Source organism: Euphorbia lathyris, chromosome 8 (assembly GCF_963576675.1).
Source record: "Euphorbia lathyris chromosome 8, ddEupLath1.1, whole genome shotgun sequence".
Classification (NCBI taxonomy): Eukaryota; Viridiplantae; Streptophyta; class Magnoliopsida; order Malpighiales; family Euphorbiaceae; genus Euphorbia; species Euphorbia lathyris.
Genome location: NC_088917.1, coordinates 52,614,676 through 52,686,764, shown reverse-complemented (window position 1 = coordinate 52,686,764; position 72,089 = coordinate 52,614,676). Strand labels below are relative to the sequence as shown.

The 72,089-nt window shown below is 37.7% G+C and overlaps 4 protein-coding genes and 1 long non-coding RNA gene across 8 annotated transcripts in view; 1 reads left to right on the top strand and 4 right to left on the bottom strand.

Annotated features, from left to right (window-relative positions):
• Positions 1–19,010: 19,010 nt before the first annotated feature.
• On the bottom strand, positions 19,011–20,037 carry LOC136203943 (uncharacterized). The gene is made up of 7 exons (XM_065995156.1): positions 20,026–20,037; positions 19,891–19,963; positions 19,746–19,812; positions 19,526–19,670; positions 19,339–19,419; positions 19,159–19,248; positions 19,011–19,058 (listed from the first exon to the last, which is right to left on the bottom strand). Exons 1-7 carry the CDS (start codon positions 20,035–20,037, stop codon positions 19,011–19,013), a joined length of 516 nt encoding a protein of 171 aa, XP_065851228.1.
• A 1,588-nt stretch (positions 20,038–21,625) lies between these two features.
• Positions 21,626–30,427, bottom strand: LOC136203763 (protein CROWDED NUCLEI 1-like). 2 transcript variants are annotated; one of them, XR_010674977.1, is made up of 4 exons: positions 30,377–30,427; positions 22,146–22,416; positions 21,991–22,074; positions 21,626–21,831 (listed from the first exon to the last, which is right to left on the bottom strand). XR_010674977.1 is itself a non-coding variant. In XM_065994987.1 (4 exons), exons 1-4 carry the CDS (start codon positions 22,761–22,763, stop codon positions 21,805–21,807), a joined length of 615 nt encoding a protein of 204 aa, XP_065851059.1. In that variant the 5' UTR covers positions 22,764–22,877; the 3' UTR covers positions 21,626–21,804. The 2 variants fall into 2 exon arrangements, 1 of the variants encoding a protein (XP_065851059.1); XM_065994987.1 differs by lacking the exon at positions 30,377–30,427 and adding an exon at positions 22,531–22,877.
• Positions 30,428–42,035: 11,608 nt separating this feature from the next.
• LOC136203599 (probable WRKY transcription factor 32) lies at positions 42,036–49,841 on the top strand. The gene is made up of 5 exons (XM_065994795.1): positions 42,036–42,432; positions 42,514–42,563; positions 46,753–47,456; positions 47,588–47,746; positions 49,192–49,841. Exons 1-5 carry the CDS (start codon positions 42,177–42,179, stop codon positions 49,553–49,555), a joined length of 1,533 nt encoding a protein of 510 aa, XP_065850867.1. The 5' UTR covers positions 42,036–42,176; the 3' UTR covers positions 49,556–49,841.
• Positions 49,842–58,599: 8,758 nt separating this feature from the next.
• LOC136202367 (uncharacterized) lies at positions 58,600–58,944 on the bottom strand. Its single transcript, XR_010674419.1, has 3 exons — positions 58,931–58,944; positions 58,737–58,844; positions 58,600–58,658 (listed from the first exon to the last, which is right to left on the bottom strand). It is a non-coding gene; the product is annotated as an uncharacterized lncRNA (long non-coding RNA).
• A 12,966-nt stretch (positions 58,945–71,910) lies between these two features.
• The window catches only part of LOC136201978 (uncharacterized), a 3,513-nt gene continuing 3,334 nt past the window's right edge, over positions 71,911–72,089 (bottom strand). For all 3 annotated transcript variants that reach the window (XM_065992378.1, XM_065992379.1, XM_065992380.1), the window contains one exon: positions 71,911–72,089. This exon is cut by the window's right edge and continues 34 nt beyond it. In XM_065992378.1, the coding sequence (XP_065848450.1) occupies positions 72,046–72,089 (44 nt within the window). In that variant the 3' untranslated portion in view covers positions 71,911–72,045.

Below are 72,089 nucleotides of genomic sequence, written 5' to 3'. Positions count from 1 at the left end.
CAGGTTTCCTGAAAGGGATTTTTCTTCTTTTACATTCTGTCTAGCCTCTGATACATGCTATGAATTCTAGGTTTATTGTAACTTCGTGACAATGTTTCCATCTTTGATATAAATTATAGTTCTTGTTTATTCAATTGTTTTGATGTTTTAATCTTTGTCTTACGCTTTGTCTGATTGGTTTAACTCATTCGATAATCCCAAAATTAGGTTGGCACATATTGCGAGCTGAATCTGACCTAGTCAGTGCCTATAGGATTGACGACCCTATAGAAGATTAAGCCCAAATTACTGAGCCTTAGAGCTAGTTTCCGCCTTACAAGGGAATCACGAACTAGGGACTTTAGGAGGATAGGTCGGGTTAATCGCCTTGGACATAAGTGACTTAGTTTCAATTCAATTGTTTAAACATCCTATTTTCATTATCATCGTATCCCTTCATGCTCATTCGGTTAATTGCATTGGTAAAAGATCAATTAGGGGTAGAGTAACTTAGTTAGGCATAGAATAACTTAGCTAGAATTAGATAACTTAGCTAGGATTAGTATAATTCAACCTAGGAGTAGATTAATATAAACAAACAAACTCAAAACCCCCTAAGCCTAGATAACATCCGAGATCGAGTAGCTCGGTACTTGCAAAAATAAATCCTATGGACGATAACCTGGACTTAAACCAGAAATTTATTACTTGATAACGACGGGGTACACTTATCCCTTAGTGAGGTTTCCCAGAAACCGCATCAAGTTTTTGGCGCCGTTGCCGGGGATTTATTTCTTCTGCAATATCGAACCAAAGGTCGATTTGTTAGTTTAGGCATTCCTTGTGAATATCCTTTGTTTATATCGTTTATACTTGTTTATATATAATTCTTTGTAACTTCTATACTTGTTCATATCTTTTGTATTTGTTCCATATACTTTTACTTATCAACTTTTGTGCTAGAACTTCACTTTTTCTTAGCATTCTCTGATGAATGAATTGGCAAGAAAGAGTCGAGTGACAAGCTCAAAAGTTTACTATCCCATCAAGACAATACATTCATGCTCTAGAGAATGAGGCTCCCAATCCCTCCATGGCCGACTTAAATGAGAAAATGGATATCTTGATGACGAAACTGAGCCTCAACACCAATGAAAGTGTAAGTTTTGTGGGTAATCACCAAAGGTATAATTCTAACCCCAATTCTTACAGCTTTTATGGTAGTGATTGGAGGAGACCTCAACACTCAAATCTGTCCTACGGGAACCCTAACATGTTGAGGCCTCCAAATAGGTTTGTTAATGAGCACAGGGAAAACGAATTGGGAATGTTCCCTTACGAACAAGCAAGCCAAGTTCCTCCACAACCCTCTAGCTCACGAGACGAGGTGCTGTCCCTTTTGAAAGGAATATCAGCCCGACTTACAATCAACGAGGAGGTTTGCAAGGACTTGAGCAACCAATTGGCTCAAATAAACCATGAGATGCAAGAGCAATCCCGAGATGCTCTCCCAGGCATAAAGGAAAACATAGAAATCCCACAAAGGGAATCAGCTCAAGCCATCTCCTTGAGGAATGACAAAAAGGTAGAACCAAGTCCACTATCACATGCATCACTCGAGGTAAGTGAGGAACCGGAAGCGGTAAGCAACCCCGGTTCAAAATCTGAAATTCTAAATCATGTGATAGAGATAAAAGATCAAATCAAAACTTGTGTATCTCAACTACCTTTTCCTCAAAAATTAGAAAAGTTTAGGTTTGCTTCATCCTCAGAAGTTTTCATTCTCTTCGACCTACCAAGAGAATCCAAAAGGGAGCAAACCAAACTTTTTCATAATATGTTTAAATTCGACCTCCTGCTTTCATTAAACTTATTAGAGGCTCTTAATCTGTTTTGTAGGTACGGGTTATTTCTCAAGGAGTTCGAGTTCCTAACGCGAGTAGAAGCTTACACCTAGGAAGGAACTCCATGTCGAGCTAACCGACTATAAAGTAGCGCTTCTTGGGAGGCAACCCAAGTTTGGATTAAACTTTTTCTAGGTTTGTTTTTCTTTTTAATTCAATTATAGATTTCTGTTTTTAACTTTGGTTAGTAAGTTGTCTTCTCCACCCTAACTTTTTGCACATGCGCTTGATGGTTTTAGATGCAATGTTGGAACTTATTGCATATTTTTAGTGTGAGGAGGAGGGGTAGACAAACTTACAAAAATTGTATAAATTTTTAATTTTTGTTGCGTCGTGTCTAGTTTAGTTTAGCGTTTTTGGGTTTTGTTTATGTTTTTGCATGTTTAGGACCTAAAACCGTGAACCTCCTTCGAATCTAAACTTCGTTATTTGTCCTTGAGGGCTGAGAACCGAATCTAAGATTGCATGACAACTAGTTTAGGTGTAGGACACAATCCTTGTATCTGTAAGAGCATGAGCTAAAGTTTGCATTTAGACCCTACTTTTGAAGAAATGCTAAAATCATTACTTAGGTAGATAACTTAAGAATTGAAGGCATGTGATATTAAACTTGAGTTTGGGGAAAACTAGTAAACACAAAATTGAAACCCAAAGAATTGTGAGCTGAATTTGAGCCTAAGAGCGAACATCAAAAAGCTCTTTTTCTTGACATTTTTGTGTGAATGCTTTGACTTGTGGAAGATTACAGATTTTGCACCTAATACTGTGTTGAACCTACATGCAATGATTTAAGATGATAAACGATGAATCAGTCTCATTAGAATTAATCCTTTTCTTTACCTTATTTTTTCTTTTTCATCAACTCTAGGAAGCCCCTTTGAGCCGACATTTTTGTAGTTTGTAGATTTTTCTTTCATTCTAACCCGTTTTTGCAAACCACAACTTGGTTCGCTATTTAACCTTTGTTTTTGCAAAGCTCGAAATTGAGCCTTTGCTTTCCTCTAGCGCTTTACCTTTGTTTATGGCATTTCAGTAGCAAGCCACAAGGCTAAGAAGTGAATGAGCATCACTACCCCAAAAAGAAAAAGAGAAAAACAGAAACAGAAAAAGAAAAGAAAAGAGACGAACAAAAGGGGAAAAACTTCATTCCCCAGTTCCTAAAAATCAAAAACGTCTCAAGAAAACATCCCAAAAGAAAAATAAATAAGGGATGAATAAAAAGCTCAGTCACTTCGTATTTGCTAAAGCCATTTTAACTTTGTTTTTGTAGCGCTAGAACTTTTAACCCTTGTTGTACCTTTAACCCTCTAACCACATTACAACCCCAATTAGAGGCTGTTTTTGATATCATCGGAGTCATATAGCATAGTAGAGGAACTCAGATGAACGTGCAAAATCAACGTAATCCTAAGCAAGAACATAAGCCGAGAGTAAACACTTTAGCCACCAAAATTGTGTGAATGAGTGAACTACCTATGGTGATGTGTTTTACTTAGCGATCCCCTTAAACTCGTTTAATTGAACATGTGTCCATTTGCTTAAAACTATGACCCATGATAATTGAAATGCGGCTTTTGGATATCGTGTCTCTACTTTGTATTTCCGAATGCATGTAATTACAGATGCTCGAAGTTGTGTCAAGCACCTAGTCAAACCGGGAGGTTTTCTAGCTTGCTTATGATGGCGGGTTTAGTTTTTAGTTTACTTGGGGACAAGTAAAGTTTTAAGTGCGAGGAGGTTTGATAGGGGTCAAAAACCCCTATCTTTGGGTACGGTTTTAGGACGGGTTTTAGAGTTATTTGGTTAATAAGTGAGCAATTCTCGCATTTAAATGCTTTTGTGTGAGTTAGTTAGGAATTGGAAACGTTCTATTTACTTTTCGTCGTTTAGGCTCGTTTTATGATCAATTTAGGCAAATACGGCCGAAATAGCATGCATAATAGAATTCCGTTATCTTTTGAAGCTAATTGGTCCGTCAAAAGTCGCACCAAACGAAGCGTTTGCTCAAAATAAGCGATTGACGGATCAATTTGGCTTTTGGACTAATGTTTTCCGGAGTTTTTATGCGTGTGTAGGTGTAAGTTCGGACAAAGAAGGGCATGGAACTCATCAAGCTTGAATCGAGCACGCTTCGGGCGAAAACGCTCGGCGAACAGGCCCCCACGGGCCATTTCTGCTCGGCGAGCAGGCCACCAGGCGCCTGCTCGGCGAGCAGGGGGCTGCTCGCCGCGAGCAGCCCTGCGAGAATTGGTCAAAAAGACCAATTCCGCCCCCACGAAGCCACGTTCGGCCCCACGTCTTCCTACACCAACAAGGACACGAAAATAGGTCAAAACGAGGCCCGAGACGCGTCTATAAATAGGATTTTTCCATTGTAATTTAGTTATCTTTTTCCTTTGTAATTTACTTAGCTTTTCACCTTGAGAAATCCTCTCCACCTCCTCCATATCCTTCAAACCTCCATTGAAGACACCTCCGAAGCTCCATTCACCGAGGATTACTCAAGCTTCATCCTTAAGTCCTAGAAAGACGCCTGCATTGGTAGACAGGTTCCCTGAAAGGGATTTTTCTTCTTTTACATTCTGTCTAGCCTCTGATACATGCTATGAATTCTAGGTTTATTGTAACTTCGTGACAATGTTTCCATCTTTGATATATATTATAGTTCTTGTTTATTCAATTGTTTTGATGTTTTAATCTTTGTCTTACGCTTTGTCTGATTGGTTTAACTCATTCGATAATCCCAAAATTAGGTTGGCACATATTGCGAGCTGAATCTGACCTAGTCAGTGCCTATAGGATTGACGACCCTATAGAAGATTAAGCCCAAATTACTGAGCCTTAGAGCTAGTTTCCGCCTTACAAGGGAATCACGAACTAGGGACTTTAGGAGGATAGGTCGGGTTAATCGCCTTGGACACAAGTGACTTAGTTTCAATTCAATTGTTTAAACATCCTATTTTCATTATCATCGTATCCTTTCATGCTCATTCGGTTAATTGCATTGGTAAAAGATCAATTAGGGGTAGAGTAACTTAGTTAGGCGTAGAATAACTTAGCTAGAATTAGATAACTTAGCTAGGATTAGTATAATTCAACCTAGGAGTAGATTAATATAAACAAACAAACTTAAAACCCCCTAAGCCTAGATAACATCCGAGATCGAGCAGCTCGGTACTTGCAGAAATAAATCCTGTGGACGATAACCTGGACTTAAACCAGAAATTTATTACTTGATAACGACGGGGTACACTTATCCCTTAGCGAGGTTTCCCAGAAACCACATCAGGCGTATCATGGGATTTCTGCACTAAATAATGTTGCTCCATACTTGTGCATTGTGAAATTACAAACTTGCCCTTGCTTGATGTCTATAAATAAGAAGCTCTTGAACTTCATTTAACACCAACTACATACTAGAGAGCTACACTATACTCTTTTCTTTCTTTGTAATTTAGATTCAGATTTTGTAAGTTAAACTCTCCCCCCTCGAGAGCTTGTTCGTTGTTCCAGCGTTCCATTGACGCTCCGTTCCACCATTCGTCACCAAGCTCGAGAGTTCCACCTCCACGACCTAGGAGACGGCTTTGAGTCCGGTTAGCTAGTTCCAAGGGCGGATTCTCCCTTTTTACTTGCTAATTAGCTTGTACTCTTCCTATGTACTAGGCTTGGTTGTATTTCATCTAATCACTTTCCATATTTATAATTTATGATTTATAATCTCTATTTCCCTTTATGTGTTAATGTTTATTGCTTATTTTGATATTGATAATTGATTATTGTGTAGGAGAACGCGATTACCGCCGCCATTCGGGCCATCTTTAGGGAGTTATATAGGTGTTGCCTTACCGGAAGTGACAAATTGGAAACCGTAGGAATTGACAAGCCACGGAACTTATGGGCCCTAGTTTCTAATTCCCCCGCATTAGACACGCCTTGACTAGGAACCACGTAGTCTAAGTACTTCACGGGTCGGTTCTACTACACTTAGTCGTCTTTGCAAGAGTAAACTATTATCCGTATACATTTAGAATCATTATTTATCATGGTTATAATTTATCATATTCATCCCACTTCATAGAGTTTTAGCTACATAAATCTGTGTCGCCAATATCGAGGAATAGTGTGTAGTTGAGTCTTACTTAACCCCAAAGTAATTACCGCTTAAATAACATACGAAACCGAGTCGTCTAATACTTGTAATTATAAATCCCGTGGATTCGATACCCGGTCTTAACCGGATTATTACTTGATACGACGGGGTACACTTGCCCCTAAGTAGTGACGTCTAGTGAATTTAGAGCAATTAGAAAGACCACATCCATAGTCCCATAGCACACTCATATCACACTACATCCGTAAACACAGCTAGACGAACCACGCATCATGTTTCTCGCTCGAATTTCGTTCTTGCTTCTAGTGCTTGTATCCTTAGTTATTTGTTTACGCCTATCTTTGTGATGTCGCTTCGGGATGTGGTGGACTCTGCCAAGGTGCTTGAGGTGCAAAAGGCCATCTCGGCGATGCCCCATCCCTATGTGTATTGTCCCCCAATGGATGATCATGAGCTGGACAGGAAAGTGCGGTATGCCTCCCCGGTGTGGATGAATCGGGGTTTCTCGCGGAGAAGCCAAAACGGGGAGAGTGAGAGTTCCGCGCCCTATACTGGATCTGCGACGGATTCATGTGATGTTGTTATCAGTGCCTTTTCTTCGACTGAGAAGAAAACTTGGTCGCAGGATGGGATTGGGTTCTTGAATCCCGACGAGTCAGTGGTACCCGTGACAAATCCGCATCCTGCCTGGGTAAGGAGACTTCTTACCGACGAATTAGACAGAGTTATGAACCTCCCCCCTGTGCTGGAAAATCGCCGTTCTGGGCGCCATGCTTCACCGAGTCGTCCCCATGGGGCAACGTTTGCCGATCCGCTGAAACCTCGTAGTGTGGTTTTCCTTGAATTTTCTAGGCAAGGGTTTCTGGGGCCTATTCCAGCTGATCCGGCGCATCGAGTGACGCACGTCGAGAAAGCATGCTTGTACCATAGGCAGAATGGGCATAACACCGACGAATGTACTGATTGGCTAGCCGTGCACCAGGCCCTCATGGATGCGGAGGCTATCCCGAACCCCGACAGTGCCCGTGCTTCGCTTGAGTGATTGTGGTGTGCTTTATCTGTATTTGTAATGGATGTAACTGTGGATCCCTTTTTGTAATGAACTTTGGTATGTTTGTCGTTATAATATTTATGTGCTTATGCAGCATTGTTATTGGCCATTTTTCTCTAAATTGCGTGCGAAAGATTCCTTCTTTAGGGAGCGTTTTAGATGCTCTAGGAGTAACGTTTAGTGTTGCTTAGCGGAGAATGAATCGGGATGTGCACTTGTAAATAAGCGGTGACCATATGGATGCATTTGGCCAAACAAGTGTTTGCGAGGTCATTCGAGATGCTCGAATATCCTTTCGAGATTTATCCTAACGGAGAAAGCATCGTGTTGTTCGCTCGTGAATAATTGGTAACAATATGGGATTGTTTAGGCGATTATGAAGGCATTCGAGGTGCTCGATAAGCCTTTGGATAACATTTTGATGTTTTTGCAGCGGAGAACGCATCGTGGTATCCGCTTGTAAATAATCGGTAACAATATGGGATTGTTAGCACGTTTTAAGAGGCGTTTCATGATGAACGAGAAGCCTGGGGAATAACGTATGGAGTTATTCATTGTGAGGACCGTATCGGGTAGCTTGCTTCTTGTTTAATCAGTAACAACATGGGGTTGTTTGTGCGATTTAATGGGCGTTTCGAGATGATCGAGAGGCCAGGTGAATAACGTATGGAGTTATTCATTGCGAGGACCGTATCGGGTAGCTTGCTTCTTGTTTAATCGGTAACAACATGGGGTTGTTTGTGCGATTTAATGGGCGTTTCGAGATGATCGAGAGGCCAGGTGAATAACGTATGGAGTTATTCATTGCGAGGACCGTATCGGGTAGCTCGCTTTTTGTTTAATCGGTAACAACATGGGGTTGTTTGTGCGATTTAATGGGCGTTTCGAGATGATCGAGAGGCCAGGTGAATAACGTATGGAGTTATTCATTGCGAGGACCGTATCGGGTAGCTTGCTTCTTGTTTAATCGGTAACAATATGGGGTTGTTTGAAAACAAAAAACAAATTCTTTATTCATGAATCACATTACAGGAGGCTATTGATAATACTTCTTCAATGTCTGGATGTTCCAGCTATTGTCATAGACCAAGCCGTCTAAAGAGGCGATTTTGTAGGCTCCGTTGTGGAGGACAGTGTCGATCTTGTACGGCCCCTCCCCTGATTGGCCGAGCTTGCCGTGAGCTAGCGGGGACTGGGCAGCGGCGGCGTCTCTGAGCACAAGATCTCCGACTTGAAAAGTGCGGGGATGAACCCGCCTATCGTGGTAACGCGCTATACTCTGCTTATGGGCCGTGATGTGTAATAAAGCATTAAGACGTTCTTCCTCTAGCCGTTCACTTGCTTCTGCAAGTTCCGTGTTGTTGTCGATCTCTTCGAAGGTGGTCTGTCGAGGAGAATGAAGGATGACCTCAGATGGTGCCATTGCTTCTGCCCCATAGGTGAGGAAAAAAGGAGTGCGCCTTGTACCCGAATGAGGGGTTGTGCGATATGACCACAATATTGCCGCGATGTTGTCAGGCCATGCTCGGCCTTCGTCGGATAGGCGCGTTTTAATTCCTCGCAGAATTATTTGGTTGCTTACCTCAGTGAGGCCGTTGCTCTGAGGGTGTGCCACCGAGGTGTATCGCCATTTGATACCCCACTCTGCACAAAATTCGCGGAATTGGCTGCAGTCGAACTGCCTCCCGTTATCGGTGATGAAGGAGTGAGGGACCCCGAATCGGTATATGATTGTTCGTTTGAGGAAACCGATTACGTTGTCAGCGGTTATCTTGGCGATTGCCTCAGCCTCGATCCATTTGGTAAAGTGATCGACTGCTACCACTACAAAGCGCTTCTGTGCTAAAGCCATCGGAAACGGGCCGAGCAGGTCAATGCCCCATACTGCAAATGGCCAAGGTGTGATAATGCCTTTGAATGGAGCCGCCGGGGCATGATGAGTATTGGCGTGTAGTTGACACGCCTGACAACTGCGAACTAGACGCATCGCATCGGAATTCATGGTCTGCCAATAAAGCCCCTAGAGCCGGGCTTTCTTCGCAATCGTCAAGGCGCCCTGATGCGAGCTACAGACGCCCTGATGTATCTCCTTTAGACAGTAATCCCCTTTCTCTTCGGATATACAGCACAACCAAGGGTGTGTGGCGGACTTCCGATAGAGTAAGCCATCGTGCATCGCGTATCGCCAGGAACGTCGAACCACGAGGGATGCCTGCGTTCGATCTTCGGGCAGTGTTCCATCTTGAAGATACCTGATTATCGGACTTCTCCACCCGTTAGCCGCTGCGTCTGCTGTGTCAATCTGTAGCGAGCACTCTACGTGAATGGCCGAGGCCACAACAGTTTCGATGAGGGTATGCGGATCACTGGACTGTTCGCCTACTGCGAGAGCGGTAATAACATCCACCTCTTCGTTCTCCTCCCGTGGGACAAGCATAAGGTCAAAGGTTACTCCTTTGTCTTCGAGATCCTTTAACAAGGATTTTTCGAGGGCCAAGTATTGACACATCGTTGGGTCCTTCGCCTTGTAAGTGCCGCTGATGTGGCTAACGACGAGTTTAGAGTCTGAATATACCGTCAGATATCCGTTCACCATTGTTTTGGATAACCGAAGAGCTGCGACCAGCGCCTCGTACTCTGCTTGATTGTTCGTGGTCGGGAAGTCAAGACGGATGGCGTATCTTATCCGGAGATTATTAGGTCCCTGAATCGCAATGCCTGCTCCTGCCTGTCCTGGGCCACAGGATCCGTCCACACTCATTGTCCATATGTCACCGTTGCGAACATTTATCGGCGTGGGGCTGCTGGTTGATGACCCGGTAAACTCCACTATGAAGTCCGACAACACTTGGGCTTTGATCGCAGTGCGAGGTTCAAAACGTATGTCAAACTGGGATAGCCGGACCGACCAGTTGGTGATCCGCCCAGAGACTTATGATTTTTGGACTGCCTTTTTGAGAGGGTAATTGGTCCTGACCACGATCGTATGTGCTTGGAAATATGGTCGGAGGCGTTCAGATGCCTGCGTGATGGCGAACAGAGCCTTTTCAACCTCGGAGTATCAGATCTCAGCACCCTTCAGGACCTTGCTCAAGAAGTAAATTGGGTAGAGCTCCGGCTCCTCTTCTTGAGCCAAAACGATAGCTACCGTTTCATCAGTGATGGTGAAGTATAAGAGAATGTCCCGTCCCTGCTTTAGTACTGATAGTAGGGGAGGGGTAGCGAGGAAAGTTTTGATGGCGCTGAATACCGCCTGGAAATCCGTAGACCACCTGAAAGGATGCTCCTTCTTGATTGCCTTATAAAAGGGCAAACACCGTTGTGCCGAGCAGGAAATGAACCGTTCCAAGGCGATTATCCTTCCGTTGAGCCTCTGAACTCCCTGTAAGTTGCACGGTGCTTCCATTGCTAAGATTCCCTCGATTTTTGCGGGGTTTGGTTCGATACCTTTCTCGGACACAACGCAACCAAGGAACTTGCCGCTACGAATTCCGAAGAAACATTTCTCCGGGTTCAGCTTGAGGTTGTAATTTCTGAAAATTTTAAACCCTTCCGCTAAGTCACGCGGATGGTCGCTTTCAATAGTGCTTAGGACAACCATGTCATCTATGTATACTTGTACAGTATTGCCGATGAGGTGAGTGAACATCTTATCTATCAGTCGTTGGTAGGTAGCCCCCGCGTTCTTCAACCCAAAAGGCATGACGTTGTAGCAATAAGTGCCTTCATGCGTAATGAAGGAAGTTTTCTCGGCATCGGCTGGGTCCATAGGGATCTGCTGAAAACCAGCGATGGCGTCAAACTGAGATAAGATTTTCCGACCAGCTGTCTGGTCGAGAAGCTGATCTATGTTAGGCAGCGGGTAAGAATCCTTCGGGCATGCTTTATTAACATTCGTAAAATCTACACACATGCGGTACTTTCCGCTGGCTTTCTTTACAAGTACGACGTTAGAAAGCCAGTCCGGATAGTGAACCTCGCGAATAAATTTTACAGCTAGAAGCTTTTCGATCTCTTCCTTGACTGCAACTTGTTTGTCCTTCGCTTGCACTCTCATCTTCTGCTTCAGGGGCTCCACAGAGGGGTCGATGCTCAGTCTGTGGTTGCTTGCTCGGGTGAGACTCCCGTGATATCCTCGGTGCACCAAGCGAACACGTCTACATGCTCCGACAGAACAGCCTTGATCTCGTCGGCTAAATGGGGCGTGAGTCTGGTCCCAATTTTCACTGTCTTGGTGTCCGCGATGGCACATTCACTGACCGGTTCAATAGGTACGGGATTGTATCCCCTCATGTCCATCAGACCGTCTTTTAGATACAGCGTTGTCCGAGGTTGAGTAGCCTCCCACTGCAGTCTGTTGCCCAAGATGTGATCCCCTTGGATGGTGATTCTGCCATGCTGGACCGGCAAGGTCAAGCATAATTTGGAGATATCAACCGTGGCCTTCAGGTTAGCTAGCAGAGGTCTTCCGATGATGGCATTGTAGGCCAAGGGGATATCGACCACCACCCATTCTGCAGTCTCCTCTACTTCCTTATCACATTCGGTAAAGACCGTTGACAGGGAGATAACTCCCTTTACTGGGACTTTGATTTTCGATAGGCCAACCAGGGGGAAAGTCCCTGCTCGGAGGGCTGTATGAGCATTTTTCATTGCGCGGAGTGCCTTCTAGGTGAGAAAGTTTACCGAGCTGCCCGTATCCACCAGCACTCGATTCATTTTAAAACCGGCGATGCTGATGGTGACCACAAGTGCCTCCGAATGGCTGGTCCGGAGAGGTGGCTGCAACGTCAGAGTCTAGTCAACTGCTTTTCTCTTTCGGGAGCTCTCCGGAGGCATACAGAGTGCCGGAGCTCCCTCCCTTATGACGTGGATCTCCCCATGGTACCTAGGTCGCTTTGGCTCATCTGCTCGGTTAGCGTCCCGCTGCTTCGGGCTCTGCTCCCTCTGCCTAACTTCTTTTGGTGGTGCACCTTGCTCAGTTATCCGCTCAGTCTCTTTCTAGAGCTGGTAGCAGTTCTCCGTGGAGTGCCCGGAGGACTTGTGATACTTGCAGTACTCTTTTTCTACACGGGCTTTGCCTTTATCGACCGGCGGGGCCGGGTGTGCAAATCGGCGAGGCTGGCTCTGAGCATAATGCACCTCCTTCCCGCGGGATCGGTCCCCTCTGCGCTTAATGTTAGTTCGCTCGACTCGAGCTGGGAAAGGCATCGGGGCCTCCTTGCGTGCCTTGCCTTCGCCACGTTCCTCTGCGGTCGGGCTGCCTCTTTCCTGCTTGTGCGTGTCGCCTCTGTCCTTGTCTCTTTCTGATTCTTCGTACCCGGCGGGCCGGTCGCAGTCGTCATATCAGACGAAGGTTTATGCCATGTTCATGCGTTCTTCGAAGGATCGCGGCATCTTTCTGAAGCACTTCTGCTTTAGGGGCTCACATGATGTCCCTTTTGCTAAGGCATCATGGGCCACTTCGAGGTTGAGACCCTTGACTTGAGAGGCCATATGGTAAAATCTGGAAAGAAAGTTGCGCAGTGGCTCAGTTGCTCGCTGTTTGAGCCCGTTGAGGTCCGAACTGATCTTCCTTACCTTTGCTGCCGCGGCGAAACGGAAGAGGAAAAGGTCCTTTAGGAGGTCGAATGAGTCAATTGATTCCGGAGCGAGTCCTCGATACCACTCTTGGGCACTTGAAGAGAGTGTGGTCGGAAAAACTTTGCACATGATGTCCTCGTCTTTCGAGTATAAGTTGATGGTACTCATGAAAGATGCCACGTGGTCGTTTGGGTCCTCGGTTCCCGAATACTGCGATAGCCGTGGAGCTTTCCAATCTCGTGGGAACCTCGTCTCGATGATCCTTTGTACTAGTGGTGTTTTACTGGAGGTGATGCTTCCTCCCATGACGCCCCCGAGGGCCCTCTTATCAAGAAAACGCTGGATCTTTAGTTCCAACATGTCTTCATTACTCGCGGCCGCTGCCTCATCGCGCCGCGTACCGCTCTCTCCGGCCGTGGCAGCTCCGGCGCCCCTTCCTCCGAGGACCCCGGGTCATGCGGGCTCTCCTGGCAGTGCCCCCTCTCTTTGTATTTCCGCTGCTTCTTTAAGATACTGCCAGATTTTGGCGTTCTCCTCCTGCAAGCTTCTCTGTTGGTCTATGATCTTCATCTGAGCCGCCGTATGAATAGCCTGGGTGGTCTGAAAACCTTGTATCGCACTGAGGAGCTGTGTGGTATTGTAAGTCTCTTCTTCTTCAGGGCTCACCTCCTCCATCAGTGGTCCCAGGTTTCTGGGGGAAATTGGAATGGTCGGAACGGAACGCTCGATGTTAGTCATGGAGCTAGTTGCTCCTACTTCCGGTGCTACCATCGGAACAGAGTCAGTTGGGGTTTGCATTTTGTTTGAAGCTCTGAGGTTACTTGTAGTCCACGCTCACCGCACCAAATAATCAGAGAATGCGGAACAGTGATCTGGGTCTTCGTTGGGAAGTTCTGGCTTCTTCAGGGGTCATCTCTGCACGGGGAACGGTCCCTGCGAAAACTCCGACGATCAAGACAGTTAGTGGTTCGAGAGTGTATTTTGATCAAATGAGAGTGAGGTAGGAAAATAGTTACCCGATCGCCTTTCTTTCCTTCATTGGTATATTTATAGTGAATTGTCTTGGGCCTGTGGGCCTTCTGTTACCCTGGCCCTTTCGCTGGTCGGGCATCATTGGGCTTCTTGGGCCTAAGTGATATTCCGAATCATCAGATAATAATAATAATAAAAAGAAGAAGAAGAAGAAGAATAATAATAATGATAGTGGTGATAAAAGAGAGTAATAACTAGATATATGCATCGGTAAATGGGGAAATTTATCCAAATCCCTAAGCTAAGTTTGTAGATAGATCACATGATGGATGATCATCTAAAATTCTCCAGAACTTTAGTGAGAGAAACACTTTTAAGAGAGAGAAAGTGAAAAAAAGAGAAGAAGAAGAAGAAGAAGAAGTGGTAGAAGAATAGAAAGGTGCTCATAATATTGAAGGTATTCTGGAGGAGGATACAAACGGTCATTGAGAAAATTAGCGGCCTAGACGTGAGTATAAACATAATAAAAAAAACAACAAAGCCTTAGTCCCGAAATGATTCGGGGTCGGCTAACATGAACCATCATATAAAACCGTGAAAATCAAGTCGTGTCAACGACACAGATTCGCTCCCTCCACTCCGTCCTATCCACTACCATATTTTCCTCAATTCCCAATAAACTCATATCACTCTCGATCACCCTCCTCCAAGTTTGCTTAGGTCTTCCCCTACCCCTCACCACTACATCCCTTTGCCACTCTTCGGTTCTCCTAACCGGCGCATCAAGCGCTCTACGTCTCACATGGCCAAACCACCTTAGTCGGTTTTCTCTCATTTTATTCTCAATAGATGTGACCCCTACTTTTGTCCTAATTATTTCATTACGCACCCGGTCCTTTCTCGTGTGACCACACATCCATCTCAACATACGCATCTCCGCCACCGACATCTTATGGATGTGGCAGTGTTTCACTGCCCAACACTCCGTACCATATAACAATGCTGGTCTAATTGCCGTCCGGTAGAATTTTCCCTTCAATCTATTAGGCATGCCGGGATCACAAAGGAAACCCGTAGCACTCTTCCACTTCGACCAACCAGCTTTAATCCTATGAGCAACATCTCCATCTACTTCTCCATCCGTTTGGTTAATAGATCCTAAATACCGGAAGCAATCCGAGGCCTGAACAACTCTCCCATCTAGGGTGATTGTCCCTGCCTCCCTACTCCTACGGCCGCTAAACTTACACTCCAAATATTCTGTCTTACTTCGACTCAACTTAAAGCCTCTAGATTCTAGAGTTTGCCTCCATAGTTCCAACTTCATCTCCACTCCTTCTTTCGTCTCATCAACCAACACAATATCATCTGCAAACAGCATGCACCATGGTATACCATCTTGAAGTGAACTTGTTAGTTCATCCATAACGATGGCAAAAAGAAATGGGCTTAGTGCGGAACCTTGATGCACTCCAATCGTAATAGGAAACTCTTCAGTCTTCCCAACACTAGTACGTACACTCGTGCATACTCCCTCATACATGTCCTTTATGATGTCAATATATTTCCGCGAAATGCCTTTCCTTATCAAGGCCCACCAAAGTACTTCCCTTGGTACCTTATCATATGCTTTCTCCAAGTCAATGAAAACCATATGCAAGTCTTTCTTCTTATTTCGATAGTGCTCCATTAATTGTCTCATTAGATGGATGGCTTCCATAGTTGATCTTCCCGGCATAAAGCCAAACTGGTTTTCCGAGATCTTCACCGTCCTCCTTAGCCTTTGTTCAATCACTCGCTCCCAAAGTTTCATAGTGTGACTCATTAATTTGATTCCCCGATAGTTGGCACAATCTTGGACATCGCCTTTGTTCTTATACAAAGGGATTAAGGTACTTTTCCTCCATTCTGATGGCATCTTATTGTTTCTCCAAATTTTGTTGAAGAACGTCATCAACCATTCGATTCCTCTTTCTCCCAAACATCTCCAAATCTCAATAGGGATGCCATCAGGTCCTACTGCTTTCTTCAACTTCATCTTACTTAATGCCATTTTGACTTCACCCTTTTGAATTCTCCGCAGGCATTCATGATTTATCATATCGTGATGGATACTTATCTCTCCAACATCTTGTTGGCGATCTCCATTAAATAAGTCATCAAAATAGGACCTCCATCGTTCCTTGATATCCTTATCTCCAACTAGGACTTTCTGGTCCACATCCTTCACACATTTAACTTTTCCGAGATCTCGCGTCTTCCTATCTCTCATCCGAGCAATTCTATATATGTCTCTTTCCCCTTCTTTCGTATCCAATCTTGTATACAGATCCCGATTCACCTTTGCTCTAGCATCTCGTATGACCTTCTTTACTTCCCTTTTAGCCTCTTTGTATTTTTCGTAGTTCTCGTCACTCCTACATTTCCCCAATAGTTTATAGGATTCTCTCTTACTCTTTACTGCTTGTCGTACTTCTTCTGTCCACCAAGATGTGTCCTTACCCGGTGGCATGCTACCTGTAGATTCCCCTAGAACTTCCTTCGCTACTTCCCTTATACTATGCTCCATCTTATTCCATATCGAATCTATATCTGAATCCATATTGCAAGTCCAAATATCTTTTTTGGTCATCTCATCCACAAATTTTTGTTGATTCTCCCCTTGCAATTTCCACCACTTAATCTTAGTCTCTACTTGAGGTGTTTGTTTTCTTATACATTTCCTACTTCGAAAATCTAGCACCACTACTCTATGTTGGGTTGTCGTACTCTCACCAGGGATCACCTTACAATCAATATAACTCTTTCTCCAAGCACTCCTTACTAAGAAGAAGTCAATTTGGCTCGCATTACCGCCACTCCGATAAGTCACTAAGTGGGATGTTCTCTTCATAAACCATGTGTTCATGATACTCAAGTCATAGGCTGATGCGAATTCCAAAATATCATTTCCTGCTTATTGAACATTATTTGTGATAGTTGGATTTAAATGAGGAGTATGTGAAGAAAAATAGGCAAGCGTTTGACAGCGGAAATATAAAATTTTTAAACCTATTTCCTTTAACCAAGATCCGTTAATCGTTATTTCATATAAAGAGGGATAGAAGGAAATACCTTTCGATGATCTATCTACTATTGCAAGCGAAGTGCCCTCAACTCTTACTCCGAGTTCACGAGCACAAAACAAACACAATTCAAACGAACTTCGAATTCAAACGTATAATAGCAATCAAAGTAGATTGCCTCTAATTAATCAACACAAGATCAAGGAATAAAAGAAAGAGATGAAAAATCAATTGATCGGAAGCAAGTGGTGAAGAATTGATCCACTACGGTAGGGGTCGATTTTTCTCTCTCCCGGGGTTGCTTGTGTTGGCCAAAATTCTCAGCTAAGGGGGGTTTATATAGCCTCTTCCATCTAAACCCTAGTCAGATAGAATTAGGTTACTGAAAAATAATTTAATTCGGAATAAAACTCTTATTGTTATTATCTATAATTATATCTAAATATAAAGATAATAATAACTTATTAATAGGATAATAATTAGAAGCAATTTAATCTCATTAAACTTCCTGACTTATTTATCCTTTAATTAATTTAATCCATAATCATAATCGAATTATAATTGTTAAAATTAAATTAATTTCTTATGTGTCACAATACATAGAAATCGTCCCCCCCTTGTTACTGGGCCTTAGTGGACTCAGTTGGACTTTCGTCAATTAATTAACATCTGTTTCTCTTTTGGGTTCCAAGTCTTATATGTGACCCATTAGGTTCTTATTGCTTCTAGCCCTATACAACTATTAAATTAATTTCTTAAAATTATATTCAATCTTTGTATAACGGAATGAGTACGCGAACTGTGATTGGCAGATCCAAAACATTCCCCCAGAGCTATAAGAAGACAGGTTGATTCTGTCGTTGACCTTTCCGTATTAGTTACAGTATAATTCGATCCTTCATCAACTACATCCTTGAACAGAATCTTATGACTATGGATAATGTCAAGTCATATATAGCGAGACGTTTGTTTTACTTGTACAGACCGAGTTAACTCCAATTAGATAGGTTAAGTGAAATCTGCATTTCAAGTCTTAAGCTATCACCTTGCAAGGATTTAGAATTAAGTCTTCCACAAGCGATCCTTGGACGTATCTCCCATTTATCAGGAGTGACAAATGCTCAATCCAATGTATAACTATCCTGCCATTACTTCATGTGATACCCAACGTCTGCCGTACACACCCCAGAGTCATCCCTGTTATGGATCGTGTTACAACAGGATCAAAGCATCACATTCCATAATCAAGAATCACTAATTAACATTCCTTTGAGTCTTAGGATTACTTATACCTATTAATACCAATGAGATGAACATGTGACAAGGATAAATCCACTACACCATAGATGGTCTGTTGCAACACCAAGCAAGTGCTGGCTGAAGTCGTTATTGTGTTGCTAAAGAAGCTTTGGCAACAGTTTTTGTCAGAAAAGAGAGTTGCTTTTTTGCACGTTGCTAAAGATGTCTTAAGCAACATTTTTTCACATTTTTAGCAACATCGATACAAATGTTGCTACACGTATCTGTGGCAACACTTTCCTATCCTGTAGCAACTTAAATGAAAGTGTTGCCTATATCTTAGAACAGGTAACACTATTATCGAATAAAATTATAAGCAACACTTTTGAACTTTCTTGCAACAAGTTTTTATGCAACATTGTTTTTTTATTGCAACTCTTTTTATATAGAATTGCAACACTTTTTAATTTAACATTTTTTTTTGTTTCAAGCAACTCTTTCGTATACAATTTGCAACATTTTTTAATTTAACACTTTTTAAGCAACTCTTTAATTTAGTACTTTTAATTTAACATTTTTTAGCAACTCTTTTATAGGTTTTTAATGTAACACTGTAATATATACAACATAATCTTTAACTCGTGCAACACTAAAAAAATTAAAAGAAATTTTTGAATTTAAATAATAGCATCAAAGCCCCTTAATTGTAATTACAAATCCATAATAGACCAATATGTTAACAATGAAATTTAAAATTCTCAAATGATCCAAAACACATAATAAAAAGTATAATAAAGGCATAATGTAACCTATCCTTCATACTTCTTAGAAAAGACAGTAGCATTCTCATTTTAAATTTGAAATGCCACCATATATATCCTCAATACCAATGTTGAGATTGAGATTAACTTCTACCAATTTGTTTATGATTAATGTCAAGCTCTTCCTCACTTTCTGGTCCACTTGTTTCATTTTCTCCTCCATTGCTTCTTCAAGTTGGATAACTTTCTCCTCCATTTCTCCTTGCAATTGGTTTTTTTTATCTTTGTTAATTCCTCTACATAGGCATCAGAAACATTTTCAGTTGACTGTTCCTTCAATTCCTACAGGCTCGGATGCTCAGCTTCTTCATCATCTAGGGGTGGGGGCTCCTAATCAAATCAAACAAATATATACACAATACTCAATAACATCGAGGACTATAAAAAATGATGATTACAGATTTGCATACTGTGAGTGTCAGGAATTTACCTGTTGAAAGCGCTGACGCTGGATAGCAGTTACAACTCTCACCATCACATAAATTGGAATAACAATCCCAGCAATTCGCAGAAATAACAACTGTCACACACCACACCACACTACAACACTTGTTAATATTTGCATTCATACAAGTGCCATTTCATTCAAATTTCAACTAATTGTCCTTACTATTAAGAGTGGGAAGGAAATAACATTGTTTCCCGAAAGGATGACCGGAAGAGTATGGCGTAAAACTAGAAGAATCATTAACTGCAAAAATGTAAGCAACAAACATCTAACACTTGTTCAAACTAAAACACATTCAAATTCTTAAGTTGCAAATCGCCTTCTTGGGATGATGAATAGAGAAATTTACAGCTATAAGAAGAGTGCAACAGCAGATCAAGTTTCGTGTTGAGGTAGGATAATCTTCATCATCAGAATGAAGGAAGTTACGGTCAGTAGACACCATTATAAGGCGAGGACCTTGCAAGTCTCTTCTAGAAGTCCCCCAACTTCCCCTGATAAAACTAGCACAGGTAAGTTCGAATGAATAGAAATACTTACATTCCACACAATAGAATAGCATCAAATACCTGAGGTTCATAGGAATCCGTCCAATTCGAAACAAGGGTAGTGGAGCTGTATAACCAGGCTTGAATTGTTGAAAATCAACCAATTTGTTATTATTAAACACCAATGCTGCAAACACAAAAATAAATCAGAAGAAAAAGGAAGCTACCTGATGGCATATTTCACACATGGTATTACCCTTCTCATTGCACCACCTTTGAATACATCTCCGGTGAGCATACTGCAAACACAAAGAATCACCTAAGCTATAAATAACATCAACTTTCAACTTTTCTCATATACCCTATTTTTCATTGCTTCAATTTCCAGTTGGATAACTACTATTGTGTTTAATTATATAGAAAACTTACATGTCCAGACTACCATTTCATTTTCAATAGTAGCACTTCTAGTTCCAAACTTCTTTTCTATCTTTTTGGCAAGCAAAATCACAAATTAATATTTGAAGAAACAAAGTTGATGGAAGTAAATAGAAGCAGCCTTGGTGTCTCTGATAGCCAGCAATTAAGCAAGGAGAGATAAGGAACAACTGCTGCCTTTCTATTAGTGTCATTATATGACAACAACTAATATAAAAAGAGTGGGTGAAATTCTAACACAGAAATGAAAGATTCTTCTCCGTTAGTGTGACATAATAAAAAAGAGAGCCAGAAAAAGTGTAATAGAAAGTACTTAAAAAGAAATAAGAACAAATGTTGATACTTAAAAAGAATTTTCTAGACAGCTTTTAATATAAAGATATAATAGAAACACAAGAAATTTGCACTTCGAAACTAAATTAAACTCACATAACGAACAACACAATCACCCTATCAAAAGGACACTGAAAACGAATAAAAAAATCTTCTACCGCTTCTAATTCTATCACTTTTTGGCAGAAACTATATTGAAATTATTATATCAACATGCCTACATAAAAAAATCAAATAAATACAAGCCAAAATCTTTATATATGTAAATATTAAACCCACCAATATGTTACCAGTTGCAATTGCAATAAGATTAGATGAACACTAATTAGATTAGTGGAAGCTTTTGAGCATAACAAGAGTTGTATATTTCACCCTTGCTTTTTGCTCGTTGAAATGGACCAAATGCATGTATGGGTCATTGAGTTAAGGCAGTTTTCTTATTGGAAGGTTTTATATATGTTATTTTTTCTTAGGGATAAGGTACCAAAATAGGTTTATGGTTTTTTGGAAAGTATCAATTTAGGCTTCACGTATAAAATAGCATCAATATAAGTTTAACTTTTAAAAAAGGTACCAATTTAAGTCTCGTTAAGTTCTGTAAATTGATACCTTTCTTAAACGTTCAACCTATATTTTTATTTTGTATGTGGAGTCTAAATTGATACTTCTCCAAAAACCATTGGCCTATATTGGTACCTTATCTCTTTTTTTTTTATTGAAATTCTTAGGAATTTGTATACAGAAGTCATGATTAATTGTTATAATTACAATCCAATCACACTATAAAATCAACAAGACTCTTGCATTCATTCACCATAAGTACAAGTCTATAAAGGAGATTCTCCAAATCCAAAATTGTATATAATTAGTAGAAAAGAAAGACCAAGCTGTAGTAGAAAAACAAGAAAATAGAAGTAGATACAATATAGCCATAGAAGCAATGGATGAGGTTTAAGTCATTGACCAGCTAAATAGTTACACAAAAGTAAAAATAGTGATGAGTGAAGGTTATGGATGAGAATGAAACAGTCTGATAAAATAGGAATAGTCATGCGATAATTAACAAGTAAAATAAGAAATAAATAATTATCAAAATTATTAATGACATTGACACTAGCAATTATTGAATATAGTCTCCATTGATGCACAACATCAAGTTAACATGATTAATTAGCTGAAATAGAGCCAGGACAGAGCAACTATAGCAGTAAGGGTAAGGGTTGGCTGAGATTAATGCTAATTTGAAATAGAGCCAGGACAGAGCAACCATTGTGAAAATACCATTACAGAAGTTGTATTGCTGAAAAAACAAAGCGGAGATCAAAGCTTACCTCGAGAGAAGAACTGAAGGGCCTGCTAACCGAAAACCTCAACAGCAATGATGGAGTGGCTGTCTCTGCAAAATTTTAGAAACGACAAACCATGGAGAGTAGCATTGAGAGAGAAGAGAGCTTTGAGAGAGACAGTTCTTACGATAGTTATGGTTCCTTACGATAATAATACACAATGAATTGCCAGTAAAATTTACTATCACAGAAGTATAGCAAGGACACACCTTTTCTCTGTCATTCAGCTTCTCTTCCCGAACACGTAACTCTTCCTCTTTTATTACTAATTTCTTTCTTGTGGCATCAAATTTCTGCAGAAACAAAAGAGAAAAGTCAAGAGATATATAAAGAATGTACAATGCAGCAAGAGGAAAAAACATGCCTTCTCTTTTAGAACTAGGTTAGCCTGTCTGCAGCTCATTTCATCTTCTTTCTTTTTCAACATGGAGTTTGCTTCATCAATTTTCCTTTGAGCCTCTTCAAGGTCTTTCTCTTTTTGCTTAAAGATCTTATCATTCTCATTGGAACTTTCCTCTCTTTGGTTAATAATTCTTTGTGCTTTTGACAGCCTCTCTTCTCCCTCTTGTAATTTCTGTTGCCATTCTCTCAAATCCTCCCTTTGTCTAGAGAATGCAGACACATGTGCTTCTCTCCTGAGAAAATTCCAGATTAAATTGTCAAAAAACTTGAACAACAATAATAGAAAGATAATTTAGGAAGCAAATAGAACAAATATAAGCATCAGTTGTAAGGATCAATGAGAATACTCGGCAATGAAAGACAAACGCTCCCTTCGAAGAGAACTCTCTCGAGATTCCACCTCATGTGACTTCCTTCCTAGTTCTGAGCTCTTTCTACTCACTTCAGCAAGATTGGCATCAGCAGCTCGTAATTTTGCCTCCACTTCTAGTGATTTCTCTTCAACACTGGTTATTAATGCATTTGCTTCAGCCAATTTTGAATCAGCAGTGAACTTAAGTTCCGCATTTTCACCACGCATCTCACGCACTACCTTCTCTAACCCATGGCCAATGCTGTTAGCACATGTCCGATCCCAAGTTTAAAGAGAGGTGTTGGCATTTTCCGCTTCACTTTTTGCCACAAAAGGGGAAAAAGCGATCGATTAAGGTTAGAGAAACCGATGAACTAAGAAGTGCTACGACTGTAATAGAGCCTGCATGGATTTTGAAATGGCCCAAGTGACGGTCCATGGATAGAGCTTGCAGGACGGTTAAACTGCCTTGGACTAGTGCTACTTCAACGGCTACTAGTATACTGCTTGACCATATTGGGAATATTTTTATAAATGCTTTGAAATCTTCTACTTGTTGTATTGTGCATAGTCTCCATGGTTTTGCAATTGATCCGTCTGGATTTTTATCTCCTTCTTTTTCCATTGCTGCTTTATTGAAGAACCTCAAAGTGTCGGTTAATTGGGGAGGTAAATGGTGTTTATATGGGGTAGCATGATTCTGATAGTACAAGTTCTGAACTTTGGTAGGCATCTTTATTTTCCGAATAGAAGCAACTACAACTTGAGCTAAGCCTGTGAAATGGCTTCCTTTTGGGTTATCATGGATGTAAAATTTGGTACCAGCAAGGAAAACAACTAGACCAATAAAAGTAGCTACAAAACATATCCTAAACCCAACACCCCAACTGACGTTATCTTGTACATACACAATGCCTGTGAAAGCTATGACAGCAAAAAAGTACAATTTGAAGAAAAACCAGTTGAAAAACGTAGCTTGATCTTTTTGTTTATCAAATTGGTTTGCTCCCATTGTTGATAATACAAATCTAGAGATCCATCCTTAAGGTTTCAAAATTGCTAGACAACTTTCTAGCAGAAGTTGCACTTGATTCTAATTTGATGCCAACAAAATTCATAGCACTAGCAGAACTACTTTCGGACCATGCTCATGCTCGGATACTCAGTGATGGATTATACAGGGTTGTGGATATCTTCCTCAAAGTTAGTATCTTTATTAATTGTATATTATCTATCCTCTCTGCCTATTAATTTAAAAGTATCCAAAATGACAGGTTCATCCAAACATAAAAGATTCAGAAATGTACAGACTTTGCAAGAGAATAGACAGCCAAAAACTATCTCAGGAAGCATGCAGCCACGTAGCCCAAAATGAAAGATTACCGGTCCAGATGGCAGTCCAGATGGCAGTCTAGGTGCTGTACTTCGAGCAAATAAGGCTGAGAAATGCGATGAACGGAGGAGGACACAACCAGTTTTTCTTGGGACAATTCCCACAACGATCTGGCAGTGGAGCAGGAAGTGGAGCAATATCTGTTGGTGTGCCCTAGTTCTTAGGCATTGGTTCATGTATATTGTATTATGCTTTTTGATTATTCTTGCATAGATACACTATTTGTGTTACATTAATAAAGACATTAATCTAGTTCATTTATATCTTGTGCTATAATATGAATAGAGAATCCATTGATTGGTAATCGTAAAACCATATCCCAAGTCCATTCTATCATGGGAATGATTAGGACCACAGACTTGTATATTCGACGACTGTATGGTAGTAATTGATACTAGCCATAGCACTTGATAAGTCAGTTGTGAATATAGGTACATGTTGTATACATGTGACTGGATCGATCCGCCCGAGAAAACTACATGGTGGTTGTGTCATTAGTTTTCTTAAGTAGGTCTCTAACTATCTTCAGACCAGATTTCATTATAATATCAATATGGGATCCGGTTCACTTTGACATATGCCTAACAGATCTGTAACAGGATGCCAAATACGGGTATGATTGGGTGAATAGGTGAACACGTTAGTATTGATAGTGAAGTGATGGAATTACCACTCACATAACAGTGAGATGATATCACAGGCCACTTGATAAGTGAGATTGATAAGTGTGTGGCCACACCCTGATAAGTAGTTTACTCATCTGATTCATTAATCTACTTAAGATCAAGAAATATCATAAACATCAGAGAGGATGACAGCCGCCATGCCTCTAGTTTATAATATCGATATCAAATGGTAAAAGACGTTAAGAGATAACTACAGGGTCTCTGCATCTTTAGACTGCTGAAACTCTGTCTTAGTTAGGGGCAGTAATGGTTTGCTAGAACCCACTTACTGTCTGTGGGCCGTGAGCCCACTGCTAGCTAAGGACAGTCCCATAGGATCGTGCACATCGAACATTTGAGTTAGAACTTATAGGACGGTACGTTGGAGAGATGAAATTAATTAATTGATTGACAGTAAAATGTCAAAGGTAATTAATTAGTGCTTAATTAATTGATTAATTGATACTTTGTATCAAGGTAATTAATTAATGGTCTTAAGTGTTGGGTATTTAATTGATTAATTAGTTTGCGGGATGTAATTAATTAATTTATAAATTAATGAAATTGCATTCAGTGAATAATTAATTAGATTAATACGTCAATTTATTAATTAGTGTTATTCATTTAATTGGGGTAATTAAATTTAATCTAATCACAACTAATTGCATAGAATAAATATTATTGGTATTTATTTATGTAATTAGATTAGGATTGGATTAGTTTTGTAATTAACCAATTAACCCTAAACCAATTAGGTTTAGAAATACACTATATATATAAATTAAAACACTCTAAAACCCTAATTAACCAAAGCATATTCGGCCAACCTATTTGTTTTGCAAAAAGCAATAACAAACAAAATCGCCAGCCACCACTTCAAAAGTGGAGGAAGAAATTTGGCTAATTACATTATCTCTCCAGTTCTTCTCCGTTCTTCGGCTAGCACCGGTTCTAGCTCAATAGCTGTTCGTGCACCTGACTACGGAGATCTTACTACCTTGTGGATTCTTCAGCCGTCTCTAGAAGAGACAGTCCGGGTATGTTTATATCCCTAAAACGGATCAAAAGGTTTTATTCAATCAATGGTTAACGGACAAAGATCAAACTAAAAGGGATTAGAAATAAAATTTAAACCGCAATTCCGCTGCGCTACAGTTGATTAACTGGCTTTAATCCCTAACAGTGGTATCAGAGCCATGGTTTAGTCCATTTTGATTGATTGAAAATTAATAAGATTTGGTTTTTATTATTTTTCCAAATCAGTTTGAGAATTCCTATTAATTCCTCGTGTAGAAATTGTTCTAGGAAGTTTTCTATTTATTATTTCGGTCTGTATTTTGTATTATTTGGTTCTGAAATTAATTTTAAAATAATTTAAAATTAAATAAAAACTACAGCAGCAATTTTAAACAAAAAAAAAAGTTTCGGACACGGAATAGCAGTCGCGGGACTGCTGTCCGCGAACAGCAGCCCCGCGGCTGCTGTTGGGCGGACAGCGGCACTAATGTTATCCATTAGACAGCAGCCACGGGGCTGCTGTATGCGGACAGCAGCCCCGTCGCTGTCCCGGGTCCTTAAAAATTCAGAATTTGTTTAATTTTGGATTTGACGGGACTGATTTTAATCTTTAAATTTTTCTCGGATAATTTTAATAAAATCAGGGCCCTAATACCGTTTAATTTATTAAACGTGCTTTGAATAAAAATTAATTGGTATTAAAATGTTTTTGATTGGCATGCATATTTAATTTTTAATCGAATTGAATATGGTTAATTTGTGAAATTGGCCCAATAGACCGTGACACCGGTTTAAATTGGGAGGGCTAAATTTTAGATATGTGACGATCCTAAAAATTAAGTGGGAGCGAAATTAGAATTTTGCATACAAATGGATGTTAACCGTTTGGGCCTTTATGGGCCTTAGTCACATATGGTAAAATTGGCGATTTCACCCTAAGTAACTCGGCTTAACTTTATTAGATGATTTTGGAATGCCATGATCATGCATTATATTTGTATGTCTTACCGTGCAGCAATGTGTTATAGAGTTCTATGGGCCCTAAATTAAAGTCGGTTTGTAATTTAATTTATTTTGGGAAATATGGCCTGCGTGCCATTCTTTCATTAATGTAATTTTAGAATAGGTTCTATTAATAAAATTGTAATTGGTCATGAAGAAGCCCAGATGGTCCAAGCCCATGGTGGGAGTCCAAGGAGACTTGAAGCAAGCCGGTGAAGATTAGATAGTATATCTAGTTTCACTAGGATGTATTATAAGGCCCATAGAGTCTCTATGTTTATTTTGATTATACAATTGCTTAGTATAACATGAAATATAAGTAGCAACGATCACCAGATCATCACCCGCGATAATTATATGTTAAAGTCGTATCACTTAATTAATCCGGATAATGAAATATTGAGTCGCTTAAAAGTGCTTTCCAGATTCACATCTCTTCCTCCCAGGTAGTGCTACAGTGTATGACGTGCCCTAACAGGTATGCTGTAGTAATTAGTGGGCCGTCGAGGTTTAGGATACTTCGGTATGGCTAACACGTGTATGGTGGTTGGACTCAACGTGGGTAGCATTAGCTCAGAGCGGGCCCTAAGCACAGATAGGCTAAGTGTCACAAAGCCCATCAAACCAAGAGTCCTTGTGGAGGATTGGATAGTTTATCCTACCAAATCGTCAATGGTCGACGGCGGAGCCCTAGCTCGGTCTATTATTGATGGATTGTGGATCTTGGTCAAGACAGCCAAATAAATATCACCAATAACAAATTAAAATGGATTATTAATTTGATCTTTGGCTTAAGCCCTTTATTCTAACTCTAATGTAATTTTTCCACGTAGATAAAAATCACCAAGTTACATAAAAGAAATAATGAATGCAACAAGCAATAACTCACTCAGACCACTCCTGGAAAAGGAAAAACTTTCAGGGATTGATTTCCTTGACTGTTCTATGAACTCACAAAAGGTTTGTAGACACGAGTGGAAGGGATCTGTACTGATTGCTACCTTACCAGCCAACAAAGGGAACACACCTAAGGGAAAGGCCAAGTCCAAGTCTAAGGCGAACGCCCAAAAGGCCAAGTCAAAGACAAGGAAGGCGGCATCTCCTAAAGGTAGGTTGGCCTTGGCAGATGATATCTGTCACGAGTGTAATGAGAAGGGACACTGGAAGAACACGTGTCCAAAGCTAAGGGAGAAACAGAAGGCTAAAGCTTCTGGTTCTGGCATTTATGTTGTTGAGATAAATCTGGCTATTTCTACATCTTGGGTTTTAGACACTGGATGTGGTACTCACATTTGTTCAAATGTGCAGGGACTGAGAAATAGGAGGTTGTTAGGATCTGGTGAAGTGGATCTTCGAGTCGGCAATGGTGCTCGTGTAGAGGCCATGGAGATCGGAGATTACACTTTAGAGATGCCTACTGGTTTAGTTTTAGAACTTAGAGATTGTTGTTTTGTACCTGCAATGCGTAGGAATATTATCTCAGTTTCTATGTTGGATATTTTCGGTTTTAATTTTAATATTGGATGTGGTAGGATTTCTATACATCGTGGCAATATTGTTTATGGAACCGCATTTCTAGAAAATGGTTTGTATATCCTTGATCTAAAACGTAGTGAATCAATCTATAACATAAATGCTAAAAGGATTAAGACTAATGAACTAAATCCTACATATATCTGGCACTGTCGTCTTGGCCACATAAATGAGAAACGCATAACTAGGCTTTACTCTAGTGGAGCGCTAGGGTCATTCGACATGCAGTCTTATGACACGTGTGAATCTTGTTTAAGAGGGAAGATGACAAAGGCGCCTTTCACCAAAACTGGTGTAAGGGCCACAGATCTATTGGAACTGATACACTCAGATGTATGCGGTCCAATGAGCACTAGTGCTAGATCTGGTTTTCTGTACTTTGTTACCTTCACAGATGACTATAGCCGGTATGGGTATGTGTATCTGATGAAACATAAATCTGAAACTCTTCTGAGATTCAAAGATTTTAAAAATAAAGTAGAAAATCAACTTGGCAAGAAAGTAAAAGCGCTCCGGTCTGATAGAGGGGGCGAATACTTGAGCCAAGAGTTTGTCTCATTCTTGAGAGAGTGTGGGATTGTATCCCAACTCACTCCTCCTGGTACACCCCAATGGAATGGAGTGTCAGAAAGGAGGAATAGGACCCTGCTCGACATGGTCCGCTCAATAATGAGTCAAGCTTCTCTCCCTATCTCCTTTTGGGGATTTGCTACTTCAACGGCTACTAGTATACTGCTTGACCATATTGGGAATATTTTTATAAATGCTTTGAAATCTTCTACTTGTTGTATTGTGCATAGTCTCTATGGTTTTGCAATTGATCCTTCTTTTTCCATTGCTGCTTTGTTGAAGAACCTCAAAGTGTCGGTTAATTGGGGAGGTAAATGGTGTTTATATGGGGTAGCATGATTCTGATAGTACAAGTTCTGAACTTTGGTAGGCATCTTTATTTTCCGAATAGAAGCAACTACAACTTGAGCTAAGCCTGTGAAATGGCTTCTTTTTGGGTTATCATGGATGTAAAATTTGGTACCAGCAAGGAAAACAACTAGACCAATAAAAGTAGCTACAAAACATATCCCAAACCCAACACCCCAACTGACGTTATCTTGTACATACACAATGCCTGTGAAAGCTATGACAGCAAAAAAGTACAATTTGAAGAAAAACCAGTTGAAAAACGTAGCTTGATCTTTTTGTTTATCAAATTGGTTTGCTCCCATTGTTGATAATACAAATCTAGAGATCCATCCTTAAGGTTCCAAAATTGCTAGACAACTTTCTAGCAGAAGTTGCACTTGATTCTAATTTGATGCCAACAAAATTCATAGCACTAGCAGAACTACTTTCGGACCATGCTCATGCTCGGATACTCAGTGATGGATTATACAGGGTTGTGGATATCTTCCTCAAAGTTAGTATCTTTATTAATTGTATATTATCTATCCTCTCTGCCTATTAATTTAAAAGTATCCAAAATGACAGGTTCATCCAAACATAAAAGATTCAGAAATGTACAGACTTTGCAAGAGAATAGACAGCCAAAAACTATCTCAGGAAGCATGCAGCCACGTAGCCCAAAATGAAAGATTACCAGTCCAGATGGCAGTCTAGGTGCTGTACTTCGAGCAAATAAGGCTGAGAAATGCGATGAACGGAGGAGGACACAACCAGTTTTTTTTGGGACAATTCCCACAACGATCTGGCAGTGGAGCAGGAAGTGGAGCAATATCTCCCAGAGATAATTATGCATCGGTGAGAACAGAGAACTCAAACTAGAAGTAGCAAGAATGAGAATGAGACTAACTGATCTAGAAAAAGATCATGTGTCAATGAAACAAGAACTTGTAAGATCTCATCCTGCAAATAAGCTATTTAAATCCCAAACAGCATTCTTGGATACGGAAAAATCCACTTGATTGTGCTGATACCAGTATCTTAGAGATCCTATCCGCACAAAAAGACAATAAAGGATTCCCAGATAAGCCAGATAATTTGGATAAGACACTAAAACCCATGGATTCTTTACAAGAAGAAAATAATGGAAACATAACCAGATTCAAAGAAAAAAATCAATATAAATAACACACGAAGTGTCAAATTCTGAATAAAAGAATCTGCCAATCATTTTTAACAAAAATTAAACAGCAGATAAACTCTCAAATTCTGAAATGGCAATCATAAGTAATTAGAGTGAAGTAATTAAAATTAAAAATCAATGGAAATCGTACCTTCAACGGATTCATGGCAGTGCAAATTGACATGAGGATCCCTCTTTCTTTACTTTATAAATGACGGATCCTCCCAAACCCTGTGACCACTTTGAAATGGAGATACGAGTTTTGAAACCAAAGAGGCTATTGAACCATAAACACTACGATAATACCAGAATTAGAAATCAAAGAACAAACGAAAACCAAAACGTATGAATGGTTTTGACATTGTGGAAGCCGCGAGCAAGTAGGTTGTGAAGAGGTCCGGATTCCTAGAAGCTCCAATGTGGCTGAGACGCTAGAGGGCAAGCCACAACTTACCGACAAGAGAATAGGCATCGGGGGGGGGGTCAACTTGGAATTTGGCGGTGATGTATAAAATTGGGAATAAGCAATGAAATTGGGAATGAGTAAGGATGGAGGGGTATGAAAAATTAGGGTAAGGATGGAGGGAACCACGAAAAATTAGGGGAAAGTAAAGCGGGAAAGTTAAATATTTCAGGGAAAACTATTTGGGGAGATTCAATGACAATAAAAAAAATCTAATTAATATTTTTTTTGATGAATAAATCTAATTGATATTAACCTAAAATAATACTATGAGAATAATAAAACCTAAATTTAGTAAATGGGTTAAGGGGCAAAAATATCTTTCACGTTTTGGTTATGAGCAATTTTACTTCTAACGTCTAAAATATGCAAATTTACTCCTAACGTTTGTAGCCATGAGCAATTTTACCCAATGTTGATAATTTCGATCAATTTCAAACACTATTATAAAACACAAGTATTTTTGTAGTGCATGTGTTTTATAATAATATCTAAAATTGACCAAACTTACGAATGTTAGAGATAAAATTGCTCTTGGCTACCAATGTTAAAATTGCACCATTTTAGACGTTAGAGGTAAAATTGCTCTTGTCTTTAAACGTTAGGGGTATTTTTGCACCTTATTTCTTTTTTTCCTCATATGTAAAACATACTACATAATAAAGTGTTTCAATTTTTTGTATATCTCTTGCAACACTTTATAAATAGTGTTCAAAAATACCATAGTAAAGTTAGTTTAACATATCATTGGCAACACTTTCTAAATAATGTTGCAATTGATCGAATTTAATCCTATAAATTGCAACACTTTAGGAGCAACACATGTGTTTTAGGTTGCAAAAGACCATCTATGGTGTAGTGATCTACCCATCCTGTTATCTCGAGTCGGGTCCTCAATCCTAATGAACCCCTTTCATTGGATCCATGTAACTGTCCAGATATCTGCATATCTGAAGCTTGTGAGATCAGCTCTCTGTCTCGACAGAAAACATTGTTACATGCAAGTCTCAACAGTGTTATGTCAATCCCTATTCAAAACATATCACTTGACTTGGGGTGGTTTTAAGTTTATTAGTTTATTATAATGTTTCGTCTCACTTCATGCTTGTATGAACACTTTATAATCACTTTAAATAAACTTAGGGATTTCCTTTTATTAGACTTATTTAGTTCTTTAAAAGAGATTGCCTTTATACAGTTATAAAACCATATCTTATTAAAACAAATGACATAAAGAACAATTCATTTACATTAGGTTTATATCCTGGAACAATTGTCTATAGGACACTAAACCCCAACAGTATGTGTATATGTTAAATGTAATGTTTAATGAACATTATTTGTGATAGTTGGATTCATCGAGAACCTAATTGTCGATATCACATAGATATCGACAACCTAATTATCCACTATATTTCATAGAAGAGCAAGAGACGTTTTTAAGTGTAGTTATTTAATGATGACTTTGAATAGAAGTTCAATAGTCTTTTTCGAATATCAATCTATCATTAAAGTTTTGTGTTGACTGTTGAGATTCTCCATGAACATTTTAGTGTTTTCTTCTATAATATACGATTTGTTTGTTCATAATTCTTCATTCTAGTAACCTCCACCGCCAGTTCTTCTTTCTGAGTTTGATAAACTCATTTCTGATTTTCATGATTCCTTCCGTGATGGTGACACAAAAAAAATTATTAGATTCATGAAAGGCATGACAAAGATCATGTCTTTTGTCTGTGAATCAATGACTGACTATCTTGAGTCAGTTGAGAATGAAAAAAGAAGATTGAAGAAAGAAGTAAAGTCTCTCAAAAGGCTGTTGGAGAAAGCTAAGAAGGACTTTGTTGATGCAATATTGGATCCTGATAATACTTATTTGTAGTTTTTTTTAATTTATGTATTTTAGTTTTTTATATTTATGTTTTTTTTGTGTTGTTTTTTATTAATATAAAAATATTATTATCAATTTGAATCTTATGGTTTAGAACCAAGATATATTATTGGAACACAAAATATAGTTTAGAACACAAAATATTTGGAACATACACGATAAATTTCATAATATCATCATTATAGTACTTTTGTAAGTAAAATCTGTAAAAATAAAAAAAAATGAAATCATCAAGATAGTGTACCATATAAGAAAATATTTATGTTTCACCTTCTTATATAAAAAAAATAAATCTGTGACAATAAATTGTATGTTCCAAAGATTAAATCGTATGTTGTGTGCATTGCCATATGTATGCATGTGAGGTTGCATCAACATTCAATGAAGCGTAAATTATCTCTCTTAACATTTGATAATCAGTTGGCGTTGAAAAATGGAGCACCTTCGATTGACCACCAATGTATATCATTGTGTCCATTGGCCCCTCTTTTTTCCATTCTCCATCCCAAGAAAGCATACACAAACAAGTATTCGGGGTGGACATATTTCTGCATTTCATAAACAATGAACTATATATTATTTGTAACTTAAAGAAAGCTATCGAAACATATCAATGGATTTGAGACTATAACTTCGATCGATATATGTCGATATCGACAAATATCGACATTGAAGACTATAACTTCGGTCGATATATATCGATATTGTATTTGATGTCGAAAAATATCGACATTGAAGACTATAACTTCGGTCGATATATGTCGATATTGTATTTGATATCGACAAATATCGATATTGAAGACTGTAACTTCGGTCAATATATGTCGATATTGTATTTGATATCGACAAATATCGACAAATATCGACAAATATCGACAAATATCGACATTGAAGACTATAACCTCGGTCGATATCAAATACAATATCGACATATATCGACCAATATCGATACGATACAATATCATCATATCTGTCAATATTGATCAGCAATCGACAGATATCGACACTGTCGGGGAAAAATCTGAAACTGATGTTCCAAGCAAATGCATTTTCAGACAATAATGCCACTGTTTTTGGGGTTCGCACGACCAGGAAAAACATGAAAAAGGAAGAGAAACAATATACAGTGGGTTGTAGAGAAACAAACTGCTAGATCTTAATGATGAATGGAATAAGCTTTAAATCTTTTCAATGAAACTAAAAACCAATGAAAAACTTACATGATTGTAGAAATCTTGTTGTATGAACTGTGGGTTGGATTGATTGTTGTAGTATTCGTAGTCGTTCTGCAAATTGTTTTGTTCTTTAGAGAGAGCGCGAGAGAGAGGGGAAAGACACAAAGTTATGTTTAGGAAGAAGACGAAGACAAAATTGGAAGTTATTTATTAAAATACATTAGTTTTGGATTTTTTTAAGGGGAAAATTACAAAATTGGGTCAAATAGGAGGCCCATTTACATATTTAACCCATTTACTCATCCTACTACATATCTAGACTGATTTTGTGTGACTTTTCCATAATACCCTCAATATTTACGCGCGTCTGTCTCCTTCCCTTCTGACTTCGCAGGTTCGACCATATGCGAAGCTTGCGAAGCTAATGTTTGGATTTACTTAATGAATTTAGTTCGCATATGCGAAGCCTGCGAAGCTGAAGTTTGTTTTGCTTGATGAATTTAGTTCGCATATGCGAAGGCTGGATATGTTTTGAAGCTAATTCGCGAAGTGGTCTATAACAAAAAATGACAAACAACAACAGATTCTAACATTAAAATCATAACATTATCAAAATTTACAACAAGATTGCCACAATAACAACATTCAAATCATAATATTATCAAAATTTACAACAAGATTGCCACAATAAACTCCTAACAAATCACTTCAAAGTGAACCTAACTAATCCGGTACCAATTTTGAAGCGGATGAGTAATCTTGGTGTGCACCATGAGACACATCCATCCCAAAATTCTGGACTTCCATTTCTCATCCCAAAAGGTCTGAACTTCCAGACCTTTTGGGATGGACGTGTCCCACGGTCCACACCAAGATTACTCATCCGATTTAAAATTGGTACAGGATTAGTTAGGTTCACTTTGAAGATTGGCACCATGGGATGGACGTGTCCCATGGTGCACCCCAAGATTGACACAATCTCTCCTAACCAACCATTTTAGGAGTGAATATGTCAATCTTGAGGGAAGTTAATCCCTATACAAGAAGGAAAATCATCTCCCCTGCAGCCCAGTACGTCGCCTTCCAGAAAGAGATGTTACACATTCAACCACCTTCAGAAAAAATTAATCGTGTTAGGCAGGGAATAAGACGATTTTGGCTTCGCGAAATGAAGATTAGCGAAGCATGCGAATGTAAATGTGCAGGGAAAGAGGTGGTTTTACTTCGCTAATCGATTGTTTCACGAAGTCTGCGAGGTATGAAACGTGACTATCTATGTCGCATATCGATGCTTTCGCGAAGTCTGCGAGGTCTGAAAAGTGAGGATCTATTCGCAGACTTCGCGAAAGCATCGATTCGCGAGGTAGATCCATACGTTTCAGACTCTTTCTCTTCGCATATCTTCGTGAAATCATCGATTCACGAAGTAGATTGTCACTTTTCAGGCTCTTTCTCTTTGCAAAGCTTCGCGAAACCATCGATTGCGAAGTGAATTCATGAAAAAACGTAGAAAAACAACAAATACTTACATTTTTCGGCCCTTTCACCCCCAAAAGCGACAATAACAATATGATAACATGGGAAGAACGAAGGAAATAACGTAGAAAACCCATTTCTTTGATGGTAACAAGAAGAAAGAAACCAAGCAACGAATAGGAAGATGAAAAACCATGGCTTCGTTTTCTAGGGTTGGGAAGTTGCAGAATCAAGAGATGAAGAGAGGAAAAAGAGAAATTCATTGTGATTTTGACGAAATGGTGCAGATTTCGTGCAATTTAAAGAAAGAAAGGAAAATCAAAAGTCTTGAAATCATTAATGCAGGAGCAACTTTTCGTGTAACCAAGGAGATAGGGGGAGCGGCCGTTCGCGAGTGGTGGGAAGGTTAGGGGTATTATGGGAAAGTCACACAAAATCAGTCTAGATATGTAGTAGGATGAGTAAATAGGTTAAATATATAAATGGGCCTCCAATTTGACCCAATTTTATAATTTTCTCTTTTTTAAAATGAGCTAGAAATGTAAACCTAACTCCTAAAATGAACTAGTTTAGTAATTCTCCCAATTTATTTTCATTTAATATTATATATGTGACCGTATATTAAGGGTATTGCTAAATACCGCCCCTAAATTCCGGTTCACCGCACTGTTTTGACCATTTTACCCTTGTCATTTTTTCCCCAAAACCTTCAAAACTCTCTCTATTTTTCTCTCCCGAGCACAAATCCCGTATTTGACAAAAATGGATCAAAGCATTCCCGAAGACAATGAGTTCGAACACGAGGTAAGATTACGGTTATTAAAAACGTTATTTAGGCTTTTTTTTTATTTTGGTTTTGGCCTGGGCGGGTGGCGATTACCACCCGTTCCTTAGGCCGAACGGATGAACTACCCGTTCGGCCTAAGGAACGGGTGGTAATCGCCACCCGCTCCACCCATGGAACGGGTGGTACGCGCCACCCGCTCCACCATTGGAACGGGCAGTACGCGCTGCCCGTTCAGGCCAAAATGGGCAAAAATTGCCCCGAATTAATTTCGAACGGGAGAAATAGCCCCGAAGTATTTTTTTGTAATTTTAATGTCAATTTTTCGTATATTCAGGTACCGATAGAAGATTGGAACCCCGATAACATTGATTATAGTTCGCATTTCATAACGGATACCGTTTTCCCCTCCGGTCAGGATGCTATTGATTGGGCAAAAAAGATAGCTATTCAGAATGGGTTTGAGATTGTAATATCTTTGCACAAAAATGGGGGAAAACAGAAGTTGTTGCGCTGTTCACGGGGTGAACGATATAGAGGTGTTGTGAAAAATGATGAAGATCCTGCAATTAGGAAAAGTAAAACTAAAGCGTGCCGCTGCAAATTTCAGATTAAAGCCTATCAACATGCAGACCTTTCGGGATGGGGGATAAAGGCTAAGGCTGGGTTAACTGGAATGCATAACCATACAATGCGTATGTATCCAGAGGGAAGTCGGTAAATGAGCGAACTCAGTATCGCATCTAAACAAATTGTGCGTGATATGACTTCAGCTCAAGCAAAGCCTTGTGCTATTTTAGCATCAGTTAAAGAAAAACACCCAGAGGACAACTCAGTAATTAAACACATATATAATTACAGGGACAAAATGAGGAGGGACGCGTTTGAAGGTAGAGACCTGGCTAGTCAATTCTACCATATTGCTGTGGAGAACAAATATGTCAATTACACACAGGCTGATTCAGGTGTGATAACGCATGTGTTCATGGCACATCCAGAGTCAGTTGATATGTTCAGGACTTACCACTGGTACATCGACATTGATTCAACGTACAAAACAAACAAGTACAAAATGCCGTTTGTTGAGATTGTTGGGATGACGCCATGCAATAATAACTTCAAGATAGCGTATGCTATTGTTAAAGACGAGACCGAAGGGAGCTACCGTTGGATTTTGCAAAGGCTGAAGATTTTGCTTGGGGATGATCTGAACCCGACCGTTGTTGTTAGTGATAGGGAGCTTGGGTTATTAAAGCCGATACAAGAAGTTTTTCCACAAGCAGCGCACTTGCTATGCACTTGGCATATAAATAAGGATGTGGAAGATCGTGTGTATAGAATCATTGGAGATAAAGGCCTTGCCTCTAAATTCAAGAATGGCAAATGGAGAACAATATTAGAATCATTAACCATTGAGGAGTACGAGACCAATCTTATGATGATGAAGGAAAAGATGAGCAGGTTCAAAGGAGTTATCTCGTATGTTGAGGAGACGTGGTTGCTGCATAAGGAGAAGTTTGTTGTTGCTTGGACAAAGGAGTTCCTACATTTTGGCAACACAACTACTTGTCGAGTGGAGAGCGAACATGCTAGTCTAAAGCAATGGCTCAATACGGTAACTGGGTCCCTTGACACGGTATGGCAGAAGGTTCACAAGCAGATTGAATCACAAGCAACCAATATAAGGTATTTGCAATTTCTTCTACTGCGATTTTGGAATTTGCATTTATGGTTGTATCATTTCACTAACTAATAATAATTTTGTCTTCGTATCAGGTACATGCTTGAACAGTCCCGGCTTCGTCAAGCAGTCACTTTCGCCGGACGCCCATTAAGCCAACTTGTATTCAAAGTCTCTCATTATTGTCTGCAGTTGTTGAATCAAGAGTTAGAGCGCATGAGAGGGTTGAGCCATGAAGTGTACGTGCGTTGCGGTTGTGTATTGAGAACATCGCATCAGATACCATGTGCATGTGAGCTAAAACGAGCTTGTGATCTGGAACAAATGATCAGTTCTGAGAGTGTTCACGTGTTTTGGAGAACACTTTTAATCAATCATGGTGACACTGATGAAAATGACGGGCGTAATGATTTGAACGAGGAGCAGCGATATTTTAAGTCCTTAGTGGACCAAGTCTCTAAAGCCGACCCATCCGTAATGCGTAATATTTCAATGTTTATCCATGATCAACTACACCCTGATCAAGCTCAGTACACCGAACCCGATGTCAAAATTAACGTGCGGGGGCGAACTAAGGTGAGCAAATCCACAAAACGTATGCCGAGTTCTTGGGAATACAATGAAACTCGTCGTGGACAGGCTCGTTCTACTAGTTCATCTAGGAGTCGTGGTAGAAGTGGCAGAATTAGCTCGTCATCCTCGGTACATAATACTGCCTCATCAGGTAATGTTTATCTGATAAACCTAACTTTTTTTTATAACTGTTTTGCAATATAGAGTTGTTTTACACCAATATACATGAATGCAGATGGAAAAACGTATTATGGTTCTGAATTCGTACATTCCGATAAAATAGTTGGCATAATTAAACCATACGTCGAATCATACTACGACATTGTAGGTGATGGAAATTGTGGTTTCCGTACGGTAGCAACTTACGTTTTTGGTGACGAAGAAGCGTGGCAGACAGTTAGGCATCACATTCGAAATGAAGTAATTGCTAACCGTTCTCTATATGAAAGAGTGTTTGTTGATACTGTTGATGCATCTATTCGTAGGGTAAGTTGGGACGGTGCAGGTTGTACGCCGGATTATTGGATGATCGTTTGGGATGACTTGTGGCCGGTTGCTACAATGTACAATTCTGCTATCATGTTATTTGGCTTCTCAGGTGGGGACACATTAGCATTGTGTGGTACTATCTTACCATTGTATGCCGCATCCACTGCTACAAGACCATCACGTGAGATTTGTATAGCTCATTTAGGGAATCACTGCCAGCACTACATACGTTTAAATTTATCGCCTAACTTTCCGGTGCCCCCTATAGTACACTGGTGGTTTGTGCACCGAGGCCAAAGCGTTGTAGGATGGGAGCGCTTCTATCAGGATAGGGTGACATAGTGGACCAGATTGGCCCAACTTAGGGGATATTAGTATTTGATATTGTGTGTGGTTCTGTAATGTTATAGGTTGAATTCTGATTAATTATGTGTGGTTCTGTAATGTTACAGGTGAAATCTGATTAATTATGTATGGTTCTGTAATGTTATAGGTTGAATTCTGATTAATTATGTGTGGTGCAACAATCGGTCCGGAAGTAGACGAGGGTGTGAGTGACAGGTGTACCAATGCATGTGCTGATCCTCACAATCTGATGGAGTATGTGCTGGAGTGAATACAGACAGTATAAGGACGGACGACTGGGGAAAAGAGTCCCAAATACCCTGCACCATCACAGCTGGCACCTCTACACGATACTTCAAACTGGTCCACGGGCGAACAGCCTTAGAAGGCTGCAATATCGGTCTAGGAATGGTCTGCACATGTCCAAGCTGTCGAAGGCATTGCCCCGGCATGTACGGCTCGATCACATCCCGATACCGTATCCATCCAGAATATAGAGTCCTCGGGGTCTCAGTAATGGCATCAGGGCCATACGGCATCCACATGACCTACAAATGTATAAAATTACATTAACACATATAAGTAATACAAATTTGTTTTAATTGAACAGTATTTATAATTATATAGCAAGTATACCTCATCTGCTGTCAACACATCAAGCCAGGCACGAAATGCTCTCAGCCGCTCATCGCTCTTCTCCATCGATATAGATGGCCACAACGAAGCCCTAGGAAGATCCGGGTCAACTGTAACTGCCTCTCGATGTGGCCTGAAGCAAGGAAAATACTTGTAAATCCAGGACTGGAGCAATGTCATACAACCCGTCATCTGCCCGCAATCTCCTCTGGTAGCAATACCAAGATGACGGTATAGATATGCTAATGCAGCTGATCCCCAAGAAAGTCCAATGGCTCCAGCCGCCGAGTCCTGCACCTCTAACAGACAAGAAGGTCGGATGCGGTCACCACTCTTGTCTACGAACAAGGTGGAATCGAGCATCAGCCACGTCCAAGCTATAGCCTGGGTCTCAGGAATCCGATCACCTCCACAGTGCTCCATGATGGAAGCGGCTCGTATACCACCAGAAGCATAATGACGGGCATCTAACTGAACCCGAGTCATCCCAAACAAATCCATCACGCACTCCTTAAGCTCATCAATAGTCGCATCAGCAGTCACCATGGCACCATCTACGGGGATGCGCAATATCTCCCACACATCATGCATTAAAATGGTCATCTCGCCAAATGGCATGTGAAATGATGACGTGTCTGGTTTCCACCGCTCTACAAATGCCGTGATCAGAGCAGCATCTATGTGACTGTGCATAATACCAGGTAAATGGAACATGCCAGATGACTCGATACGCGACTGAATCGTCCTGGAAGAACCACTGTACCATGATCTCAGCTTCGAGCAATACCCTGATCTGGTATGACACCTAAGGACGCCCCTATCCTGACCGGCCCAGATAGCACATGCAATATGTTCCAAAAAGCTCGGGATCACAGCACCATCAAATGGACCCCCGGGGACGGGGTCCTTCACAACCCAGTCATCCTCTACACTCCTCGATCGCTTGCTGCTACCTGAAATTACAGCAAACGGTTTACATTAAATTTTTGGTATATTTTTCAATAATCACGATTAACACAAATACAAATAAACACATTTTTAAATTTCTCTTACCAGAAGAAGATGCTGCGGTAGAAGAAAATCGTCCGTCTCGACCCCTCGTCACGACGCCACGATGTATGGGGATAGTATCAGAACTAGGACGATGCATAGAGGCATCCCCGTCCATGTCTATATCAGCCGCCTCATCCTGTCCCTCAGCACGCTCCGCCTGTGCAGCATGTGCCCTCCGGGCGTCCGCCATGAACCGCTGCTGCTCCGCCCGGTCCCGCCGAGCAGATGCAGTAACAGGACGTGAAGACGTGCGTCTAGGGTCAGATCCCTCCTGATCCTGTAATATTATTTATTTAGTATATTCAATTTAACGTAATTTTTTTTATATATGTTCGGGTCTGCCTACGCCCGGTCCGTACAAATTTAAAAAAAAAAAATCAAAATTTGCCCCTTTTTGGCCTGGGCGGGTGGCTTACACCACCTGCCCTATGGTCCAAACGGGTGCGGCGCACTAGTCGGCCTTAGGGCCGACCAGTGCGCCGCAAACGTTTGGCCCTTAGGCCAAACGGGTGGCGCATGCGCTCCACCATAAGGTGGAGCGCACGTCTTGAACGCGTACGACGAGCGATCCACCGCATGGTGGAGTGCATGCGCCGCGTGTTCCACCTTACGGTGGAGCGCGTGCGCCGTGCGATCCACCATACGGTGGATCGCTCGTCCCGCACGATCTCCACCTACGGTGGAACGCATAGTTCATGCGTTCCACCGTAGGTGGAGATCGTGCGGGTCGCCCGCCTAGCTGAAAATCTGGGATTTTAATCCCGATTTTCAGCCCTTATTACTCACGAATTCGTTAAATTTTTTTACGGAAATACTTACCGTAATACCCATGTATCCTTTGCCGATGCCTACTTTTCGTGCCATCTCGTTTTAGGTCCGGTTTTTTAGAATGGAAAAGAAGTAGAGAGGATTTGGAATTTTCAAAAGTTTTGTTTAAAATAATGAGAAGGGCAAAAGGATCAATATAGTGCGGTGAATCGGAATTTAAGGGCGGTATATAGTTGCCCACTATATTAATTAATCAGTGTGTCAGAGTCAAAGCTACCAGTGGCAAAACGGCCACCTAGGCCGTTAAAGAACACATAAAGTCAACAGAACTTGGCCGATCTTTTTACCTAAAGTAACGGAGAAATAAACGGAAGCCGTTATCCTACACACAGCCGAAAAAGCACCTGAGTCAATTCTAGTCAAGGACACATATACCCTCACCCCACCACTGCTTTTCTGTCTTTTTGTCCCTCCGGTACGCAAAATTCGATTTTTCACAATTATACCGGGTTGCATCGTTCTCTGTATCGGGCATCAATTTTTCGGCTTCGGTTTCGGACAGTATAACGACTGATTGCAACTGTTTTCAAACTTTAGTCTGCGAGAGAGAATCGGCCATGGACGAGAGCGAGAGCCTCGAAGCTCTCCAAGTTCAACAGAAAGGACAAGATGAGGAGCAAAAGGACAATTCAGAAGAAGACGAATACGAAGACGAAGAAGGGAGTGAAGTCAGTGACTTAAATCAACTGGCTCAGTCGCAACAACTCGTTGAGTTATCGAGCTCTCAAGTGGACCAGTTGAGGGAGTCGCACTTGCAACCCTCTCTAGTAGCGTCTTCTACGGAGATATCACCGGAGAACGATCAGTGTGTAGGTAGGGTTTATTCTGAACTTTAATTTTGTAATTTTGTTAAGGTTGAGTTTGTTGTGGGAAGTGTAATTGGTGATCTGGCAGGTTTGCAGGATAATTCAGCGTTGATAAAAGGCGTGAAAACTAAATTCAAGGTCAGGTTCATTTATTTATTAACCAGTTTACTGTTGTTTATTCTTTTTCTTGTGTTTGTTTTGTTTTTGCTTCACGATAGACATTTTGTTTGGGATTGGCTTTGCACGACTTTGAGGAAGTGTAAGTATGTGTTAATTTTTATTTTTATTCTGTGAATTTTGTGTGAAGCAGTTTTTGTGCTAAATGGAATTTAGGACCAACTATCAGTTTGCTAGCTACTTGTGGTCCCTGCGTAGCTTCTTTCTTGTTGAGTTTTAGTAGAAGTTTAGAAGTGATTTTGATTTGATCCTTAGATTTTCGCTGTATTAAATATCAGTGACATATCCTCAATACAATAAGAGAGTCCTTACTGAAACTTTAATAAGGACATCTCATTGATTTTTTTTTTCTTTTTTCTTTTTTATGTGTTCAAGCAGGCAGACCCCGAATCATTTCGGGACTAAGGCTTTGTTGTTGTTGTTGTTGTTGTTGTTGTTGTTGTTCAAGCAGACACAATCAAATTGTCATATCATTTTTGGGTTTTAGGCCGTCTTAGAAGGGAAGATCGTGGGCAATTTGTCAATACTTGAAGAAATTGCTGGATCATCTTTTTAAACTATTTATGCCTTTTTAGAACCTTTTTACAGTGTAGTGGAAATGATCCAAGCTTTTGATGTTGCATTGAACTATTATGGGGTTATGCCACTGACTGTCTACTTTAGGTTGTGAATCAAAAGTAGGTAAGCTAGAAAACATCATGGAAATGATACGACTATAACATAGAATCAATAAAAGTGTGATAACATGCTAGAAGATGTTTGTATGCACTGAACAAGGGTTGCCATTGAATTGATGAACAATTAGTTGTCTGGAGCGGATCATATTGCTTGCAGTTCAAGGTCCATTATGAATAATAATGGAAATATGGTGTAAGTAGGGTATGCAGCATAGCAATAAAAAATAATATAGAAAAAACTTTGGTATCAGAATTATTAAATCTCGATGAATCTTGCAACTACCTTCTAAATGCTTCTCTCTGACTAAAAGAGTCAAAAGAGGGATGGTTCTCCTTGCTATTATATCAAATAAAACTTTGGTTTATATAAAGATTAAATAGCACTAAATTAATGGTATCACATGCATTTGTAGCTTGTAGTATATTTTTTGTAGTTACAACAACACTGAAGTCTTAACCCCAACTAGTTGGAGTAGAGTAAATGAATCGCTCTTTTCAAATCAGTTTACTTATAAATACAATCTTCAAAGAAAAGCATTTGGAGTTCCTGTGAAGAAAGAAAATAACTTTGGATTTGAAAGAGAAAAGAAGAGAGGAAAGAAAATAACTGATTAAAGAAGAGAGCAACAAACTGATTACAGAAAAGAGAAAACAAAAAGGAACCCACTGTTCGCAGTAGAAGATAGAGTTGGGTGCGACTTAGTGGGATCGCGGAAGAAAGTTAGGTTAAGTTTCTGTTTTTGTAATTTTTAATTTTATGAAGAAGAAAGACTTTTATTTTGTTTTATTTGAGTTTGGTTGGGTTATGGCAAAACTGATAGTCATAGGTTTAGATTTGTTTTCTTTCTGTAAAAAGTGTCCCAAAAGTGTTCCCTGTTTCCCTATTAAACGAACAGTGGAAACTTTTTTGCCATGTCCGGTGTGCGTCTCGTCATGGGCCCGCATCCGTATTGTCCGACACGGATACTCCAACCTCCTGGAAGTGTCGGTGCTTCGTGGATATATACTTTCACGTGAACACCTTTGTATGGCTTCTCTATTTCATCCATCATGTCTTAATTCTATAACCTATGATTGAAATCCTCTTGTATTATGTGTATTCCCTTATTATAGATAATAGTATAGGCGTAGCTGGTTACCTAAAAGCATCAATGTCCTTCTTAGGGATACATGAGTATTTGTATTATGCTTGCTACTTCTAGACCTACTATGCATGCAATCGTTTGTATTTTTTTTTAATCTCAACTTGAACACATTGACTTCCAAGGTATTTCACCAAAGCCCAATTCTTAGTTCACTCTCTCTTTTGTCTCGTCTATAAAAATGATGTCTTTTGCAGAAAGCATGACCATGCTATATCATCTTAGATATTGCTTTGTCAAATTATCAATTACTAAGATAAAGTGATAAAGACTCAATGAAGATCCTTGGTGTAACTTAAATAGCGGTTACTTTAGCATACAACTCTTTAATTGCATTTATTTATTGCACAAGAAATCCCTTCTTCTATAGTATCAACCAAAGTGGCTCTTGTAGTAGTACTCTATTCTGAACCTTCTCAAGGTCAATTAGAAATATTAAAGTCCTTTTGTCAATTCTATCACGCACTTATCTTCTGAACAAGTATCAACTGATCTAATAAATCTGAGAAGGCTCAAATGTGAAGAGTCATATTTTTTTTAAGTAAATGTTGGGTTACAGGCTAAGATCGGAATGCAAAGATCCCAACTAGGTTGGCATCTTCACAAAACCAATCAAAAACCCAGACCCGAATTTTATTAAAATGAGGAAAAAATACAGGAGAAAAATAATATCTTCTTATTGTTGGGTCTTCCCTTTTTCTCATGGAAAATTATTGGCTTTAAACCCCTTAAAAGGCTCTTCTATTGTTTTCTCTTCATTTGACCTTGTTATATTCTTGATTAGTTACTTTGCCAATAAGGGTTGAGAGGGTTATTGAAAAATGCTTCTAATTACATAATGTTATATAATGACTCAGCCTAAAAGTTTAAGCCTGATGAATAGTTTTATTAACTAACACGTGACATTGTAAAAATGACACTGATCATGGAGCTCAACTGCATTCCCAGGAACTTGTGTTAAACATCTAATTGATTAGTATGTAAGTCACATCTTAGAAGAGATCATATAATATTTGATAAAATTTCATTCCGCAAACATTGGATTGAAATATGTAATACTAAATGCAAGTAGTTAAGCAGAGAATTCATTCTCCTGTTCCCAACCCCAAGTGGTCTGGAATTTATTCCAAAACATAGCTAGTATTATTGAAATTCACAAGGAGGATAATATCTGGAAGAACAACAGAGGATGAAAGCTGTTAGATTGACATCTACATTTCAAGGTCACCATAAAAGGAACGAGTGTGATCTAGCTATAATGGGAAAAAGTAGAAGTACAGTGTGCAGTTTTGGTTTAGCTGGAATAATCACATGAATTGTTGCAAATTATGTTCTTCAAATAATTAAACAAGATAAACAATGTGAAGTAAAGAAAAGAAAAATACTAGGTCCTTCAGGTTAGGTGCTTCTTAGACTTCTGTCATCTCTTTTTTCAGCAGAAAGTTATAACTGAGCCCGCAAAAGGTTCCATGCTTTAGTTCTTAACTAGTTAAATTAGTCGTTATTGTTTAGGAGGGGGAAGAATAAAGCTAACTCCTATCCATTTCAAATAAGTACAAGGCTCAAATATATGAAATTTTGGGTATGTTAATGGTGGTTAATTTATTTTGTTGTCTATAAGGTGTGAGTTTATTGCATATCCCACCTCTGTTTAGCATTTTATTCATCCGAGTAATTTGTTGAATTGAAAGCTGATTTTCCAAATCACACTATTTTACAAGTTCAATTAGCACTGCCTCTACCACCATATTTAGCCCCAATAAAGTGTCCCATTTTCTTTGGTAGAATACTCGTTGTCTTTACCAGCTAGCTAGTTTCTCTTTTACTTATTCCACGATTAAAGTCCTATAATGAAGTGAAGGAGTTGATATGAACTATAAAAACATCAAAGGCTATACATCATAGGCCAGAGAATAGTTCAAACATTATGTCAGAGCTGGTTTACTGTTATGGGAATTTACTAAGCCAGGTTTTAGGTTCACTTTGTGAAGATGCAAGATATTTTAATAATTTAGTTGGAGATAACTTATTCATCATGTTTTACATTTTATGGCATCTCATCCCCTATTTGCTTTGCACATTTCCAAGTACTAAAATATTTAATTGATCTTCCAGATTTTGAAATACTGGTGTTTCTTTGGCATGGACCTTACCTTTTGACAAAGTCAATGGCAAGAGTCTATGCTTTTATAAAGTGCTCCATGGGGTCTGGATGCATCTGTATACTCTTGTAATATATGCCATATTCATGAGCTCTCTGATGCATAGATGAAGTTTATTGTCAATAATTTTATTGTCTGTTCATCGTATATTTTATTTAATCTTTGTCAGGAGCAAGATGGGGTGTCAAATCCTGAAGTTTTCAGAGGTGCAACGACCCTATGCGCTGAATCCCAGACTCAACATCAGCTTCAATCTTCTCACTACCCTACTTCTTTGTCGGAGTTTTCACCAACTTCTGTTACACAATCGATATCATCAGCTCCTAGTCCAACTTTACCAGAATTGACACTTTCACCATCAAAGACGAATAATGCATGTACCCCAGAGGCAGATCATCAGAAATCTTCCAACTTTAAGAGTCTTTCTGTTCCCATTATGAGAACACATACTCCTGATGGTTATAACTGGCGTAAATATGGCCAGAAGCAAGTGAAGAGTCCTACAGGTTCTCGAAGTTACTACAGGTGCACATATTCTGACTGTTGTGCTAAAAAGATTGAGTGCGCTGATCATTCAGGCAACATTATACAGATTGTTGTCAAAGGAAATCACAGTCATGATCCACTTCGGAAGAATAATAGTACAAGGGAAAGCAGAGTTGCATTATCATCTCAGCCTGTTTTGCAAAATAGCGGAATAGAACATCCTATCAGCTCGCTTAAGGATTCAGAGAAGGCTACATCACTAAAAGAATCTATAAAGGATGCACCATCTGTTCCTGACAAGAAGCGACAGAATTCAAGTGTCTCTGATGGGAATGGCATCACGCAAATAAAAGAGGAACATGTTAGTGAGCCTGAACCCAAACGAAGGTAAGGTTCTGCAGGAATTTAATTTTTTCAGATTATATTTGATATGTTTTGTCAATAGTTTCTGGCATAATTTTGTGAAGAGGTTGTGTTGAAGAGAATATAGTCTTATTATTTTGCATCTTATTGACCAGAGTGAAGAAGGAGAACTTGGAATCTGCTGGAACACCACTAAAACCTGGAAAGAAACCTAAATTTGTTGTGCATGCAGCAGGTGATGTGGGAATCTCAGGTGATGGGTACAGATGGCGCAAATATGGACAGAAAATGGTGAAAGGAAATCCTCATCCCAGGTGAATGTTTGTTTACCCTATAGATTGACAAATAAATAACAATTGATAATGTTGTTTAGAAATAGTTAAATTGTGAATTTATAAGTTGTAGTTCCTTCGTTTTTTTAATTATTATTATTTTATTTTATCTAAGCAAATCAAAGGAGAATTTTTTAATTATTAGTTTTGCAGTTCTCATACCATTCGTGCATTTTGTGTGTGTGTGCATCAAGAGTCATTCTCTGGATGTTTTACTTGTGTTTGGTTTAGATTTTAACTGAAGCATTTGTAATGCTTCTGGATCTACTCTGATATGGGATTCACATGATTGTGAGAGGAAATTTGGCATATAATATAGGGTAAATAATTTATTAGTCCCCTCCTTCTTGCCTAACACATTGTTTAGTCCCCCTATTTTTGAAAAACACATTATAAGGTCCCTATTTTTCACTGTTAACCCTTTGGTCCTTCTGTCTATTTAACAGAGTAACATATATCCATTTTGTATCGTACTATGGCTGTCCTGAAAGCTAAGGTATGTTCGGTTAAAAATCTGAAAAAAATAAACAAAAGGGCCAAAGGGTTAATATTGACAAGAGTTAGGGACCTTATAATGTGTTTTTATAAATAGGGGACTAAACAGTGTGTTATGTAAAAAGATGGGGACTAATAAATTATTTACCCTATAATTATATAGAAAAGAGTGCTTCGACATGTTTTGATGGCCCTTTTTGTCTTTGATTTCTTTTTGCGAGGGGAGCCTCAAGTAGGGAGAGGGAGCAGAATTGTGTGATGATGATCCATTAGTTTAGATGCATTTTGATTAAATTACTTTAAGAAGCTTGATATGTGGTGGGATTTCCCAAAAAAGATTGGTCTAAAATAGGCATTTGAAAATTTGTGTTAATGGCTGTTCTTGACATCCTTTTGTGGGTTAGATTGAAAAAGGTTTGAGGCAGTTGTGTTGGATGATTTATCCCTTCTGTATGGAAGAACTTTTGACTTGATAAAGCTCAATTACTAGTATGGATCATATTGACCTCTTTATTGGAAGAGGAAAACTGGTGAACAAGAATTCGAAAAACCAGTTATTTTTCCCACATAAGTATAGGGTATGTTGTTATGAAATGTGTCATAGTTGTTAGTCCCTTCAAGGACACTATTCACTGTCACGTCTTAAGTTAGTAGGGATGCTATCTTTCAGGAGTCATATCCCCATTTTATGGATGTTGAACAATGGAGAATGATTTATGCCAACTTTATATGCTGCACGAAACAATCATGGACATGTCATTATTATTTTTTATGCAAATGCACGACATAACAAGTACCTCAAGGACCTATGATTATTTACCTTTGTTTTTCCTATGGAAAGAAAGCATAATTGTGCATTTATTGATATGAATTAATTGCTAAATGAATCTAGATCTTTAATTCAAACTTGTTTTATGAATAAAATTGTGCAGGAATTACTATAGATGCACTTCAGCTGGATGTCCAGTACGCAAGCACATTGAAACAGCAGTGGATAACACAAATGCCCTTATTATAACGTATAAGGGAGTGCATGACCATGATACACCTGTACCAAAAAAGCGGCATGGTCCACCAAGTGCTCCTCTTGTGGCTGCTGCTGCTCCTGCTTCCATGAATACTATTCAAGTCAAGAAAACTGATACACCCCAAAACCAAGTAACTTCTACGCAGTGGTCGGTAGGAAAGGAAGGTGAACTAACCAGTGAAACCTTGGACGTCGGAGGCGAGAAAGAGAAGGCGATTGAATCAGCTCGAACGCTTCTAAGCATCGGGTTTGAAATCAAGCCTTGCTGACAGCTTATTTTCTTGATAGTCACTACTGATAATATCAAAGCACAGGCCATCTGTCCTTGTTTGAAAATGATTTAGCTCTCAGAATGTGAATTATTATTGAATTTTTAGGCATTAGTGATGTTCTTCCCCCCGCCCCTCTTTGGTCAGACAGGCAGTTGTATATTAAGTATTGTACACCATCAGGAATCGGTCGGAACATGGTAAGAGCTATATATCTATAGTATTGGAACATAGAATTGGCTGGTTAGATTTAAATTTTCTGTTATCAGGACGAGTAACGACTACATACTCCCCCCCGAAAGTCTACTTACTGAATATGCTAAATTTCTAATATCCCAATTCCTCTTAAATCTATGTTCAATGTTATGGGGGTGTAGAGTTTAGTAAACAGATGCGTAACTCATAAAATGTATCTCAGAGGTAAAGGATTTTTTTACACATAAGGAGGGATTTAATATTTAACAAATTCACATTGAATCAATTTAAATATCATTTGGCTATACATAGAACCTAACTAGAGGTGGTAAAAGGATTGATATGTTAACTCAAAAACGACATGAAATGACACGAATAGTATTTTTATATGTCACTTTGTTAATAAAGATAATAAAATTATAATTATTACTTGAAATATGATCCAAACCTCCTAAATTGTTATAAACATATTGCATGACCTTTTACATGATATTAGTAGACTTTCCGATAGTTAGTGTTAACATATTAATTTAAAAATGGCATAAGATATTTAAAAATAGTACCGGATCTTCTTATATTTTTAAAAGTTATATATGCATAACAAAATTACATGCAATCCGAAAACACGATACAAAATCGACACTAACCCGAATAGGTTAACACGATCATGACATTAAATTTTTTGGGTTGGGTTTCGGTTTACTCTTTTTAATACGAATCCGAAAATGACACGACTCGAACACGATAATTGTCAGGTCTAATCCTACCTAAATAATCGAGCCAAACTAAGTTTGAGTCTACTTATGCCCGGTTCGACAGAAAATGGACGAGCTCAACATCCTGTTTGAGTTTGATTCATTAAAAAATTATTTATTTGTGAGTTGCTCGCGAATAACTCGTTAATTGTGTTTATGAATATTGTTCACGAACATAGCATTAGTTATGAATGAAAGAATTGATTTCGAAGATAGAGTTTCAATCTCATTTGTAATTTCTTTACACAAACCTATCGTAGTTTTGAAATATACAAAATTAGAGTTTCACATAAAACTATGTAGGTTTAAAGTTTTCCCTTTCTAATCATTGTAATCAAGCTTGTTTATAAACCTATAACTGAACCTGCTGAGCCTATTCATAATCATTGTAATCAAGCTTGTTTATGAATCTATAACTGACTCTGCTTATGAACTTTTGAGCCGAATTTCATCGTACTCAAAACTCACTCACTTAGGAATTGAGCCTCAAAAAACCACCGTATTCAAACTCGGTTACTTTATAAATTGAGAATAACACAATCGAACTTTTATCGAAGCAAAAGAGCGTCTCAGGTCATTTACATCCCTAATACAAGTTTGTAAGCTTTTTAAGATGATGAATTTTTATAAATGAGGCACATAAACCTATTTATACCGGTAGGTTTTCAAAATAAATGAGCATAATTATACTTATACTTTAATAGTTACGTGTGTAGTTGGCAGGGCATGGTGACGTTTTACGGATCCTATGCGAAATAAGGAACCTTAATAAAAAATAATATAATTAAAAGATTAAAATAGAAATTTGGGTAAAATTTAGGTTTAAAAATATCATATTATTTGCTCAGTCTAAATATAACTACACTTATAATTAATAGTGCCCGCTATGGTTACTTTATTTTTTACAAAGTAACGTTACTTGGTGTGGTTTTCACCATTGGATGATAGAACAGAAAATTAATCCAATGGTGAAAACCACACCAAGTAACGGTACTTTGTAAAAAGCAAAGTAACCATAGCCGACACCATAATTATATATATATATATATATATATATATATAGGGGTGAGATCCAGCGTGACAATGGCTTAAGTTGTGACAATAAGCTTATTGTGTGACACAACAAAACTACGTCGTTTTGGCAATAAAATTCAAACAAAAAACACGCGTCAATTCTCCTCTGTTCTTCACAGGAAAAACGCGAGAATCAAACTCATTCTTCAACATTCTTGATCGATTTTCTTCTCTCACAATCATCGATCGATTTCTAATCTGAGATTAAACTCTGATTTTCTTCTCCGTTGAATTATCGATCGATTTCCTACTATCAACATTACTGATCGATTCTCTTGACATCAACATTATCGATTGATTTCTCATCTATATTCATGTAATTCAATCTGAATATGGAATACGAACACCAAAATATGGAATCTGAAGACAACAATCAGTGCAATATGGCACAGACCACAACATCATCTCCAGGTATTTTCCTTATATCTGAAACTTTACATTTATCTGATATATATGGATTTGTTGATAATAGATTTATCTGAAATTTATCTGATATATATGGATTTCTTGATAATAGTTGTTCTAAACTTATTCTCAGACTTGATAATAGCTTTCTTACACTAATGAGCAAACAAAAACTGTACTGTAAATTCTAACAAATTGTAATTCTTGTTCCATGTGAATATATCATTTGTTCCATATTAATATATTATTTGTTCAAACTAGATATACTAATTGTTCCGAACTAATGTACCATTTGTTCAAAGTACATATTTGTCCTAATCTCAACTCTCTTACCTGTTTTGTAGATTTGCTTTCGCCTAGTTACTCTTCTACTGCAATTGTACCTTACACACCAGAAGTAATCACAAGACTCAGCCCTAACGGAACAAAAATATGGATTCCTAATTGTTCAAATGAGTTAAAACCTGCTATTGGAATGATATTTGAGAATTATAATAAAGCTCAAGAATTCTACAAATCATATGCATGTGCTGCTGGATTTAATAGTAGGATATCAACTTCAAGAAAGAAATAAGATGTTATAAAAAAACAATTTTTTGTATGCAATAAAGAAGGTTACAAATATCACAAAAGAAAAGCAACAACCAGTGATATAAAAACCAGAAAAAGGACACTCAGTCGCGTAGGATGCAGTGCTAAAATGATTATCAAACTTTCCGATAATGGAAACTATGAAGTGACACAGTTTAAAGAAGAACATAATCATCTTCTATACATTCCAGGATGTGTATAATATCAAAAAGAGGACAGGAACATGAACCTTCTACTGAAAAAGATGGTAGTTAATAATGCAAAGGTAAAAAATCTTCTTCATAATAGTTATGCATTATAAATAAAGTATTCTGTTTACTTGTAGAATTTTACTCATTTCATCTAAAAATAAATAAATTCTGATTTGGTTGAACAGATGAATGTTGGTCCTCTAAGAACTTATAGACAAGCAAAGGAACTTTATGGAGGATATGAAAATATTGGTGCATCGAAGATAGATTTTAAAAACTTCCAGAGAGACTTGAAAGCATATATTAAGGATTCAGATGCACAAATGTTTGTAGATAATTTTCAGAAAAAAAAGGAGTTATAGAGTGCATTATTTTTCGAATTTGAAGTAGATCAAGAAGGCAGACTCTGTAGAGCTTTATGGGCAGACCATGTGTGTATCAAAAACTACGCTCTTTATGGTGATATGGTCTCATTTGACACAACATATAGCACAAACAGGTACTACATAATAATCTTTGGCATAAAATTATTGCTTTCTGCCATTCATATACTGATTTTGAAACACAAAAATTGTATCATGTTCTTCAAACATAAAACTTATTTTTATGTTACAATGAACAGGTATAATATGATATTTGGACCATTTACTGGGGTTGACAACCACAAAAAATGTATTACATTTGCATCTTGTTTCGTGGCTAACGAAGATATTGCATCATTTGAGTGTGTTTTTAAAACATTTCTGAAAGCAATGGACAATAATGAGCCGACTTGCTTGATAACAGACCAAGATCCAGCAATGATAGTTGCAATAAAAAATGTTTTTAAAAAAACAGAACAAAGATTTTGCATGTGGCACATTATGAAAAAGATGTCAGACAAAATAGGTACGAAAAATAATTTTATACTATTTATTTTCTATTGTCCCATTCAATAAATACAATGTTCCAACATAATACATGTGTTGTTCCATATGAATACATAAAATGTTCCAAAATGATATATGTGTTGTTCAATAGGCATACATTAATTGTATTCTAAACTCTTTTCTTACAAATACAGGAAGACAAATAATGCAAGAAACAGATTTTATTACAAAGATAAATTCTTGCGTGTGGGGTGTAGAAATGGAACCAGAAGAGTTTGAACAAAAATGGATGGAAATTATTTTGGAATTCAATTTACAAAAACATGGATGGCTGAAACACATGTATGATATAAGATCAACATGGATTCCTGCTTATTTCAGAGACTAATTCCTAGCGGGCTTAATGAGAACAACCTCAAGGTCAGAAAGTGAAAATCACTTCTTCACTTCTTTCACAAAAAGTCATTAACTCTCATTGAATTCCTCCTCCGGTTTGAGGGTGCAATGGAAGCACAAAGACATGCACAAGGAAAAAATGACAATGATTCTAAACACTCAATACCTATGACTCAAACACCAATTCCTATCGAAAAGCATGGATCAGAAGTATTTACAAGAACAATCTTCTATGAATTTCAAAAATAAATGATAGATGCTTCATTTAAATGTGGCGTTGATGATATACAGAAACACACTGACAAATGCAGAATCACTGTAAGAGAAAAAGGTAAAAAAACAACATATCAGGTTGTTTATAATACAGACAACAGTGACACAACATGTTTGTGCAAGATGTTCAATAGAGCAGGAATTCCCTGTAGACATATGGTGCTCGTATGGAAGGATAGGATGCTGGAAAAAAATTCCTGACCAGTATGTGCTAAACAGATGGAAAATATTACCAGAGATAACATTGCAAAATAATGTTATAGAGGAATGTGCTAGAACAATGGGAAAGAAAATAATGTTGAATAACTTATGGAGTGAGATTCATATGACTGTGTGTTTGGCTGAAGGGGATGAAGAGGACCTAAATAATCTCACAAGAAACATTCAAACATTGAGGACAGAGCTGGAAGCAAAGAAAAGAAAGAACATCAACAATTCTACTAAAATTCAAGACATAGAGATGTTGGTTGGAACAAGTCGGCCCTCTGAAGTTCTAATCAAAGAACCTAAAATTTCTAAAAACAAAGGAACTGAGATTCAGCTTACAAACAGTGAGAAAAGATTGAAGGGAGAAAAAGAGAAAGCAATTGAACAATCACAGAAAAAACAAAGGATGTGCAAAGGATGTCACCAATTGTGCAACCATGACATTAGAAACTGCCCAGAAAAAGCAAAGAGATAAGGTAAAATCCCTATATCTAAACTTTCTTTACTCTAACAGTATATTTTGTTATTTGACTTCACTTTGAAACCTGTGATTTTTTTTGGAACAACTTGTTATTATATGTCTTGATAATACATTTCTTACAAAGATCAAATAAGATCATTATTGCGACCTAAAACATCATTGTTACATTGCTCAGTCTTGTGTTTCAGATTCTTCTTCACTTCCTTCAGCTTCTCCTTCAAATCCACTTTCTTCTACTCTCGTTTCAGAATAAAACACATCACGGACACACAAAATAAAGACATAAAAGCGTTTATGCCCTTCAGCTTCACCATGATGCAATCAACATTCCCCTCCATAAACGTTTCCTCCATATCAACAATGATCTTAAAAAGTTCATCAGTAATATAACTACCTGCTTTACGTACTGAACCTGTGTGTTAATTTCAAACAACATATCTTTACACTAACAATATATGAACATCAATAATATATAGCAGTATAAAAAACATAACAAAAAAATATATCATTAAATTAAAAAAAAAAAACATACAAACATAAACATAAAAAAACATAAAAACATAAAAATATAAACAATTGTTCACAATTAAAAAAAACATTAAATAAAATCATTATCAGGACCCATAACATCATTGTTATATTTCTTAATCTGGTCCTTCAGATTCTTCTTCACTTCCTCCAGCTCCTCCTTCAACTCCACTTTCTCCTCCATTCCTTTCTCAATGAAAGACACAAAATAAAGACATGAAAGCCTTCATGCCCTTCAGCTTCTTTATGATGTCGTCAATATCCCCTTCCATAAAAGTTTCCTCCATATCTTCAATAACTTTAAAGAGCTCATCGGGAATTTCACTCCGTTCATTACGTACTAAAGGTTCAACAGGAGAAGAAGACCTCGTTCTCTTAGACGAACTCGAACTGCTTCCTGACATCTTTGCTCCAATTCAACTTCTACTAAAAAAATACGATCAATAAAGAGAGCAATACTGTTTATAGAATTTTATTTAGTCTCTTCAACTTCATACTATCAAACACGCTTTCTTTCATTCAAATGATTATCTATTGGGAAACTCAGAAGCTTTTAATAATTTAGACTCTTCAAATTCTACTTTTCCTGCAATGAAACACGGCTTTTCATTCAAAATAAATGTATATTGGGAATCTCAACAGTATTAAGAATATTACGTACATGAATATATTTATTAAATGCAAACTAAATTAAAACTGTGAATCAGTCTCTTAAACTATTGGTATTATTTCCTATATAAATATGTAAATCAGTCTCTTAAACTATTCGTATCAGAATCAATAAGTATTTCCTCATTTATTTATTATTGCAAAGGGTATGAATTAAAATCAGATTAAAATAAATCTGTATTCATTTTATTAACAATTAAAACTTTAATGAAACATATACCATGTATTAATTATATTCAAACAAACAGTGATTATTTATTGATCCCTTATTACTGAAAAATGTAACTATATCATTTCATTTTCTATTTTACAGGGTGAATCCTCAAAAGCAAACTTAATGATCAATTGGATATACTCTTATATTCTTCCAACGGTATACGTACTATGTTCCATTCCATGAACTTTATTGTTCAATCCGAATACATATGTTGTTCCGGAATAAATATTACATTGTTCCATCAGAAATAGTTACATTCTTTTTATTTCCTCTAATGTGATCTAAACTCATTTCCCATTACAACATAATTAGAACTATGTTCCAACACAATTTGTTTAATAAAATGATGTTTATTAAATGACTAATGTATATAAGGTGGTTGTGAGTGTGAACCATTGGATATGCTCTTATATTGATCCAAACGTATACATAAATTGTACAAATTCTTTAATATAACTATATCATTTGTTCCAACTTAATGTACAATTAAGTGGTTGTGAGTATTGAAAAATGCTGTATACTGAATTCTACCAAATTGTACCACTTGTTCCATGTAACTATATCATTTGTTCCGAAATAATGAACCATTTGTTCCATTCCATGAACTGTATTGTTCAATCCGAATACATATGTTGTTCCAGAATAAATATTACATTGTTCCATCAGAAATAGTTACATTCTTTTTATTTACTTTAATGTGATCTAAACTCATTTCCCATTACAACATAATTAGTACTATGTTCCAACACAAATTGTTTAATAAAATGATGTTTATTAAATGGCTAATGTATATAAGGTGGTTGTGAGTGTGAACCATTGGATATGTTCTTATATTAATCCAAAGGTATACATAAATTGTACAAATTCTTTAATAAAACTATATCATTTGTTCCAACTTAATGTACCATTAAGTGGTTGTGAGTATTGAAAAATGTTGTATACTGAATTCTACCAAATTGTACCACTTGTTCCATGTAACTATATCATTTGTTCCGAAATAATGAACCATTTGTTCCATTCCATGAACTGTATTGTTCAATCTGATTACATATGTTGTTCCGGAATAAATATTACGTTGATCAATCAAAAATATTTACATTCTTTTTATTTACTATAATGTGATCTAAAATCATTTCCTATTCAAATATAATTAGTACTATGTTCCAACACAATTTGTTTAATCAAATGATGTTTTATTAAATGGATGATATATATAAAGTGGTTGTGAATATGAACCATTGGATATGCTCTTATATTGATCCAAAAGTATACATAAATTTTACAAATTGTTTAATATAACTATAACATTTGTTCCAACTTAATGTACCATTAAGTGGTTGTGAGTATTGAAAAAAGGCTGTGGATGAATTCTACAAAATTTTATGACTTGTTCAATGTAATTATATAGTTTGTTCCGAATTAATATACCATTTGTTCAAAATAAATGTAACGTCTGTTCCAAATGAATTATATATGCTAAATATTGAGTAAATTGACATCTGTTAAGAATAAACAAACATAATTTGAAAAACCTTTTTAAATATAAAATTTTATATACAAATTCTAAAGTATATTTACAAATTCTAAAATATATTTACAAATTTAACATAAAAAATATGCTATTCTAAATTTAATCCAGCTCCAACAACCCATTCTTTTGACTTCTCATCAATTTCTTCAATAAGTTGATTTATTGGATTCAAAAGAATGCTCGAGCAATAAAAAATTCTAAGCTTTCTAAACTCTTTTTCCTGCAAAAAAAAATGATATAATAAAATAGAATAATAGTAATACAAACTGTTACATAAAGAATTTACAAGATATACCTTAGAATTCTTTGTCAATCCAATATTACACTCCTTCACACTCTGACCAATGTATGTTTTCATATGCTTCAAAAGAAAAATACCACAATCATTGTGATTATTATTGCTTCTCCACTTCATCCTCAGGATTTGCACTTTGTATGCACACATTTGTTTTAATGAAGAAGCATCATTTTTTAAAACAAAATGAGCATAGGATTTTAACTACAACAAACAAATCAGAAAATATATTATCACATATACAAAAAAAACAAAGAATGAAATAAATCAAGTTACAACATACCAATTGTTCTGGACAATCATCATACTTATCAGCACGACTGATTTTTCGAGGGAGTGTCATATTATCCAATTTTCAACAGTCTTTGAAAGATTGTTGACAACAATCAGATAAAAATGTCTATGAGAAATAACAGGGAAAAACACCTAATAAACACCAAAAAACATTAGTATCTCAATACATTTAACAGTATTCAACAGCTGTTGTTCCACCATAAAACTTACCAATTCAACATCAGCCAAGTTTTTAAATTTGAAAAAAGAAAGTTCATTCTGAAGCCTTTCCTTAAAATTATATTCTCTTGATCTACTAGCTCCAGAAAACAGAAGAGTCTACAAAATAATCAAAACAACATTTAGCAAAACAATTATTAACAGAATGAAAACAAAAAACAAAATTACAAAGTTAGGAAACATACAAAAGGATATGTACTGGAAAAAAATCTTTTCGGTTTTCTATTATATTTCTTCAATTCTTCAGTGTTCAAAATTGAACTCCAAGCATCCGCAATATTATTGACAATATGATAATGACCAGACATTGATAAAATCTCCCGTTTATCAATAAAGGTTTGTCCATCACTGAAAAATACATCACTTCAAAACAAGGAAAAAAACTATCAGTATATGCCAAAATAACATATAAATTCATATAACAAACATAACTTCAACTTACCTGCTTAAAACAGGACTCAGTGCAAATTCAACAATCCCCCTTTTACGACTATCCATGTTATCCAGCAACTTTGGATGCCGAGAAATAAAAGGAGAACAGAGGTACTTAGATTCCTTAACAATCCTCCTTACACGACCTCCTCCGCCATTTTCATTATCAAGACCATATCTCAAAGTAATATCTCCCAAATCTCGACGTAATTCATTCATCACATCTACACCGTAAGATGACCTCCTAGCATACTTATCCCACTAAAAAACATATCACAATTAAAATAATGCATCAAAACTATAACTTCAAAATGTCATATATTAAAACTCATTGTTCCAAAAATAAACACCAATTGTTCAAAGAAAAAACAACAAATGTTCAAAGAATAAACACTTACAATATTGTCAATTTTCAACACTTTCTCAGACACTATATCATTCATATACTTCATTACATAATACCCACAGCTTTTTGTATCTTTCTGAGATGGAATATTCTGCAAAATAAAATACAAACAACTTAAAAACAATAAAAAAATACACAAATATACATACAAATTAAACACGTACCACAGGGCAAATCCATTTTACCAAAACCTTCTCATGATAAAAAGAAATAATAGATCTGCAAAACAAATTCATATATATGTCAAACTATTGCATTCAATAAATAAAATACATTATAAAAGAGCATTTGATTATTAAACATACTCATCAACAACATATCTCCATTGATCATTTTCCAAACCTAAACGAGTTTTCAATGGATCCAAAAGAAAAACACATTTTCACTCAAGATCAACGACAGTCAAAGTCCAATGATAACTGAAGAAAACAAACACATTAGTAAAACTATAATACATTATTAAACAAAAAAAATCATCAGTATAGACAAATAATGCATACTCTTTGTTTCACGGTATCAAATACAAACATTTGTTGCCGGACTGTTCATATCTCTCAGTCAAAAACTTGATCTTCTCCCCAATCTTATGAACTCTTTCAATATGATTAGTTATGTTTGGATCAACAAGGGAGAAGGTGGTATCCAATCTATTATTATTCACAATCACATCATAAAGGTGCCTGTAGAAAACACACACGAAACATATACAGTAAACATGCCATTCAAAAAAAATAAAACAATATAACCACTAATACATCAACATGCAATTATAGATAAAAAAAATACCTCATGTAATACAAAATTGGGCCACAGCCTATTGGAGCTAGATCAGCCAATTCACGAATATCCTTCCTCAATATAACTGCTTTCACCGGATGACCAAAAATGTAATCTTCAAACGTGGTAAAAACTGTCCTCCCATTACATAAATAATTGTTAGCCCATCTACACATATTGGCAAATTCATCTGGAACATCTCCAGGCAAACACTCCAAGTCTATATCATCATCAGAATCAGAATCAGACGTCTCTAACTCAATCGCATCATCGATATCACTGGTGAAAATATAAAACAACTCAAATATATAACAAAAAAAAATATGTTCCACACATAAACAATAAAGGTTCCAAAAAACGGAATCATTTGTTCAATAAAATAATAACTTACACAATTTCATCAGCATGATCAACAAACTCATCCCCTTCATCTTGATTTACACAAACTAAAGGACCAGCCCCAGAAACTATATCAGCAGCCCTACAAACAAAAAAAACATCAATTAAGCCACAAATATTAAATGACATGTTCCAAAACAAAAAACATGAATTATTCAAACATAAATAAATTACATTTCAGATGAAACAGATTAATCAGCTACAGACTGGCTTAACAACTCAAATTGAGGAGCAGAATTCATCTTTATTCTCAACCTCAGACCTTCAGATGACCCTACTTTCCCTCTAACTTTCCTCACTACTCCTCTCTTCTTCTTCTTATTCTTCTCCTTCTCCGCTCCTCCTCTCTCTTTTTCTAAACCTTCAGCTATCTTTCTCTGTACCTGCTTGTTATATTCTTCATTAACAGCATTATATTCTTCCCAAAAGCCAGGCAGATTAAAAAATTCATTATCCTCATCAGATTCATTAGATAATCTTCCCGAATGCTCACTTGCTGGCATTCGCTCAGAACGCTGGCTCATCCTCTCTTCCTTACTAACTCTGTACTTAGTAAAAATGTTTTCAACAAATGTATTCATCCGTACAGGTAAGTCATTCTCATCAAACATATTTTCAGCTTCATCCACCAACATATACATCTCAGTTACAGCATTAGCTAACTTTCTAGCCACTGATTTAAACCTGACAGTGAATTCCTGCATTTATAAAAACACTATTTACTAATTTATCAAAACGAAACACAAACTTCTATATAAAAGAAAAACACAGATGCATACCATGAAGTGACTGGGACAGCCAGAAACTCCTTTTTGAGTATCTTCTTCTTCTCCTTCTTCTTCTTCTCTTCTTCTTCTCTTCTTCTCTCTTCTTCTTCTTCTTACCTTCAACATTAGGCCCTTCACATTCTACATCTGCTTCAGATTTCACTAATCTCCTCAACACAATTCCCTTGCCAAAACCACTGGCTTTTTCCAACTTAATTCTTTCAGAGATTAGAACATTATTCCACACAGAAGTTAGTGGAAAGGAACGTGGCCTCAAATCAACCCCACGTTGCAAATGATCAAAATAACATATCTACAATAAAAAAAATGAGAAAAACAAATTATAAGCAAATACATAAATTATTCAAAATAAATTCCAACATATTAAAACAATTACCAGTATAAATGGAAGAGGGCCTATGAAAAAATATGGATTAGAATCGTTTTTTAAAGAACGAACAGAATCTATAAGATGCTTAAAACTAAACCGGAACCAATCTAACTTCAAAATTTCATTCAAATTCATGCAACTGAATAAAAACTTATTGTACAACGCCCTATTCTTGTTTGAACGAATGCAAAAATTAACAACAATAACAATGAAGTTCCAAATGAACTCATCAACATCCACTTCCAATAGATTTTTCAGCCTACAAAGCACATCTTTATCCTTAGGACTGCCACTACTTAAACCAAAAGACTTCCTCCAAGTGTTTAAAAAATTACACCAACTATCCCCACTGTTACTATCCGCTTCCTTAATTTCCTTTCCTCCACATGGCAGGCCATAAACACAATGGAAATCCTCTTCACTCAAATCAATCCGGTCATTACCAGGAAGAATAAAACAGCATCTGTCAGGATCAACAGAATCCACAACCTTGCCACAAAAAATTCCATTAAGCTTCCCAATATCCAGACACAAAAAACCACCAAACCCTATCTTCCTAATGGCAGCTTTGTGTGTCTCTGGCATAGTTTTAACAAACTTAATAAATGTTGTTGGACGCACCCTCTGATTCAATACTATACCAGATAAATCTTGCTCCATAACAGAATAGCAACTATCCTTCTTCACAATCCTTCTTCCACAATCACGGTTCACAGATCTAGGAGAACCAACTCCTTTCACAACCTCAACTTTATTCCTTTTCAATCTAGAACGACCCGATACTTTCACAACCTCAACCTTCTTCATCTTCAACCTAGAAGAACCATCTCCTTTCAAATTAACTCCAACTTTTCTTTTCTTTCTAACACAACCAGAAACAACATATTCATCATCTGCTTGTTCTTCAGATGGTGTACTCGCACTGATAACAAAATCAGGATCATTCAGATTATCACGATCTTCGGAAGAACTTTCATCAGCATCAGAACAACTTTCTACATCCTTCAGAGCATCAGAAGAACTTTCATCAACAGGAACACCAATATTTGATGACTTTTTCTTCAAAGCATGAGATTTCTTCAAAAATCTCTGTTTACTTCCTTCTTCACTATTCTTTTCAGAAACCCTTGAAGCATAAAAAATAACAAAATTAACAACAATACTAGATCAACAAAATACATATATAGTTACAAACGAACTTATAAAATGTTCCAAACGAATACATATATTGTTCGAAACGAATACATATATAGTTCCATACAAAAACATACATTGTTCCAAACGAATACATATATTGTTCATAAAGAATGCATATATTGTTCCATAAAAACATAAAATAGTACCTGTCGTCATCAACCTCCATATAATCAGAGTTTATAGCACGAAGCAACGCATGATCAATAACATGCTCAGGCAAACTATCTTCCCTACTAGAAGTAGCTTTTGACATTCTGATATATACTGAAAAACAACAAAAAAAACACACATACAAGTCACAAAACTAACAAATGATAGACGCAAAGAATGAAAAAACACAATAAAATGCCGTTGAAACCCTAAAAAACAACAAACAAAACAAAAACAAAATACAAAACCTAAACAACACATATAAACAAAAAAGCGAAGAACATGCATAACACAAAAATCTAAAATGAACAAAGAAAACACAGAGAAACTCACTGATAACTTCAAAAACACACAAACAGAGAGCCGAACCTACCGATAAAGAAAAAAATATAGGAAATCAGAGCCATAAATATTCAACAAAAAAACGAAGGCAAATGAACAAACATAAAAACATAAAAACAAACAAAACAAACACAAAAACATACAGGAACTCACCGATATCTTCCAACAAACACAAAATGCGAGACGAAACAAAGAAATCCAACCAAAAACTCAACAAAAACACGATCGGAAATGAAACGGCGCAACCGGAAAGAACGAGAGAAATATCAGAGAATCACCGGAGAAGAAAAAATGACAGAAATATAGGAGATTACAAATATACCCCTAACTTAATAACTATTTATACTAAGCGCGTAAAATTATAAATATACCCCTCTGGTTTTTACACAATTACTAAAAAGCCACTATTGTCACACAATAAGCCTTGTCACACCATAAGGAATGTGTCACACCTGATCTCTCCTCTCTCTCTCTCTCTCTCTCTCTATATATATATATATATATATATATATATATATATATATAGAAAGAAAGAAAGAAAAAATTGGGTCCCTTTTGATCCTGGGCGGCCGCACTCCTGGCCTATGTCCAGAGCCGACCCTGATAGTTGGAGACACATGTAATTATTAAGTGTTTCAAAAGTTAGCTAGCTAATCCGTCTAGGCGTCCAAAATCGAGAAGCCAGTCTAATTTTCCCGATTCGCCTCCTCGTTTTTGGCCGCATGCATCCAAATATCATAAACAACTTCTTAAAAGTTGTAGAAGGTAATATCTTAATAAATAAATCTGCATGATTATTACTTTGTCAAATTTGTTGAATATCGATTTGATCATTCTTTTGAAGATCATGAGTACATTTTTTTTTGTGAAATATGTTTTATTATTTCTCTTTTAATATAATCTTCCTGCAAGTTGCATTATTTTCATATATTATTGTCGAAGTTTTTTTTATAATGATCTGCACCAAATGAATCTTGTATATAATTGGTTAATGATCTTATTCAATGTTTCAGAAATCGGCCGATTAGTCCGTCTGAAATCAAGAAACTGATTTGATTTTTCCAATTCTGCCCCTAGGTGTTTTTTGGCCGCCTAGACAGTGATAGAAACAAAAATAATATTTTTTTAATATATTTGTATTATTTTATTATAATTCACTTGAAAATATTATCAAATGGTTGTTGGTGAATTGTGTTTATTATTTTTCGATATTGTTTAATTGCGTTCTTTACTTGTTTCCATGATATAATTTAGGACTTTAAGAACATTTCGTACTTTTTGGTTAATTATATTACTTATGGACATTATTTTTTAATTGTTTGAATTGTTTTAATGGTATTGTTGTTGAAATATTATTGTTGGTTTATTTTAAAGGATAGATGTTGTAAATATATATGTTTTTCTATATTAAATTATTTTATATTATTATCTTTTAATATTATAATACATATTTTAATTGTATTTATATAATAATTTGTTTATCAAATAAGAAAATATAAAGGTACCCGACTTGCACCTAATAAATTTTTTTTTGAAAAGGCACCTAATATTTTTTAAACCTTTTTTTTGGTAATCAAAGAAGGCTCAAGGCCCAGCAACCAACAAGGAGAGAAAAAGGAGAGAAGAAAACGAAAAACAGAAGACAAAAAGAAACGAGGAACTAATTCACTCTAACTAATCTAAAAGATCCTACGCCGTGCTGATCATCGGATAGGATCCCCTAGAGACCTGGAGGAGGCACATCATACTCATGATGACCCAAAGAACTCGAACCTACGAAGTTCGCCAGCCAGTCAGCTGCTCGATTGCCTTCTCTATAAGTGTGATTGAAGACAATTTGCAGAAACTTATCCTTTAGTATTCTACAGCGGTAAGAAAGCCAATAATAGGGATGGTGCGGATCCCCCTCCCCCAAAAGCCAAGTCAGGACTGTTTTAGAATCCACTTCCAAAATAATCTTCTGACACTTGTTCCTCCGGACCATGACAAGTCCAAAATAAACACCCCACAATTCCGCTAAAGTCGTTGTGCAGTGACCAATTTTCGCCCCAAAGCCAGCAACCCACTGCCCCTGATTATTACGGATCAATCCTCCAGCCGAAGCCATCCCGGGGTTACCCTGACAAGCCCCATCCGTATTCACTTTCACCCAGCCCTCCTCCGGTGGAGTCCAATTAACCCAGATGCTATGCCTAGTGGTTAGAATACCAGAAGCCAGAGCCTCCTAAACTCTAACAAATTCCATGCTAAGCCTTACCATATGCTCCGGGCAGCGATTCACACGATGATTGGCGGAGAAGATTTCCTCGTTTCTCCACTTCCACAGCCACCAAGTTGCAAAGGCGAAGAGCACCGACCAAGGGGTGTTCATAACAACAACTGTGACACCTAAGTTCAGATACATCCACTGTTGTAAGTCGGTTGAGAAGAACGCGTTTTGTTGCTGAATAGGAACGATAGTTCTCCAGAAAGAAGACGCAACAGCACAGTCCCGCAAGATATGAATTTTTGTTTCTTCTGCAGAACAGTTCGCACAAGTAGCAGTTGCTGATAGCCTACGGCGCATCTGATTGCAAAGAATCGCCCCATTCGCGGTCAACCAGAGAAAGTGTTTGATCTTTTCTGGTACCTTGATTTGCCATAACCTCTCCCAAAAAACACTGTTATTTTCCGTGTGATTAACCTTCAACAGATCATAGCCCGTTCTAACAGTATAACTGCCAGAGGTACTTGACGGCCAAAACCAGGGGTCGTTTGTGTCGCTAGAGGGGCAAACGACGTAGGCCGCTAATTTCTCAATGTCTACTGGACTGAGCTTATCTCTCAACATGTTCCATTTCCAGCATCCTTCCTGGTTATCCCAAAAATCTGCAACATACATCTGAAGCTCTTCTTCACTAAGATCACCATTCAGGGTAGCACGGAGGCGCTGGTTTCCACACCAAACATCCGACCAAAACCGAGTGTCTCTTCCGTTGTAAATTAGCTTCGCCACCCCACGGTTCAGCACTGAACCGCCTCCCATGATCCCCCGCCAGGTAGAGGAAGAAGTCGTGTTTGCTAAAAACAAATTCATTCATGACCTCCCCCTACAATATTTGGCAGTTAGGACCTTAACCCACAGGGGTTCCTTATTGGCGAGCATGATCCAGCTCAACCGAGCTATCATGGCAAGGTTGAAATAACGCATTTGTTTAATGCCTAAACCCCCTTCCGTCTTTCTTCTGCACACAGTCTCCCACTTTAATAGGTGAATGCGGCGATCAGTTCCGGTGGAGCCCCATAAGAAGCTTCTATTCAGCTTATCGAGCCTATCACAAATCCCTTTTGGTAATAAGGTAGTTTGCATAGCATAAGAAGGGATAGATGTCATGACCGATTTAACAAGAGTAGCTTGACCAGCAAGATTTAGGCATCTGGTCTTCCAGCCTGCAAGCTTGGCATGAACACGGTCTAGAATATAGCCATAGGTTTCTTTGTTCACTCGACTGTGGAGCGCCGGTATACCCAAATACTTCCCTAAGTTTGAAGTGCAGGCAATCCCTAGAGTATCACAAACCCCTCTACTGACTTCAGAAGTGACGTTAGCAGAGAAGAACACACGGGACTTAGAGAGGCTGACTTTTTGCCCTGAACAGTCAGAGAAGTTACAGAGGATCTCTCTAACCAGCTCGGCTTGCTTAACAGAGGCTTCTGAGAGTAAGAGTATGTCATCGGCAAAGAAAATGTGGGATAAGGAGGGCCCACCTCTAGACAGTTGCACTGCTTTCCATTCCCCTTGGTGGATTGCATCCGTTATCATATGACTGAGATGCTCCATACAAAGAACAAAGAGATAGGGAGAAAGGGGATCTCCTTGCCTAAGGCCCCTCGAGGGTTTGAAGGAGCGCAGTTGGTTACCATTCCAGAGGACTCTCAGAGAAGATCCAGTGACACAAGACATAATGAGGTTGACAAAATCTTTATTGAGTCCAAGATTCTGCAACGTATCCCTTAGGAAGGACCAAGAGACCCTATCATAAGCCTTCTCAAGGTCGAGTTTCATCACCATAAACCCTCGACGACCTTTCTTCCTGCTGAAAGAGTGTATCGTTTCTTGGAGCAGGATAATATTCTCTGCGATTTGTCTACCAGGGACAAAACTGCTCTGAGTGGGGCTAACAATACTTCTTAGGAAGGTTTAAGCCGATTCACAATGCATTTTGTGAGAGTCTTGTAAATGACGTTGCACAAGCTAATAGGGCGAAATTGAGAAACAAATTCCGGATGAGCAACCTTCGGGATGACCGTAAGCAAGGTAGAATTCCAATCCTCAGGGACTTGCTTCGCAGTTAAAGCTTGTAACACAGTTGCTATAACCTGACTGCCAATGGAAAGCCAAAGATACTGGAAAAAACTCGCCTGAAACCCATCAGGGCCCTGCGCTTTAAACGGGATCATATCAAACAAAGCAGCACGAACTTCAACACCACTAAACTCTCCCTGTAACTGACTAGCGTCTCTAGCAGAAAGATCCGGAAAGTTACAATTAGTTAGGAGAGGTGGTCTATGGGTGATTTCTTCTTGAAAGAGATTCTCATAGTACTCTGTAACATGATCCTGAATGGCCACCTCCTCCCAAACCCAAATACCATTTTCATCCCGTAAGCCTTCAATTCTGTTCCTCTTTCGACGAAAGAGTGTTTGGTAACATCGCGCAGCGAAAGCACAATTTACTTAGACGTTTGGAAGGGGTACAACGCAGCCTCGCTTCTCGGTGTACTCGGGGTCTTCTCCGCCTTGAACGACGGCTAATGGTTGATCTTGACAATGTCCTTTTGTAAGAGGAAACTTTGTGGTTTCAAAAGTCCAGGATTCAGTGGTTAGGGGCAGGAGATAGGAATACTGCTTTTTTATTTATATTTATTTAAACCTTGATTTTAGCGAAATACATTCTCAAGTAAATTACATCTACAATACTTGAACTTAAGAAATCATGTTTCTTCCATTTTCAAAAATATGGTGATCCTTGAACATATATCTCTTTTGAATTCGTGATTAAATGTATTTTATTTTTGACGGTTTGTTAATGGTTTAAAGTGTTATTTAACTTTTAGTTTATCCAAATTTTACCATTTGGCTTTCCATTATTTATTTATTTATTTATTTTTTGACGGAATTTATTTATTTATTGTTTTTGAAAAGCGTATTCCGTTATTAGAAACAAGAAAAAAAAACAGAAGCTACAAAATAATTAAATAAAAGAGAGTTTATAACAATGATTTTTTTTTTTTTTTTGATAAATTATAACAATGAATTTATAACACTATAAAGATGCCGAAAACAAGAAACACTCATATATAGGTGACAAGAGGATTGTCAAAAACAATTATAACAATGGATTTAATAACAGGTGAAATATTTGTTTCTTCTCCCTAGCAAACATATTTCACTCGTAAAAAAAAAATACACATAATTAATAAGAAATAATGGAGATGCGGGATTTTTTGGGCTACCTTCCGATTGTAAACTTCTCTTGCGTTGAAATCGGTCTCTGGAAACATTTCGCCGCCCAAGTTAGGAGTTCTTATATTAAGTATCGGGTCTTCCATCTCATCCGGAAGACTCCCAATTCACATTTGGATACGTGTATTATGACCCTACGTAATAATTAAAATAATGAAACCTTTTATAATATATGTGAGTACATGATACATGTATCAAAATATGTATGATAGAGAAAAGTTATAAAGAGAATATTCGTGAACCGATCTCTTCCTAATGGGGTTGGTCACCCTATATATAAGCTTTTTGGTTTGGTCCTGGTAAATGTCCAGCCTTTACCTCTGTCGATGGGCATATCCTCATACTTATTGGGTTCGGCCCACATACCTCTGGTGTACTCGGCGAACCATTATATGTGTGGTTATGGAATGGTGGATTGTGAGTGATGACTGCGGGTCTGTAAATGAATTGGAAGTGAGCTAGTCGGGGAGCGGACTGATTTGAGGTGGATGCGGGGGTTCCATCAAAATGTTTTTGTCCTGTTTTCTTGTTTTCGTGTTTTTATTTTTTCATGTTTTCCGTTTTGCTTTTTTTCTTGGATAAATAATTTATTAGGCTCATGCTTTTTATTTAATACATTGTTTAGTCCCTTTATTTTGAAAATCACATTATAAGGTCCATTTCCTTTGTTAGTGTTAACTCTTTGGTCCTTCTGTCTATTTTTTTAGACTTTTAACCGTTGTATTTAGCATAAACACACAGATAGAAAATAACAAAGTAACATGATCATTTTGTATTATACTAGTGTATGGTTGTCCTGAAAACTAAAATATGGTAAGTTAAAAATCTAAAAAAAAAAGATAAAAGAATCAAAGGGTTAAGATTAACAAAAGATAGAGACCTTATAATGTGTTTTTCAAATAAAATGACTAAACAGTGTGTTACGTAAAAATGTGTAGACTAATAAATTATTTACCCTTTTATTTTTCAATTTTTCTTGTTTTTGAAATTTTGTCTCGTCTTCAATTTTTTTATTGTATTTCCGAATTTTTTCTTTTCCTCGGGTTTTTTTCTTTTTTTATCTTTTAATAACAATTATGGATAATAATTATTAATAATAACAATACAAGCAGTGCCGACAAAGCTTAGTAGTTGGACTTTCCATTTTCTTTCTACGGGAAGGAAGTATTGCTCAAATCTATAGCTCACTCCTCCCAACTTTTTGTATGAGCACTTTCCTATTGCCTAAGTTTATATGTGATGAGCTAAGTCTATATGTGATGAACTCTTTTTGGTGGGGTTGGAAAGAGAATGATTGGGCCAGGCTATTCGAAAGGAAGAGTGGAGGTGGATTGGGTTTGCAGAACCTCATGCATTTAATGTTGCATTGCTAGGAAAGCAATGTTGGAAGTTAATTGACAACCCTCACACATTGGTTAGTCGAATGTTCAAAGCCAAATATTATTCCAGTGTGACTTTCCTATCATCCAAATTGGACAATAATCCCAATTTTGTTTAGAGGAGTGTGTGGAGTTCAATTCCATTTACAGGCATACTGATATGTACAGACATGCAGCAGTTGTGCATCTCTGTCGTGAGGTAGGAATTGACGGTAGCCGCTCAACCACAGCAATCCAAAGATGTGTCCAATGGAGAAGGCTTGGAGCAGGCATATGGAAATGCAACACGGATGCCTCACTGTTCGTTGAAGATTGTATGTTTGGTGCATGAGCGATGTTGAGAGACAGCAACGGGGGCTCTATTGCAGGATTTAATACGCACTCAAATGGATGTATCGCAGCCAAATTGGCGAAAGCATTAGCCCTCAGGTATAGTATGGAGTGGGTGAAGTCCATGGGATATCCGGATGTTGTTTGAGACAAATTCAAAGACAGTGGTTGAATGTCAAAGAAGCGAGATCTTACAAAATTTGGTAGTATCATCGAGGATACTAGTGCGCTTGAGAATAAAATGAGAGAAAACCGACTAAGGTGGTTTGGCCATGTGAGACGTAGAGCGCTTGATGCGCCGGTTAGGAGAACCGAAGAGTGGCAAAAGGATGTAGTGGTGAGGGGTAGGGGAAGACCTAAGCAAACTTGGATGAGGGTGATTGAGAGTGATATGAGTTTACTGGGAATTGAGTAAAATATGGTAGTGGATAGGACGGAGTGGAGGGAGCGAATTTGTGTCGCTGACACAACTTGATTTCACGGTTTTATATGATGGTTCATGTTAGCCGACCCCAAATCATTTTGGGACTAAGGTTTTGTTGTTGTTGTATCATCGAGGATATAAGGTTTCGACTCAGTAACAACCCGAGTAACTCGATAGTTTATGTTTCAAGGTTAGCAAACGAGACAAATCATAGTTTAGCACGCAATGCTCGTTTCTTTGCTCTTTTGTTCATTTTATTAGTCTCGTATTCATGTTAAGCAGCCTGACCAAGGATGGATGCTTTTATTCTTTAGTAATAAAGTTTCTTTTCTTCAAAAAAAAAAATAAATAAATAAATAATAACAGTACAAGGGCGGTTTGTAACGTTGATTCCTTGATTTTTTTTGTTAAGGTCTATTACATAAATTTAGAAAAATTGAGAAATGCATTTGTGATTTTACTACAACAAAAATAACGTGAGTAACCAAACATGTCAGTAAGCTTCTATTATAATGAACTTTCCATAATAAGGCCCATTACGACGTAAGAAACAGGACCTTAATTATTTATAAACCCACATCCCTTAATTATTTTTACTTGATTATTTAAAAAGAATAGATCGAAGTGTACAAAACAGGCAAGTTGAGAATCTCAGCAAGAGAAGAGTGAATCAAACCACTATATCTTTTAAAATCAAAATTAAACTCAACTCAACAAACTGTAATTTATAGAAAAAGCCATAATGACATTTACTTACACCAAAAAATGCCTAAAGAATTAAAATGAGATTGGATGATGCATTTACATAACCTCTGTACCTTTCGCCCGGATTACAATTTTGTCAA

Coding starts and splice junctions, on each gene's coding strand:
- LOC136203943 (XM_065995156.1), bottom strand. Junction 19,813..19,890: donor GTGTGAAATATGCCATCAGG/TAGCTTCCTTTT, acceptor TTGATTTTCAAC/AATTCAAGCCTGGTTATACA. Junction 19,671..19,745: donor CGGATTCCTATGAACCTCAG/GTATTTGATGCT, acceptor TAGTTTTATCAG/GGGAAGTTGGGGGACTTCTA.
- LOC136203599 (XM_065994795.1), top strand. CDS start 42,177: ATGGACGAGAGCGAGAGCCTCGAAGCTCTCCAAGTTCAACAGAAAGGA. Junction 42,564..46,752: donor GCGTGAAAACTAAATTCAAG/GTCAGGTTCATT, acceptor AATCTTTGTCAG/GAGCAAGATGGGGTGTCAAA. Junction 47,747..49,191: donor AAAGGAAATCCTCATCCCAG/GTGAATGTTTGT, acceptor AAAATTGTGCAG/GAATTACTATAGATGCACTT.
- LOC136203763 (XM_065994987.1), bottom strand. CDS start 22,763: ATGCGTGGTGAAAATGCGGAACTTAAGTTCACTGCTGATTCAAAATTG. Junction 22,075..22,145: donor ACCTAGTTCTAAAAGAGAAG/GCATGTTTTTTC, acceptor TTGTTTCTGCAG/AAATTTGATGCCACAAGAAA. Junction 21,832..21,990: donor AGCTGAATGACAGAGAAAAG/GTGTGTCCTTGC, acceptor AAAATTTTGCAG/AGACAGCCACTCCATCATTG.